Source organism: Pelodiscus sinensis, chromosome 1 (genome assembly GCF_052426305.1).
Source record: "Pelodiscus sinensis isolate ZL-2025 chromosome 1, ASM5242630v1, whole genome shotgun sequence".
In the NCBI taxonomy this organism is placed as follows: domain Eukaryota; kingdom Metazoa; phylum Chordata; order Testudines; family Trionychidae; genus Pelodiscus; species Pelodiscus sinensis.
This window is the reverse complement of record NC_143052.1, coordinates 105,896,960-105,969,048: the sequence shown is the minus strand read 5'-3', so window position 1 is coordinate 105,969,048 and position 72,089 is coordinate 105,896,960.

The following is a 72,089-nucleotide window of genomic DNA, read 5'->3' as shown; positions in this document are numbered from 1 at the left end:
GAAATGATAGTAGTCTGAGGAAATGAATCAGCATGTGCAAGCAGCCAGAAGAGTTAATAGTGATAATCAGGCAGACAACAAACTCAAGTAATAATTCCCGCAAAACCCTGTTTTTAAATCACAGCAGCTAATTGTATGCAGTCCAGTTATGTCTAATTCCAAGAGGCTCATTTGTATGACAAAATGTGGGTTCAAATGGCTTTTTTATTTACTAGTTAAATGCTGTAGTTAGAGAATTTTAATTTCAACTAGAAATATTCTTGCCTACTGCCTTTTCCTTCTCTGATTGTTGTAATTATGAGCATAAACAGAGTACGACAATTACTAGGGAGCTAGTTAAAATTAAAATTACTTCTGATGCAATAGTGATTAGGAACTGGCAGAAGATAATGATGTAGGATGCATGCAGAAAGGTTTCTGGTGAGATTTACATACTTATTACTGGTATATAATCCATCTTGGGTAGCTTTATAGCTTGCATTGCCTATATGTGGACTGGGAGCATGGCAAATGAAAACAACTGGTATACAAGATGTTGATAAGCGAGTGCATCTGCCAAACTGGAGCCATCTCAGCATGCTGGCTACGCATCAAACAACATTAACGCAACAGGTTATTTGTTAAAATATGTAAAGAAAAACACAGTCAGGTCAGAGGAGACATTTCATCTGTGGGGCCTTCTAAAGGATTCACAGGGAGAAAAATTAGGTCATATCAGGAGATCCACTGGGATAAAACATGTGTTGGCACTTTCAAGCTCTGCCCACAGCCTATACCACACCCTGTCATACCTACACCAGGATGAGGTTGTACAGGTATTTATAAAATGATTTTCTTTATTACGAGTGACAGAGTTAGACATGTTGATATTTCAGTTGTCATCATTATGCTTCAGAGGCCAAGATTTTCAACAGTGATTTTAGGTCCTTGACTCTTTTGGGGCATCTGACTAGACATATTTTAAAAAGGGGGACTGATTTTTAGGGAGTGGGCCAAAATCAGGCCTCTCTAAGGTGGAAGCTTTGGCATCCAAAAATGGAAGCACTGAAGTTCATTTGTCGCTTTTAAAAATCTTAGCCAAAGTTAATATGCTTTGGAGATGCACTAGTGCAGTGCTTATGTCTTTCAAAGGTTTTGTGTTAGGCTGTTTGCAGGCTCAGACTGACAATGGCATGAGTTTCCATCTAGCATTTTGAACATTATCTGATCAACTGTAAGTGCTAAAAATTCTTTTAAAATGAGAACTTAGATTCTGGAGCACAAGCTAAAGGCAGCAAGGAACCTCCCCCTGCTTGTTTTGGTGCCACAAGCCAGCTCAATTTGACACCATGGTATTCATAAGTAAACTCTTCCAGTTAGCTAATACATGCTTAATTGTTTGTTTTCACAGAGCTTAAAATGGATTTCCAATCATTATCTTTGTTTTTTTCTGTTCTGTGCATGTTCACTAAGATGCTGGATTATTTTGTTGTTCGCTATAGTGAGCTAACATTGTCACATTAAGGACTTGTCTATACAAACAGTTTGCAGCAAGCTGGAGTGTGAATTTATTCCACTCAACCTGCCATGTGCTAGCCGTTCACATGAACTTGGTTGAGATGCATTAGTAGTTCATTGGTTTGCTTTGATATTGCCTCCCCCCCCCTTTTTTTAAGAGGACCAGATCGAAGTAAACTAATGAAGCATTAACATGGACAGCATATGGGCAGATAGTCTGCAGAAGGCTAGTGCGGGGTAATTTTACTCCAAGTTCCTGGTAAACTGGGATGAAAATCTAGCTTATGCTAGTATGCCATGCACTAACTCTCTGTGGGGAACCTGCTACCACATACTCAACATCCCACAGTGTATTTTAACCTGTAAAGTTGTCCCCATCTTACCATGTGCTGTTTGTCTAGAAGAACCCTAAGTCAGATACAGAACTGAGTTCATAAGAAGCCTGATTCCAAATAAATATCAATTGTTGGCCATCTCATGCACACAACCTTGAACTGAACATTACCATGTGTTCTTAGCAGAGTCCAAACATCAACTAGGAATGGAAACTAAACTCTCCAGGAGGTGGCACCACGAGGTCATGAAATATTAAGAGGTTTCCAATGCCCATTCTGGGTCTGTTCTGGGGATAAAGGGCTTCCATCTTCAAAGCCTTCCATCTTGTAACCTTTGCCATCACAACATGACAAAACCAATGGAAATATTCTCACTGGCTTCAGGAGACATTGGATCAAACCCCATATTCATTAAAAAAATTAAAAGCAAAGAACAGATGCAACACCTGTGTGTATGTGTGCACTCATATATACAGAGACAAAGCTTGGAGTATAATACTGCATAAGTAAGTTTCTCTGTGGAATACAAAAAAAACACACAGAGAGTTGGGTTGGGTTAATAAAAGTCTAGGTAATCCCTCTCCATCCCATTACACAAATTCCAGGAGACAGGTTTGAGAAAAGACTGACAAACAGAAGTAACATGGAAAGGAATTTCATCTCCTTTTTTCCCTTTATTTACTTTCCCTAATTTAAATTATTCACTGAATATGAGAAAGCTCAAAACTACTGAATTTTTCTTCATTGTTCAAATTTAGACAGACACCTCTCTGTCAGGAGATAATCAAGTTTGACAATTCAAAGACAACTTTTGTGAATACTTGAAAATAGACAGAAAGGCACAGAGGAATAGTTTATATTTGTTTACTTGTTTTCTTTTTCTGGGTCTTATTTTAACTACAACTATTCTTATTCCAGTGCACATTTTTTATAAACTTATTGACATGGATTTGCAAGTGAAGGTTATTATTCAGCTTGTATCTAACATCAGAGGATGTTTTGAGAAATCACATTACAGTTTTCAGCTTAAGATTTATTTATATACATATACACACATGCGATTCTGTGCCCAAATCAGTGGCAACGTAACATCTATTTGTGATTAATCTCTGCAAATAATCCCTTTCCACCTTCTTCATACCTCAAAAATTGCTTTGGATTCTGTATACATGATGTGACTTGTGACTGATACTTCTTCCCTGATATCTAGGAGAGAAAATGACTCAACTTTAGTTCTAGCTCAAAATTTTCCCCCTTAATTTCAAGTCCAAATGAATGGTGTTTCATGTCAGCTTAGATTCTCAGATGCAGCCAGTAGGAACTGGGCTAAGATGAGGAGACATAATAGCCCCACTGTCTAGATGTAGCCTAATAGAAGTCACTCATGGCTTCCTAGTTTAGGGACCTCATTTACACAAGACTGCGTCTTGTCCTAGGGCTAGTTGGCTATGACCTCAAGTAGTCAGTATGCCAACTGGAGATTTTTGGAAAGCAATGGGGTTCTTCTGGCCTTTTCACTGTCTTGCCAGCCATGGTTCCAACATTATCCTTTCTACCCTCTCTTGGAGGATTTGTAAATAAGAGGGGTGTCATAGGAATAATCTATCTTTGGTTTATACTGCTCAAGAATCCCCCCTACAACAGGGACATCCCCAGCTAGATAGATACACAGGCTTCATGCCCTTTTTGTACCCATAGAACATAGGACAAATCTGGTCCCATAATATTTACAGGGCCAAATGTTGCACAATTTTCATAAGCTTCACCATGAATTCACCATGACTTCTAGTCTGTTTTCTGTAAAAAAGAAAAAAAAAAACAGCTTGTCTTATTCTGTTATCCTGACAATTCCATGAATGTTCCATTGATCTGTAAGAGTGTGTCTATACAGCACGCTTACCTCAAAATAAGCTAGGTAATTTGTGCTATGAAAATTGTGTAGCTTATTTCGAGGTACCTTTGAAATAAAGTTCTATTTCAACAAATCCCTTAACCCTCGTGGAACAAGGGATATGGGGATGCCAGAATAGTACGCCTATTATTTCAAAATATATTTCAAAATAATGGGCATTTTAAAGATGTGGCATTGTTATTTTGGGATACTTCTGGTATCCCAAAATAGCCCCACTGTCTAGACGTAGCCTAATAGATGCACTTTTTTGTATAGCATGTTTATAAAAATAAAAGAGAGAAACATTCCCACTAAAGAATTGTTTGCTGTTATTTTCCCCCATGAAGATTTTTTTCCTCCTGTGTTTTATTGTATTGTGAAGCTATCCCACATTCTCATGGTCTTTCCATTATTAGTGGATGATCAGATAACTCTACTTCTGGACCAAATCACTTCTGGGAGAGGCATCTTTGGTCCAAAATACTATTCATATGAATATTTATGGCCCTCAATCAAGATCTATTATGCTCTAAACTTATGCATGCAAAGTTAGCTACTATCACTTCCCAAGCCTTGGGGCATCCTCAGCTACCAGACATATCCCCAGGTGGCAGATGAGGTAACCTCAAATATGGTATGAGGCACTCTGAATATAGTGACTAAGGAGCCATGGATCTATAGCTGAGAGTCAAGCTGACTACCTGTCCGTGAAAAAAGCTAGTGTTGTAGGAAAAAAACCCAGATACCTGTACAAGAGTCTGTCTCAGTTTGGTGGAAGGAGATCACAGTCCTGTGAAATCACTTAGTTGGCAAGTGAGTTCAAATGGATGCATGGAGATGGTCGACCAAACCCCATGCAGGCATTCATTGTCTGAAACAAGAGATCTTAACAACTAAAATTAAACTTGATGCTGGAATTTGAAAACCAGGTGGGACATCGGAAAATTGCATCAAAGAGTCAGAGAAGTGACTCAGTTCAATATTAACATTCTTGGAGCAGATGTGCTAGATTTCATTCAGATGGCATCATATCATCTTGCCTTCCTAAGCAGAGTACTATTTACGTAGAGGAAATTGGGACCCTCTTCTATTAAAAAGGCAACACAAGCGCTACAAGAATGGGAAACAGTTGACTCATAAGTTATAAGAGCATATTTTGTTAGAAATCATACTAAAGTAACTATCATCTAGTTTAACACACCTACCAATGATCATGCTAAGCAAGCAAAAGATGTATTCTATGATAAACTGCCCAATGCCCAGTTCTCCTGAGGCTCAATTCAGTTTAGCTACAACAATCTTTCCTAGGCTGGTCTTCCAAAATTGATCTCGTTGAACAGACATGTGCAAAGGACTGAGGTAATGAAGGGTGGGGTTTTGTTTTGGGGAGTAGAGGAATAGGAAGAGTGGAGACATTTGTACTAGTAATATGTATTGCTGATTGGGGCGGTGTGTGTAAGAGGCAGGTGTGAGGGGAAATGTGTTATTTTGGTCTGGTAATGTTTTTGTTATTGTATATTTGAATTGATGGCCATGGTGCCTAGTTCCGAGTCAGCATTCTTTTCTGTTAGTTTATTTAAATCCAAACACACACACGTACACACAAACAAATAAAAGGCAGAAATTCCCCCAAGCAGCATTCCATCAGTAATGGCCAACCTTATAATAGCACAAAAAAAGCTGGACCTATTAAAATGATGGTGTTCAAGACAACAGGGGTCACTAGGTTGAAAGGAATGCAAGACAAACAAATTTGCTGACCTGCCTATGAACCTTAAATGCCATTATATTTGGAAGCCCAATGGCTGATGTGGTTTGCTGTATTTTTTTTTAAGAACTCTTGAGAAGGCAGCTAATACAGAGGTGACTTATGAAATGTTACATCGGAACCTTCTAGGAAGGAGCTGGAATGGATTATTGCTGAAGCTTTTTCTTTTAAGTCTTGAAAGTGATATAGGAGCTAATAACACTGGCTATGCAAAACCAATACTGCAGATACTATGCAGTCATTTACAAAGATTTTGCCAACTTTCTTCAGCTCAGAGCTGCAGTACCCCTTTTATTCTAGTTCTGGGCCCTCCAGCAAGCCTGGCAATATACCTCAATCCTGATCTGTAATATTTCACGTCCAAGTATCACTTGAATAGAGATTCGATGATGGGGCGAATATTCAGAATCCACAAGAAAGAGACTATATAATGTGTTTAAGTGATGATCAAACCTAGGATCTGAATCTACTAACTGACAATTAAAAAGTTAATTCACTGGCTAGATGTGCTATCTACCAGAGCTCTCTAGTGTAAACATCAGAAAGTACTAAAAACCAAGTGATAATTTGGCAGCATACGTCTTAAATGCATGCATTAAAAATAATCAGGCTATGGTATTTAAATATAAATGCAGTGCTGCTCACATAAAATGGATGTGTACATTTAACGTAACTGGAAAATCTGAACAATTCTAATTTCTAACAATCTGTTGAGACCAGGGCTAGTGCTATTGGCTAAGCCTTACTGGAAATTGTTTTCTGGACACTTTCCCTGTTTTTTCTCCTTCCTGCCTAGCACACATGTGCTTCATTCTCTCAGGCTTCTTGAAATGGACAGCAACTAAAACAGACTAAACAGGATGTGGCCGATAAGTCTGTTTTAAGCAGCTTGCACTGAATCCTAATGCACAATTCACAATGTTCATTACAACTTGAATTATGTTACTATATTTGGTATTACTTGGAAATTGTATCCTACAAAATTGTTCTTGAAGAAGCAGCAGCAGGGTGGAGCGGAGGAGGATTGGTTTTTTGACTAAATAAACATGCAGGCTACCTAGGCCTTGTTCAATTGAAGCTTTGTATATGTTAACAAAAAGCTCATTCTGGGCTGCTTACTTCTCTATGGGGATTAAGCAGGCAAATGGCTGCATTGGCCTAGTAGAAGTCTGGGCATGAGGATTTCAAGAGGAATCCCTTAAGGCAGCATTTCTCCTTATAAAGGTATCAGCAACATTCCTGCAATACTGTATACAGCTGTTTAATGAGTTTGAAAACTCTTTCAGGGGAAAACACAAAGCTTTATACAGATTTCAGCAAAAGCAAAGGTACCACATTCTGGTTTCCTATACACAGATCTAAAACTAGCTTGATGTAGGGAGGTAGGAAACTAAAGGCTTTAGCAAATACCCATCAGAATCAATAGAAAGATTACCATTGACTTGAATGGGCTTTGAATTAACCCATTAAAATAGGAAAAGATGAATTCTGAACAAACAGTTTCCTCCATCCTTTAGCCTTCTAGCACATTACAGCTGATGGCAAAGGTAAACCTTTTTAAACAAATGTAAATCATATGTTTTTACAGAAGCTGTTTCAGACAGCACAAGGGGTCCATTGAGTTTTCCTTCCCTCTTCACATGTAATTTAGCCATCAAAAATATTTGTCGGTGCATATGTCTTAAGATCACTTGCCCGTGTGAATCACTTAATAGGGTACTGTTTGGCCAGGGAATAATAACCTAGTTCTTCCTTATTGTCTTTGAAAGAGTGGCATGTATCTGTGCTGTTTTTTAGCTAATCCATGCTACAAATCTTGCAAAGCAGCCATGCAGTGTATAAGCCACTTACCATGCAGGCTTGATGAATGTATAGGGCACGGGTGTGGTGCAGTGCAACTATGAGATCTGGTGACTGCTTGTCAAATTTGCTTTCTCATGTTAAGCACAGCAACAATTTCTTGGTTTCTAGGCTCAAGGAAAACAAATATTTCCCTCCAGGTGGCTATGGTCAGTAATTGCTGTTAGCACTAATAAGTGTTAAATACCAGCAGCTAGGGTGACATTCAGGGCAAAATAGTCTGCCTCATTTCCACTCTGCTGCTCAGAAAGCCACTGGCACAGAGGCTGCACAGCTACTATACTCTGCCTAATAGAAGGAAGGCTTCCATTACACCTTACCCCAGATTAGCATGAATGGTGACCCTGATAGTGAGCTGTGTGTGTGGAAGGGGGTTACTTGTGGGATGTGTTGTTATACAGACCTGTGTTGCTTCTGCAGGCTGTCAGAGCCACTGGAAGATTGGAGGTTCCACTGCAGGCTACAGTAACAGCTGTGCAACTCAGAGTCCGGGTTTTGGAGTGGTTTGGGTTGATTTAGCCAACAACTTTGGTATCAATCTTGAGTCTTGTTAAGGTACCTTGGTAGCACGTTGCCCCAAAATAATATTTCCCAAAGTGTCATCAATGTGTCAGCATGATTGATAGATGTTACTGATGTCTTAAAGACACAAGGCCTTATTGCAATTTGGAATTCATGCAGTGCACTTATGCCTCATTGAGGGGCTGCCCAAATTAAGTTCCTTTGGCCAAACAGGTGTGTAATCAAGGGCTACATCACATTCAGCCCAAGGCAGGTGGAAACAGAAAAAAAAAAGCAGTAATAAGGGTGCACAAAAGGGGAATGAAAACATATGGGGAAAATGCACAAACCCTGGCTACGTCGCACTGGCATGATCCTGCACAAGAACTGTTTTGCGGAAGAGTTCTTGTGCAAAAACTCTTCCAGAAGAGAGCGTCTACACTGGCATGTGTGTTTGCACAAGAGCATCCATGTCAGTGTAGATGCTCTCTTGCGCAAGAAAGTTCTGGTGGGCATTTTAACCATAGGGCTTTCTTGTGCAAGAAATTCATGTTGCCTGTCTACAATGGCCTCTTGCGCAATAACAGTTGCGCAAGAGGGGTTATTCCTGAGCGGGAGCAACAGAGGTCTTGGGCAAGAAGCCCTGATTTCATACATTAGAACATCAGTGTACTTGCGCAAGAACTCGTGGCCAGTGTAGACAGGCAGCAAGTTATGGTGCAAAAGTGGCTGCTTTTGTGCAAGATGGTGCCAATGTAGACACAGACCCTGTTTTTTAACTTAATATCTGGAGGTGGATTACAATTTCCAAATAATAACAAGTACAGAAAATAATTCTGCTGTTCCTTCCCTAAAGGCATTGGTTGTGCTGACCAAGAAAGAGTTTCACTTATTCTCACCATCATGGGCTATTTGTCTGGGTACTTACATTTGCCCTCATTATCACATAATCATTAATGGCATTTACCCTCATCTCCCCTTTGAGATTATTTTCACAATATGAAACAGAGGCACAGAGTAGACTTCTGAAGTGACCTTGGAAGTCTGCAGCTGACTCAAGAACTGGACTTAGGTATTTTGAACGATAGACAATTAGCCTACCTACTAGACCATCTTGCCTAGGCTTGCAACTTCTGCCATGGTTACAGGCTGAAATCTGTGACTTGTTTATTGTGTAAAATCCTGAGATGGGCCTAAACCACAAAATTAGAGCCCCCTGCAATACACAGGGGCTTTCAGATGTGGATTTTACTCCAATCTTTATAAATAGTGAAAGCATTTACCAAACAAAAGTAGACCTCTCTCTCTCACACACACCCCAAGTTGAATAGTGTTTGTATCTAGTGGCTTGGTTCAGGCCCATTACTGGTTAGATCACAAAATAACACCAGTCAGCTGAGGTACAGAAAATATAATCTCTTGACCCCACTAGAACACCACGTGATTTCAATATGTTAAGGAGATGCCAAGTTTTTCTTCATTGTAATCAGAACCCTCACAGATTGGGGAAACTTTTTTTTTTTAAATTAATTATCTGTCGTCTTCTCTGTGAAGGGTTATATAGACCTTCAAGCATTGGCAGGAAGGAGTTAACACACTTACCCTCCCCAATCTTTATTCAGCTCAAAGGGCACAGCTGCATGCCCTAAACCTAAGGTTTCTCAGGGTAGCAGGACTGGGACAGGTGTCATAAATTAAGCAATTACCTAGCACACTAGAAGAGTGAGGGATCAGAGTATAGAGGCCTTTTTAAAAATAAGTTTGAGAGAAGAGTGTTGTGTGTGCACAGAGAGGAAAGAATCTAGTCTAGTGTTCTCCTATTTATCTGATTTTTTTTTCTCCTTAGAACTCTAGCTAAATAGGGAGGGGAAAGCACTAGGCACTTGTGAGGGCTGAAAAAGGTACTAAATGTGCTGAGTCTATAGTTAAAATATTTCTGGTACTTAGAGAAATCAGGCTAGTTTCAACACTACAAACAAAGCCCTGAAGTGTTTGTAGAAGTCTTGGAGAGGAATGACTCCATCAGTATCCAGAGCTGATGTGTCCCCCATTTCCACAAAAGGAGTCCAACCTCTCTCCTTACAAGTACTTAGCTACTATATAGAGTCCTTCTGCAAAAAGGAAGGGAAATCATCCTAATTGCTGTTAATTTTGGTAGTCTTAGAATTCTGTCTGTAAACATCTACAAGCCCTTCAGTATACAACTCTGCTTGTAGTTCTAACATATACATTTCTGCAACTAGCACTTTTACTAAGATTTTATTTTCATAGCCTTTTCCAATTTATCTTTATAAAGGCCAAAATTGTCCTAGAGAAACAAAAGTGGCAGTTTTGCTAACAGTCTCCCTGGCATAGATCAAAGAAGAATGAGCAAAGTTCAGTACCGTTATTGAGAGAAATATCCCATGAGGTGAAATATCCTGCATCTGCATTCTGATCTCTACCTCTGTGCCTTACACATGTGATCTACAACTTCCCCCCAGAGAGATTTCACAAATGTTCAGTCAGAAACCAACAGCTTTCAGACACAGAAAAGGGTATTGGAGGGGACTATACCACTCTGGGGTGGAATGCAGATTAGTGAGGGCCTGTCACTTCATGCCCCACAAACTTGGGTGCCTCACAATGCTTTGGTGTGTGATAGATTCCAACCTTGGCTATTCACAATGAGCCAAGCAGCATGCAGGTCATACTGTGGGTATCTCTCTGGCTAGAGCACTGGTCCACTTCCTCTGACCTCAGCAGCCTATCAGGAACACACCAGCCACATTCTGGCTCCCACCAGCCTGGGTTTCTACTTACAGGGTGAATGTCCTGAATCTTCCCCAAAATGCGTTTTCTGCACAGTCCAGTTTTCTCTTGGTCAGTTCAGATAATCAAGGTCTATTTTACCTAGAAGGGGTCCTGATGCAACAGTTTGCTACTTTTAACTGGAGTTATCAAACAGCTCGATGTAAACATAAGAGTGGAATAGTTTAGATTTAAAAATAAAATGTTTGCTTATTACAGAGATTGAGAATAAGTATAAGGTATTAGAGAGAGTTACAAAAGAAATACAGATCAAATCCTTTCTAGTAGATAAAAATAAACAAGGTACACTTATTTTGTGGTGAAATCCTTTCCAGAGGTGCCCAGCAATATGGCTGACCAAATTCTCAGGTCAGTCTTCCTCCCCAGAATCAAAGGGCTGGTTCCTTCCTCTTGGTGGGTGGAAAGAGAGAATGTAGCGTGTTTTTCCCTTAGCATTCACTCACCTTTTTGAAACTATTTTCCTGAGGGTTACCCAGAGATTAGTAGTCTCCAAATCAATTTATTTTAGGGCCAATGCCAGTCCTCAAATCCTTCTAGAAGTCCAGCAGTCACCCCCTCTGGCAGGGCTCTGCAGAGAGGGTCTCCATGCATCCCCTCTTCCCCATACATCTCCCAGCCCCTCTGGATGGCTCTACTCCTTCCCCTCCCACCTGTACCTCAGACCTGCCTGTTGCTCCCAGGTTATTTAAAACTCACCAGCCTCCCTCCCCCCACCCCACCACTGGGAGTGCAACAGGACTAGAATGGCTTCCTGTGGCTAACTCCATGGCATCGCCAGCACATCCCTGTGGCCCGGGAGAAGTGTGAAACAATCAGTGATGCTAACACTGCTGATTTGCTTAGAAGCCTCCTGATAATTGCAGGGGGCGGGGTTCCTGGAAAGCCCCTGCCCCACATTAGAATTAAGTCAGATCTGGGAACTTCACTATCTGATGTCTCATGCATTTCTATCAACTGTGATCAGTCAGATTTAGTAGATTATGTGTGTATGTTGGTGCATGGTATTAGAAGAGAATCCCAGGCTTCTTTTGATTTTTTTTTTTTTTAATAAAGGGAAGACTTTAGGTCTCATGGTTTGTGGAGAAAAGCTAGCAAACGTGCCCCAAGTTTAGACAAAGACCTCAAACGGCAGATGCCAAATAAAAAGATGCCTGAGTGCATTTGTATCTGTGGTTTCAAGAAGCCATTCTCTTTTGGGGGGATAGAAGGGCTCATTCGTGAGTTCTGAAAGCTTGTGGTTGGCTAGACAGTACATGTGAGTTGATTGGGCTCCTGAACCAAGTGGGAGACACTGACAGAGACCAGGATACTACAAAAGGCATGAAACGGTGTCCTGACCCCGACACTCTTATGTGCTCATGCTGGTATGCTCTCCTCCCTGCTAACATCTGCCCCCTTGCACTGGAATCCCACTTCCCGCACCGCTAACATCCATGTACTCATGCTGGGATCCCCACCCCCACCCCATTGGCTGCAGAACCACATCAGTTCTGGCTGTTCCCTGACAGAGGCAGCCAGCACAGCTTCCAGGACTGAGCAGGGTTCTCTGCAACCAGGACTATGTGGGCGCTGGGAGCTTGGATACTGCTGGGAGCCATGTGCATGGGTGAGTCCCTGCACACTGCCAACCTCCCTGCCTCCGGGCCGGATTAAATAATGCTTTCAAAATATTTTGTGGGCCTGACTGGGGAGGTGCTCAGGCCACAGGTGGTCCTCGAACCAGGACTTTGAGACACTTGCCCTAGATAAAGTTCACTCAGACTGTGAGGACAGAGACATAGAGTCTTTTGGGGGGAAAGGCTCCATGCTGTTTGCTAAAATGCAGATTGATCTGTTCCTGCCCCCCTACTTTGCCCCCCCAAAGGACATTTTTGGGTGATTTGCTAATGAACTTGGACACCTGCCTGGAGTTATCAGTTTGTCCTTTTGCTTTTGAGAAACAGGTGTAACCCCTTCTCCTTCCCTCCCCCCCCATACACATACACCGACTGGTTTGGTAAAGCCATGTAGGCCTAATTTCAGTTTATGTTCATAAATCTGAACACACATTTCATACATTATACAAAAATATTGATCTGTTACTAGCTTCTCAAGGTGTATTTTGCACAAAGATGATGGATGTTGTCCAGGGGCAGGCCCCATGTCAGGGTGTGCCACCCATACTCGGTGTAAACTTCAGCCCTCCCTGGCCCAGTCCCCCAAAGTACAATGCCCCTGTCTTAGGAGAAATACAGCCCTAGTCCCCAAGCACAATGCCCCCTCAGTCTCTGTGGGTGGCGTGCAGAGTGGTGGGAGAGGTAGGGGAACCCAGGCCCTCCCACTCCACCGGGTCCCAGCCCAGGGCCCTGATGGCAGCAAAGGTTTCCACTGCCTGGTCGGTGGGGATGTCTGCCGGAACTCACAGACCTCCCAGAGGTCCTTCCTACAGCCTGAGCATGCTCCGCAGGGCTGCGGGGTTGGGGCCTTCTCAGCCACCTGGGCCAGGTGGACTCCTTGGGCTTGAGTGCGGGGCAGTGCCGCCCCATCACAGATGTGAATACAGGGCGATTTGGTTCTGACAAACACATACACAGGCAGAGACCCAGACTTGGGAAAGAGGCCTAGTTTGAGCTGATGCACTTTAGCACAACATCCCACCAAAACATCCCACATAGCTTCAATGGTATTGTCAACATGGATGAAAAGAAATTTCCTAGCATGTGTAATAACCTGGGCCTGTACATCATTGGAGGGTAGGGACAGAACAGGAGAGGACTGCCTTGGCAAATTGCCCTTTGCTGAGTTAATGATAAATAATGTGATTGATTTATGCCACCCTGTATCTAGAGTTCAATGACATAAATGTACCAATAGTCAAACCCCAGTAATTCTTATAGGACCACAGTTAATTGGGCCTGTAACTAAACAAATCACATTGCATGCCAGCAAGTAACAAACTACCACAAAATCTCTATGGCTTACTCAATAAACATCTCTGGGGACAAGTCTGCAAAATAATGAGAGCCTTGGAAATCACCATTCCTTGAAAATTTAATTAATGTTTGTAAATTAACACAATGGCTAAACAGTCACAGAGGACTCCCAAAGAATCTTCATCCAAGAAACAAGATCCCTAGCCATACTACTAGCAAAAGGAGATTTCAGCTCAAAGGGAAGGAAAAGGAAACAAACAAAAATGGTTTGATAGAGGCTGAAAAAATTGTTTCCAACTGAAAATAAAAACACGTGTGACATTAACTTTGTATAGCTGAGCACAAAAGCCTGTAGCATTACAAGCCAGTACTTCAGTGGAACAAAATTAGACCACGTGAAAGAAAATTAGCACAAAGATATTATAGGCACCAATTCCTTCTGGCAAGTGTGGAAAGAAATGAAAGCAAAGAAATAACTCATAATAATCCAGAATGGAAAATGATGGAAGGAACACAAAAAAGGAACCCAACTTGAATATCTGACATAAAACCAAAACATTATCAGAAAAACTATCTACCCTATATGTTCCTATATCAACGCACAAACTAAATAAGTGTCTGAAAATTTTCCAGCCCAGTAAATCATGTGTCACAGATATCATGTCAGGGTGCTCAAACACTGGACCAAATGCATCCAGAAAACTTTTGTAAAGCTGTTTATGCTAACCCCTCAGACCTGGACACAAGATGGTCTGATTGCCCCAATATACAAAAGTAGAGCTATCCTAATGCTCACCAACCACAAACATATCTGGGTCAAGAGCAACATTAGCAAATCATTGTACAACATCCTTGTTTAAAAAATAGTACAATATCTGGCTGGCATCTCCATAGTCCATGAAAGCCAAATTGGCTTCTTCCCTGAGAAAGGAACCACTAACCACAACTTTACCTAACTGACCTCAAATTACTACCAAATGGAATAGTGGAAGGGAAATATGACTTCACTAAATCCAGGTGCCAATCCATTAAATAGAGGATTTAAAAAACAAAACAAAACAAGAAAAGAAAAGGCCTTCAAGAAAGAAAAGGGAGTAAATCAGGACTGTAATGTTATCCTGTCCATCCTCTACCAATGGCTGTGTCTAGACTGTCAAGTTTTTCCGCAAAATCATCTGCTTTTCCGGAAAAACTTGCCAGCTGTCTACACTGGCCGCTTGAATTTCCGCAAAAGCACTGACAATCTCATGTAAGATCATCAGTGCTTTTCCGGAAATACTATGCTGCTCCCGTTCGGGCAAAAGTTTTTTTCCGAAAAACTTTTGCGCAAAAGGGCCAGTGTAGACAGCAAAGAATTGTTTTCCACAAAAAAGCCCCGATCGCGAAAATGAAGATCGGGGCTCTTTTGCGGAAAAGCGCGTCTAGATTGGCCACGGACGCTTTTCCGCAAAAAGTCCTTTTGAGGAAAAGTGTCCTGCCAATCTAGATGCGCTTTTCCAAAAATGCTTTTAATGGAAAACTTTTCCGTTAAAAGCATTTCCAGAAAATCATGCCAGTGTAGACATAGCCAATATGTTAAAGGTTTGTCAGTCCCGCTTAAACACTCAAGTCTATTCTGTACTGATGTTCTAGTCATATAGTCACCTGTCTCCAAAAGAAACTTACACGTTCTGCATATATGGGCCTTATGGACCAACCTGCCATAAAGAAAAAGGAGACTTCAGGAAAAGCTCCAAAACAACCAATAAAGAATAAAAATATGAGCTACAATGATTAATCACATCCTAAATTATATATAGCTGGGTCTCATAACAAATGCAGGGAGCTTTAGATTGGCTGTTAAGGGACTATAAGGGAAAAAATCTGTAGGTCTTCTATTCCAGGAAGAAACTGCTGGAGAAATAAAATTCCCGTTGTACCCCAAAGACAAACCAAATCAAGCAAGTAAAAACTACTGCTAAAATTTCAACAAAGCAAGCTGTCCAATTCAGCTATTTGGAAATCTGGCACCAAGTGTTAGCAACCAATTGCACTGACCCAGTCAAATCACCAAAACGAACCTTCCAATTGCAGTTCTGCAAACCAATAGTCCACATGCACAGAAATTTCAGCAATGATCTTTGCAGAGCATAGCCTCTTGTGCACATAGAATTCATCCTCTTGTGCCACTTTCGCCAAAGCAGCAAACACTTCCTGCACTACAAATCACTATAGAATCAATAACAAAATCCAAATGAAAATACAGACCCGTCATCTATACATCTACCTTGTCACCCCGCAACCAGTGGAGTAAACAATTTCACTCTAAACTGAAGGAACCTCAAGATGCGAGATCAGCACTTAGATCATGACTATACTAGTCATAGGAAAGAACATGTTAAAAATAGCAATAAACCATCCTGGCCTGCACAATAATCTGGCAGATCTCCTCACTACAGTAAAATATACAAAGCTAAAGCAAGCTCACCAAATACAGAACCAGTGATAATAAACTGGAAATGGAAACTGGAAGTTACAAAACAGTCACACCTCTCCTCCACTCTCTATATTGACTTCTCATGGACTACCAGGTCACATTCAAGTTTTCAAAGTGCTTAATTATCTGGGCTTGATATGTAACATTTTCTAAAGGTCCTTCTGGGAGGACAGTGACAGACAGACAGCTCCTTTCCTCTGGTAAAAGTGAAATTTGCATTACAAGGGTAAAACACATCTGTGCAGGAATAAATAGTATTAAAACAAAATCTCCCCCACACAATGTTTTGATTTTCACTTCTCTTAAGCCAAATTACATAAGGCAATCTCTTCTTACTGGGGTACAATATACTGTATATCTCCTGAAAACAATCTCCCCTCTCCTTGACTTCTCTGGGCAACCTCTTAGCGTCACGATGCAGCTAAGATTCAGGCTCCTTTTGCTGTGTCGAAAGGTCTTTTTCCAAACTGACCCACTCCAGGGTTGCAACCCCAGATTTTAAAATCCCATTTTTTCCCCAGTTATCTAAACGCACACTTGGATTTGCACTCCAGGCTTTTTTTTTTTTTTTCAATGAAATGGACCACTGAGGAGACATCAACAACTTAATAATGAGTTATAGTTGTCATTCAACTATAGGCTTGCCACCTAGTCCGATACCACCTTTCACAGACCTCCCTGGCTGCCTGTGTCTTATTTCATTGAGGCTTTAATTGAAAGCACCTAAATGATCTTTGTTTTGCCCACAAATATGAACTATGAGCATATCTCCAGATTGTTCATCACAAGAGAATTGTCCAAGATGTCTCTTATACATTTTGCTTTTTTGACGACTCCTTCAACAATGAGCTTTTTTTACTAAGCTATCCACAGTGGCATTCTCTTTACTACACAGTTTGGCCTAGCTTGAGTGAGAGAGACCAGACTGCAAAGCTGTGTTCTAGTAATTGTATCCACACTGGTGCAGCTTGCATGAGCAGATACAGTAAGGATGTCTGGGGCGGCCACCTATGGTTCTTCATGCTGCTTGCATCTGCTTTATTTCCCTCAACACGTGCTCTATGTAGCCAAAAGTAGTCTGGTGTATGTCATTGTACTTCAGGATGGAAAGACTGTATGGTAAAACATAGACTCATTCTTTATTCTTCATAGCAGCAGCAAAACATTTAATATGTTTGCCAACTAGTTAACACAAATATGGAACTATTCCAAAGCCTGAGTTATGGTGCTATGCAAGAGCTAGGGGCAGATCCTGCAACTTCTTGGGTTCGATGGGATTCTGTGTCTGAGCAAGGACTCCTTGCAGAGCAAAAGTTTCAGGATCAAATCTTTGGCTTCTGGTGATAAGCTTCTGTAAGCTCTCAAGAATAAAGTAAGGGAAAAGGAGAATCCAGGTAGGCGGAGGGAGACATGGACACATCTTGTGCTAGATGCTGAGAAATGGTCATCACTGATTAAAACTGAGTGTGATTTCAGGTATCTAATCTGAGATGTATGTCTGAAATTTTTTGTAAAATACACAATAATTACATTAATAATGAATAGCCCCTTCTTCCCAACAACCTTCTGCACCCGCTATGTCCCTAACTCCTGAAGTCTCCTCCTATGCCCATATGGGGAAACTAACCTGGTAGCACAAAACAGCAGGTATTACTCACAATTCCCTTCTAAGACACGGCTTCTCTGTGACCCCCTAAATGTCTATAGGGAGGAACAAGGAGCAAAGCTAGATGCTCCCTGCATCCTGGTTAGTTTCCCCAACTGGGCTGCATAAAAGGAGGGCAGAGAGCAGCAATTCCTGATGCCTCACAGCATAAGGGAAAGTGACCTGGATGCTAGAAGTCCTGGCCACTACTCCTCCCTCCTTCCCTCCCTGATAGCCCACTGGGGGACACAGAGGAATGTGCAGATGTCGAGCAGTATCTGTGCATCACCTTTTGTCTCCTCCCTTTCCCCCCCATGTTTCTACAACTGGAGGAAGAGTCTGTAAGTTTGCAGCACTGACCTGAAAGCTGGCAGCAGGCATGTTTGTCCTACTGCATTGTCCCCGCCTCCCCCGAGCACGGTGCCCTTGGCAGTCACCCACGTCGCCCATCCTAAAGGTCACCTTGTTGTGTTTAACTCCATCTTTCCACTCACTGGTGTCATCAAAGATGGCCATAACTGTGCTGAGAGTAAAAAGAGAAGAAGTTAGTTAATCTGGGCAGGAGCTGGCTGCTGCTGCTCTGGTTGTTAAAGTCTGACTTTGGCTCCTAGAAGACAAAACAAGAGCAACATGCAGAGAGACTGCCACTTCTGTCAGTGATGCTGACTCACATCCACACTCGCGGCAGGGGGACACAGTCACAGCACAGAATCTTATCTGCTCTGAGACCTGGAATACAAATACCAGCATTGGGATGGTTAGACATTGCTTTTAATCCCTCTCTCGCTGACCATGGGCTTACAGCAGTGGTGTGAAATACACAGCTAAGATGCTTATTAGAAGGAAGGGGAAAACAAAATGAGGGAGAGGAAAAAGAAGAAATAAGATGAGGAAAAAGATGAGGAAGGAAAAAGGCAGATGTATGTGTGTGGGGAGGGAGGAGGAATTGATATGCTCACATTCTGGGAATCAGACAGAGCTGGTAGAGGTGGCAGCATCACTTGTGTCCTTCAGTCTGTGGCCTGGTTTGATCAGGACATCTCTCAGGATTGTGATGATGAAGGCCTGGGGATTCAAGAGACAACTGGGAAAGGAGCTGTGATGGTAAAGCATGCTACACTATAATCTTAAAAAACAACAAATGGTCTGGTAGCACTTTATAGACTAACAAAACATGTAGATGGTATCATGAGCTTTTGTGGGCACAGCCCACTTCTTCAGATGACTGGAGTTTTTCCAAGTTTTTCTGTTTCTGAGTTTTTTAGATACCGTAGTAACCAGTTTTTTTCCCGATGTCTCTTTCTTTGAGGCCTTCCAAAGGGAATAAGATTGAGAATTGCCTATCCCTTCATTATTTTGTGACTAATTAGGTCTAGTTTTCCAGCCTAGTTTTGGCTGAATGACTTTTGGTTCTACCCTTTCCTTGTTACTCAAGCACAATCTTAGCATGAGTCCTTGAGTTGGGACTAACCCTGACCATCTTCCTTTTGTACCTTTCCCCATAAACATTTGTGGTTGTACATTATGTTCTATGAAGTTACACTCACTTTTCACAGTTGAGCTCACAACCAGGGTACATGTGTAGACCCAATTATCACAGGACTCTGAGAAGTAAACAGATGTGGGCTCCAAAACCAGTCCCTATCCTCTTGATAATATTTGGGAGACTGCTCCTGCTGACTTTAACAGCTCCCATAGCAGCTGGAAAGAGCCAGAGCCTGCTAGGTAGCCAACGTGTGTAAGGTTTTATAGCTCAGAGGTTGTCTAGTTTAATAAATTGAAGTGATAGTCTTATATTCCCCAAAGAGTGTGGGTGATGTTATTTAATGGGTATCAGCAGTAAATGATGGTCTGCCACTAAGCACCGAAATGAAATAAGTGTGTTAGTATATTACTGGAATTAGAGTGCATGGACATTCACAGATTTGGGGAATTAGCTGACTGTGAGTGTGATCTCAACAATCCAGAACAAATAAACATCAAATATATCAAATTAAACTTTGTTTGCAGCAAGGACAGCTCATCCTTTCCATTTACACAGCCAAAGGAGGCTGAAACTTGGAATGTTTTGGATGGCTGGTATGAAAGAAAGGAATACTCCCTGGATGTATAATTCTTCCACCTATTGGGACCCTAGGCAAGCTTCTGGCCTTGGCCCTCAGTAGGTTTTGGGTGTTGAGCAAATGATGATGGGGAGAAGGAGGAAGAAGGCAGAATTATTTCCTTCCACTATGACAGATATATTGCAAATATATCTACATTGATTTAAATTATTCTACTGCCTTTTCATAGTAAATTGAAACATTTATTTTATGGTTATATATTTATTTCATTGAACACCCACCTATTCCATAATTCATTGTGGGAAAAGTCAGTGTATTCAAATAATACCTTTTTTACTTTTTGCTAGTGAATGTTCGCTATATCTAAGGGCAAGAAACAGTTAATGTGGTAATGCCTATTTCCCATTAGTGATATCACTGAGATTTGATTATGATCTTAGTTGTAAAAAACAAATTTTTCAAAATGCTAGATTAGATCTGGATGCTACGGGTAGCACAAATTATATTTCTTGCATTATTTTTTCTGAAGGGTAGACGATCCTTTTGTCTGTCTGGGTAGGATTTCCATGTTTGTATTTCTAGCAAATATTATCATTGTTTAATTTTCACCAAATGACCCATTTGTCTTCAGTTCCACTCGTGTCTTTCATTCTGTCTCAATTTGAATTGGCTACCTAAGTCTTCAGGAGGCCAAAACACAAAGCAGTGAACTAGCTGAGATTAGGTTTAGATAGGAAAAGAATACAGCTGAGGAAATAACTTGCAGTATTTTTTCGAGTAAATTTTGGCTCTACAGCATTTTTATAGATTACCATGCGTGGATCATGATTTCCTACATTTATTTGACTGCCTGAGTATTGAGCAGTGCTTAGTTTTGGTTGGTCAAATGCTCATGCTTGCCTTGTCTGAATTGGCGAACCTAATAAATGGTTTGACTAAAGCATATGTCCAAATCAGGATTTGGATGCTTCTCTCGAAGGTACCCTTTAGTTAAACACAAGTTATTGGAGCTCAATACAAGGAATAACTGGGTGAAGATCTATGGCCTGTGTTATACAGCATGTCAGACTATCTGATCTAATAGCCTCTTCTGGACTTTAAATCCTATGAACATTCTAGCACTTCCAGCATGCACACGAGCATTCAAACTTCAAATTCAATTTTAAAGAGTAAATACACAGGAGACTTTGGACTGTGGTTTTTTTCAAACATTTCTGCCATCAAAACTGAAACAGTGGAGGCTAGAATTGAATTATGCTTGGATTATTAAAACGAGAAAATTAATCATCTGTTAATGTATTTCAGCTATTGGATTTATAAATCCAGAGTCCCCGAAGGAAACAAATCCATGGGTTATTGAACAATAAATTCTGTATTTTTCATCTGCATCTGAGTCAGTTAGAAGATATGAAAAATTACATATAGCCAGGCAGGCCCTTATTGACTTGACATTGGAGGGGGCTCATGAATATGGTTTACTCCAGTTGTACATACTAAATTGTGCTCATCAACTGTGCTCCTGTTGAGTGCTGGCCAGAAGAATGTGAACAACAGGTAACTTGGGCAAACACCTCTTATTTCTAGCTAAAACATAATCCACTTCCTTTTCACTTGGAGCAGAAGCACATGGGGCACACACATCGGCTGTGTCTACATTGGCACCCTTTTCCAGAAAAGGGATGCTAATGAGACAAGTCGGAATTGCAAATGCCGCGGGGGATTTAAATATCCCCCGTGGCATTTGCATAAACATGGCTGCCGCTTTTTTCTGGCTCGGGGCTTTGCCAGAGAAAAGCGCCAGTCTAGATGGGATCTTTCGGAAAATAAAGCCTTTTCCGGAAGATCCCTTATTCCTCTTAAAATCAGGAATAAGGGATCTTCCGGAAAAGGCTTTATTTTCCGAAAGATCCCGTCTAGACTGGCGCTTTTCTCCAGCAAAGCCCTGAGCCGGAAAAAAGCGGCAGCCATGTTTATGCAAGTGCCGCGGGGGATATTTAAATCCCCCGCGGCATTTGCAATTCCGACTTGTCTCATTAACATCCCTTTTCCGGAAAAGGGTGCCAATGTAGACACAGCCATCCAACCTTCCTGGTATAGCAATACTGTGGCAAATGTGACTGCTAATGCATCAGCCATAAACACTAGTCTATATTTTTGGTGCTGCACAAATTCTTTCTATCAGAATGGATCCCAAAATGGAACTGTAATTTGAACAATAAAACAGTGATGATGATTTGGAGATTTGAATTTTATATTCAAGCATAAATTGCAACTTATTTTACCAGCTTGAATCTATCAATATATTTGGGTAGGGCCCTTTCCACTTGGAAGAATTTGATAGTGAAATAGGTAGTAGTATTTTCTGATGAGCCAAAAAAGTTTGCTCATTGACTATACAGTATATACAAAGATAGAAGATTAATTGCTACTTAAAAAGAAAAACCCACAGGTACTGACAATGTCTTATGTATTTAATCTTTATCTGACAGTTTATGGCTCGCTGTATGTAATGACATTAAAATTTCAAAATCAGGCACATTACCTTTTCTTAAGAAGGAAAAAGAAAATGAAAAGAGAAAGGTAGCTTTTATTTAAAGGAAAAGCACAACAAATGGTTGTCATTGTCTGCTGGCTTCCAACTCTTGGCTTCCAAATCGTCAAAAGCCAGTAACAAGCAGCTCTACCTACATAGTAACTCTCTCTTTCTCTCTTGTGCCCTTACAATGACCTTCCATCCCATCTCACAGTTAAACTTCCAACCCTCCTTTTTGCAAAACACAAATTAGTCATGAATAAGAATCTGGTTAAAATGAACAAGCTAGGACGTGATAGGCCACATCTACAAATGTTGACCTGTAAGTGGTGGAATTCACCTGGTTAAACATAATTTTGATTGATATGAACGGCTAATAGATGAACTATGGTGCCATCTAGTGATCTTCTGCTTCCCCCTTCAAAAACCATGTAAGGAAGTCGGGGTGGAGCACATCCGGTAATACCTTAGGATGCAGCTATTAAATCACTGAGTCAGACTCACATTATATATTCCATCCTTCTTATGCCAATGTTGGAACACTGGGTAATGGCTAGCCAGTTCCATCTCATTCTGTTACTAACTGCTGCTTCTATCTGCTCTGAGGGTGCCTGGGGTTCATTGTTCTGCCCACCCCTGCTATGGGTTTTTTGTCGAGTTTCTCTTGCATGCCCTTGTTTTCTTGCACCAGCTGGTTTCCATTTGACAAATTCATGTCTGAGTCTGTGTGTTGGCATTGGAAGTACATGTCCTAAATAGTTCAATGTTTCCTTCTCATTAGGGAGAAGAGTTGTCTTTCTGGGTGCATCTACACAGCAGAGCTTGACTCAAAATAAGCTATGCAAATTGAGCTACATCAATTATGTAATTTATTTCGAAATGGGGAGCATCTACATAGCACTTATTTTGAAATAGAGCATTCTTCCTCAGACTTCCCTTCCTCCTCATACAATGAGGGTTACAGGAGTCGGAGTAAGAAGTCCTCCAGCTTGACAGTTTTTTGACATTATTTCGAAATAACTGCCTTTTCGAAATAACTGCCTTTTGTGAAGACACGGGCTAATTTATTTCAAAATGACGCTAGTTATTTCGAAATAATGTTGCTCTGTAGACGTACCCTCTTAGATTTCTTTGTTGGCAATATTGTTCCCCTCAGTTCCCAATATCTTTGTACATACTTGTTTTCAAAGTCATCTAGTTTTCTGGCTGACATTTTAATTGTTCTCCAGCTCCTAAAAGTGTATGTGAGAACAGAGCATGTATGAGTTGATTCTCAGGTTTTGATTTGGTGCTGTATATCATTGATTTCCACAGGCTGAGTTTAGTGTATGCCGTTGATGCCTTTCTTATTCATGATGTTACTTCTTTCTGGCAGTCTCTATTGGCTGGTATGGTACTGCTCAGATAAATTAACTATTCAACTTTCTTCAGGGTTTTTGCTTTCTAATATGGTATCACTATTTGACATCTAGTTTGCAAGGATGTTTTGGTTAACTGATATTGAGCCCTTCTTGGGTGGCTGTTTATGCTAAGGGGTCTGTCTTTGTTCATAACTTATCAGGTACGTCACTCAATAGTCCAAAATCATTGAAATCTGTATCTTCTAAGAGAATTTGCCATCAATACATGCTATGCCAGTGTTTGTGTTGCTAACACACTTCTTCGTGATGTAATCTATTGGCAATGCCAAGAACCCATCTTGTTCCATGACAGAATCCATGCTGAAACACTCTTGTCTGATTGTTCAAACTTACAGAGGACTTTGCATCACTGAGCAGACCCTTGATGTTGACTATTTTATCTAAAATTCCATAAGACTGAAAGTATTCCACAATGTACATCTGTGCATTCTGTCAAATACTTTTTGAAAGTCAATTAAATGAATTTGACATTCTGATAGTTCTTAAAAATGGGTAGTCCTGTGACACCTTAGAGGCTAATATATCATGAGCTTTTGTGGGTAAAACCCACTTCATCAGATGAGTTGGAATAGAAATTAAGGAATCCAGAGTATATATAATAGCAAAAGCAGTTACCTGTCAATTATAGGACCAGTATTAATGATGCTAATTGAGTCAGGCTGGATATGTCCCATTCATAGCTAATGGTATTGGTTCTTAGGCTACGTCTACACTTCAGAGTTTACAAGTGCGTTTTTGCACAAGAAAATTTACAGTTGATTGTCAGAAGACAGGGCTTTTTGCGCAAGAGTTATTCCTCTTTCTACGAGGAATAAGTCTTTTTGCGCAAGATCTCTTGGGCAAAAAGGTGTGTGTTGGAAATAACACAAGTGCTCTGATGGTCATTCTGTGAATGGTCATCAGAGCTTTCTTGCGCAAGAGTGTCCATGGCAGTGTGGATGCTCTTGCGCAAAAGCACTTGGCAATCTGGATGCACTCTTGCACAAGAACTTTTTGTGGAAGACCTCTTCCGCAAAAAGTTCTTCCGCATGAAGCCTGCAGTGTAAACATAGCCTTAGTGTGAATATCTGATCTGCACAGGATCTCTTGTCCCTCAGTCTAGTCTGTTCTTCCATAAGCTTTGGGTCCTCTGTGTCACATCATAGAAGACTTTTCCAACAACCAGGTAATAGTGAAACTTTTCTCCAGTCCTTATCAGTAAGATCAATCGCTCTGGGTATTCCAGGTTTCCACCGCTTAGTAGAGGTCTCTCCTCCCCAGATTTTATTGAAATGCTCTGTCAGTTTTGCGCAGGTAGTAGTGTCAACTACTTCTAGCATTTCTGCGGTGATTTAATCCTCTCCCACCACTTTTTTGTTTTTCTGCTTCTTGATTGCAGCCTGTACTTCTAGCATCTCTGCTGGACCAATATCAATACCAAGTTAATCATATGTTTCATCAAATTCTTGTGCTAGGTCTGCTGAGGATTTATTTGAATGTTTTTTTCACATCTGTTCTGTTCCTACCTCAGTTGTAAACATTTCTCCATCTTTACTTTTTATTGACTTGTTTCCTGTTTTGAAGTTTCCACATATGGGCTATGTCTACACTAGCATGATTTTCCGGAAATGCTTTTAACAGAAAAGTTTTCTGTTAAAAGCATTTTCGGAAAAGCACGTCTAGATTGGCAGGACGCTTTTCCGCAAAAGCACTTTTTGCGGAAAAGCGTCCGTGGCCAAACTAGACGCACTTTTCTGCAAAAAAGCCCTGATCGCCATTTTCGCAATCGGGGCTTTTTTGTGGAAAACAGTACTGTGCTGTCTACACTGGCCCTTTTGTGCAAAAGTCTTTTGGAAAAAGACTTTTGCCCGAACGGGAGCAGCATAGTATTTCTGGAAAAGCACTGACAATCTTACATGAGATCGTCAGTGCTTTTCCAGAAATTCAAGCGGCCAGTGTAGACAGCTGGCAATTTTTTCCGGAAAAGCGGCTGATTTTGCGGAAAAACTTGCCAGTCTAGACACAGCCATGGTTTTTAGTCACTTGCTATATGACTCATAGCAGCAGGGTCAGCTTCAGTTTCTGGATCTTCAACAGCTCTCCATTTGTCTTTCTTTTCACTGCTTTCCACTGCTTTGTCTGCTTTCCTGAACTTCTCTTCTGACTTGCTGCTTCTCATTGTGGTTAATGAGTCCCACCCATGTTTCACTATTGCTCTTTCCATTCCTTGGTTGTCACACCCAAGTTGCCTATCACAAGAGGTAAATTGTGTTTTTGTGTTCCATTAGTCACAGGAGGAATTTGGAGGAAATTCTAGAACTTACCTTTATCCTCATCATGTCTTGGGTCAGAGCACAGCAGTGGATGATTTGACATCTTTAGCTATCTGATTTGGAATCTGGCTTATCATATGTTAGTTGTTAGGCTTCCAGTTGATAAGTGATGTTTTTAACAGCACCTGTGATAATGAGTGCTCCTCCCTTTGAACGTATGTTGTTGCTGCAAACTGAATAGATGTGATGTTTTGGGTTTTGTGTGAAGCACTCCTGATCCACTCCTGTCTGCTCTCACTGATGACTGGGATTTCAAGTCCATGGCTGTCCATTGCCTTCATGATATGCAAGAGTTTTGATGATTGAAACCTTGTTCTCACATTCCAATTGCTGACTTTGATGCTGGAAGTAAGAAAATACTTCAAACTTTTTGGCATCCTGGCTTCCAGCGATTGGCCCTCACAGGAGCTTTCATGGAGGACTGGCAATATTTTGACAGAGCAGCCATTTGTACTTGAATGGTAGACTGGATCCACTTCTACAACCAATTAAGTGTTTGGGGTTTTTTTTAAAACAAGAGTAGGTCGTTAGCCTTGCACTTGACCCATCTTGCTTTATTTGGAGTTGGGACCTGCAGCCTATAAGAGTGGAAGGGACCTTGAGAGGTCTTCAAGTCCAGTCCCCTATACTCAAGAAGGACTAAGTACAATCTAGAGCATCCATTACAGGTGTTCATCTATCCTGCTCTGAAAAACCTCTATGAGGCAGATTTAACAACCTCCCTAAACAATTTATTCTGGTGCTTATTTACCTTGACAGGAAGGTTTTCCTAATGTCCAGTATAATCCTCCCTTAGTATAATGGAAGTCCATTATTTCTTGTCCCATCATCACAGGTTAAAGAGAATAATTTTTCTCCTTTCTCCTTGTAACAACCTTTTTTGTCCTGGAAAACTCTAATCCTGTACCCCTCGGTCTGTTCTTCTGCAGACTAAACAAATCAATTCTTCCACTCTTTCCTCATAGCACATGTTTTCTAGACCTTTAATTATTCTTGTTGCTCTCAACTGGACTTTCTCCAGTTTGTCTACATCTTTCTTGAAATGAGGTGCCCACAACTGGACACGATATTCCAGCTCAGGCTGTAGGGAGTACAAAGGAAAAATTACTTCTCATGTTTTGCATACAACACTCCAGCAAATATATCCTAAAATGATGTTGGCTTTTTTGCAGTAGTTACAATGTTGACATGTATTTAGCTTATGATCCATTATGACCACCCACATCTCTTTCCAAAGAACTCCTTCCTTGGCAGACATTTCCCATTTTACAAGTGTGCAATTAATTATTCCTTCCTAAGTAGAGTAATTTTCATTTGTAGTTATTGAATTTCATTCTAGCTACTTAGGACAATTTCTCCAGTTTGTCCAGATCATTTTTTAATTATAATCTTGTCCTCTGAAGCATTTGTGACCCCATTCAGCTTTGTAGCATCTACTAACTTTATAAGTGTGGTCTCTATGCCATTATCTAAATTGTTGATGAAGATTTTGGACAGAACCAAACCCAGGTCTATTTCCTATGGGACCTCACTGGATATGCTCTTTCATGTTGACTGAATCACTGATAATTACTCTCTGGATGCATTTAGATTGGCAAGATTTTGCGCAAAAGCGATTGCTTTTGCGCAAAATCTTGTCGCCTGTCTACACTGGCCGCGAGTATTTGCGCAAGAACACTGACTTTATACTGTACAAAATCAGTGCTTCTTGCGCAAATATTCTGATGCTCCCACTCAGGGATAAGCCCTCTGGCACAAGTATTCTTGTGCAAGAGGGTCAGTGTAGACAGCCAAGTTAATTTCTTGCACAAGAAAGCCCGATGGCTAAAATGGCCATCAGAGCTTTCTTGCACAAGAGAGTGTTTACACTGGCATGGATGCATTTGTGCAAAAGATGTCTTTTGCGCAAAAGCATCTGTGCCAGTGTAGATGCTCTCTTGCACAAAAACTTTTAACGGAAAAACTTTTCCGTTAAAAGTATTTGCGCAAAATCTTGCCAGTCTAGACGCAGCCCAAAGAACAGTTTTCCAACCACTTATGTACCCATCACACAGTAGCTGTGGCTTGGTAGTATTTCCCTTGTTTGTTAAGGAGGTGTTATAAGGCAGTATCAAAAGCCTTACTAAAGTCAAGATATACTAGTACTTTCCCCACCATCCACAAGGCTTGTTACCCCGTCAGACATGATTTATTATTGACAAATCCATGCTCATTATTCCTTATCACCTTATTATCTTTTAGATGTTTGCAAATTGATTCTTTAATTATTTGCTCCATTATCCTTCTGGGTGTTGAAATTAAGCTGAGTGGCCTGTAGTTCCCTGGGTTGTCTTTTATTCTCCTTTTTTTAAAGATGGGCACTATATTTGCCCATCTCCAATCTTTTGGAATCTCTCCCATCTTCCATGACCTTTCCAAGATGACTTCTAATGTCTCAGGTATATTCTCAGTCACTTCCTGGTGCATTCTAGTGTCTAGCCTATATATAATCAGGCCTCATGCCTAGAAGATATGTAACTTGTCTAAACAATTTGAACTTATTTTTTCCTTATTTTAGGAAATAGGGAAAGTTCAGTAGCTGGGATTAGCTCCAGAGATACTCATTTTTAATCTGTTTGATTGATGCCTAAAAGCTCCTTTTATTTTTCCTCTTTAGCAACATACCTGCAACAGAGGAATCCCCCTGAGTGGCATGTGATGGATTTTCAGCCTGCTGTTTACTGAAGGGAAATTCCACCTCTAATTGTATATATTTAGTCATCAATCATACAATTATAATAGCAGCTTTTAGACAGCATTTAAGGGAGCAATACGATACATGAATACAATAGAGCAACAAATTGAAAAAGAGAAAACAGAGACTGAAATATATCGGTTTGTGTCATAACAAATTGAAACAGTAACTGTATGTGAATAATGATGCTAACTTAGCATCTTTTCTGTCCACGACCTGCTAATTAAAACCCTACAGCACGAATGGTTACATATTGTACATTATTGGCACCAGTTTGCAGTGTTAAAACTGTAGGGTCCAATTTATCACTGCTCATAATTAGCTGTCACAACCAACACAATACTGTACAAATAGCAATTCCCAGTTCCCTAGTAATGCTTGATATACATGTGAGATACTGTTTTCTAATAAAATCCTGACACATACTGAGGCAATCATTGGGAAGCAATTCAGAGGAAGAGCTCTTTGTATGGGGTTTGGGTGGGTAGAGCAACACAATGTAACTGTGGGTTGGCAGGAAACCTTTTGTTTGTGGAGTATCATGTTTATTTTTGCCTATATTGAATGTAGGGGAAAAGGTACCTCCCACAAATGTGGGTTGAGTGTTCCACCCTCCTTCCTCTCCCCCAGATAAAAGTGGACTACTAGCCCTATTTTATAGAATATAAAAATGAGTAGAGGTGACTAGAAAGAAAATTCCTGTTTCAACCATGAATAATGCAGATGAAAACATTTGAAAGCCAGCAGAAGTAAATCACTCTTATTTTTATCAAAGCTGCTTTAATGCTCACAGCACTCTGAGGAGTTGTTCAGTCCTTCTATGATATTAACTGTATAGCCGCAGCAGGTGCTGGCTTGGATTCAAATAACAGGCAGGTAATCACACGGGTATGAAACAAAAGCAAAGATAGGTGTTTGTGGGACTGCAAAGATCTTCCATTGCCTGTATTGCTTGTCATGCTGTGTCACTTCACTGCAGACCTTTTCCCTAGATTAGCGGCCATGAATGCGTATCCTTTCTCAAATGTTGAAGAGAGGTGAGACAGGAATAAATCCCACAAACCTGTACTGCAGCTTGATAACAAATGCATTCTAAAGATTGTTAGGAAACCATTTCCTTTTCATTCCAATGCCAGCTCATTCCTGTTCTCTTCATTTTTATATGTCTAGATGCAGGTCTGTATGTGTTTGATGTATGTGAGGCTTTTTTTTCTGTTGGGCTCTTATGGAAATATAGAGGATTTTTAAAAAGCTTTTAAAAATAGAAATAAATATAGTACTCAAGACAAGAAAATGATAATCGCAGATAACATGAAGCAGACTCAAAAGGCTCCGTTCTACCCTTCATTTGAAAAACAGACAAGTGTATAAAAGAAGTAGGTGTCTTTCTCCCCTTTCTTTTATTTTGGTTTAAACCATTTATTAGTCTGACGTCAGATCAAATTGGACCCAGATTTAGTTTTTTTTGTAAAGATGGAGAATCAGATTATGCCCTTTGAAATCTATAGATAGGGGAACTGTCCACTCAAGGGTTCTTTACTTCAGTGAAGAAGCCTCAGTCCCCTTTCCGGAACCATTCCCCCCACTCAATGGAGAATCTATATGTAGGGTGCTGGGCAGAGTTGCCAACAGTCAGGAAATTTACAGGCAGTCTGTAAAAAATTAACCAAAATTGGACAAATCCATAAAGTTTGTAAAAAATAAATAAAAATGTAGGTGTCTGTAAATTTTGTAAAAGTGCAAGAAAATTTCAAAAAACAGCAATTATTCTTTAGCAATTACATTTCTTCTGTGCTGCTTCAGCCATTTCACTGCGGAGCAGAGGAAATGGAATGTTTTAATTGATTATTTAGCTCAATGGAAAACTTCCAGGACCATGACTAACTAAATGAAAATGAGTTAAATAGCATATTGTTATTGTGGTGTATGAATGACAATGATTACTTTTTACTTTTGGCCATTTATGTCATCTTAATGTAGTACAGGCAGTCCCCGGGTTACGTACAAGATAGGGACTGTAGGTTTGTTCTTAAGTTGAATCTGTATGTAAGTCGGAACTGGCGTCCAGATTCAGCCGCTGCTGAAACTGACCGCCAGTTCTGACTTACATACAGATTCAACTTAAGAACCCCCAAGTCAGCTGCTGCTGAAACTGATCAGCGGCTGATTCCAGGAAGCCCGGGGCAGAGCAACTCTGCCTCGGGCTTCCTGTAGTCAGCGCTGGTCAGTTTCAGCAACGGCTGACTTGGGGACGCCTGGAGCAGAGCAGTTGGGGTGCTGCTGGGTTGCTCCAGTAGCGCGGCTCCTTGGCGCTACTGGACCAACCCAGCAGCACCCCAGTTGCTCTGCTCCAGGCGTCCTGATTCAGCCGCTGCTGAAACTGACCAGCAGTGGCTGAATCAGGACGCCTGGGGCAGAGGGCTCGGGTGCTGCCGGGTTGGTCCAGTAGTGCCCAGAGCGGCGCTGCGGGACCAACTGGCAGCGCCCCAGCTGCTCTGCCCCAGGGTCCACAACAAAAGCCTGGTCTGCTGGGGGGGCACACTAGCTGCCCCCCCCCCCAGCAGACCAGGGACACGGGGAGCAAAGCAGCAGCGGCAGGGTGCCTCGCCTCTGAGGCTTTGCTCTGGCGCGGGACCCGCTTTGCTCCCGGTGCCACTGGTCTGCTGGAGACGGTCCCCAGCAGACCAGGGGCACCACGAGCAAACCCTTTGCTTGGGCAAAGCCTCAGAAGCGGGGGAACACGCCGCTGCTGTGGGTTTGCTCGCGGTGTCCCTGGTCTGCTGGAGACGGTCTCCAGCAGACCAGGGGCACCGCGAGCAAACCCGCAGCCGTGGCGGGGTCCCGTGCTTCTGAGGCTTTGTCTGTCCTTACATTTTTCCTATTTTGTCCATAAATGAAATTTCTGTGGGGTGGCAACCCTGGTGCTAGGTGTAGACTGAGCAGACTGGGGAAAATATGGTTAGAACAAAGGAGGAATGCATGTAATTCTCTCTGTGTGTCTCTCTAGCACTATCAATATCAGTTAAAGCCTTGAGCAACACCCTTTGGAGGACATATGGAAGGAGAAGTAATGTCTGGAAGGAAAACTGGTACATTCCCTGGGAGCTTGGTTCTGATGAAGCTGGAGTTTGAGTAAGTGCAAATGATGGGTTCTTCCAGGTCTCAAAGATCTGCAATATGTGCAGGGAAGAGGCAAAACCCTGAACTTTGTGACAGTGTTTTTGGTGAATCTTCCTAAGTGAATCTGGAAATTCTCCCACAGAAGGGATGATCTGGGTGAGGCTTTACCACCTCAAAACCCAATATAAATGTTTCCATAATTTAAAAATAAAATAATTAGAATAATTTTAAACACCTTGAGGGTTCTGTGGAGCTAGGAGGTATCAGTGAGGCTCAAGCTTAACAGGCCTCCAAAATGGCTGGACATTAGGAAAACAAGAGTATCTAGTGCTGCTACTGTAAATATTAATAAAATAGCATTTTGGAGGGGATGTAAAACATCAGGCTTCAGGGTGTAGGCAACCTTTTACTATTGGAAGGAGGAGGGAAACTATATCTGGGGGGTGATTGTTTCACAATTGCCCATTGTAGGCTTTTACATTTCCCTCTGAAGCAGCTGGTATCTGGGCATGTTCAGAGACAGGATGCTACTGTAAACAGACTAGTGGGATGAGCAAGTGTGTCAGTATGTTCCTAATCAAAAATAAATTGGTAGCCCTGCTGGTGCATGGTAACCAGTAAGTAAAACTAGTATTATCCTTCTAATCCAAATTGAGAGAAATGTAAAGAGCAAACTATCAGCATACCTATATCTGATGAAAAGTACATTAGACTATCAAAAGTGTAAAGGTGTTTTAGTATCATACGCCATTTTTTAAAATAATAAACTTGATAGTGTTCCTCTAAGCTTCCTAAGATGTATACAGAATGCAGATATATCAAAGAAGCAGTTATCTAGATAACAAATATAAATAATCAATGCTTACACTTTTAACTAAAACAAACTGATAATAGGAACCAAAATAATCAGGTCAGAGTCCAGTCTAATGTTTTACATATACACATTCTCAAACATACAGCCAATGAATTAAATGAATAGTGATCCAAATGTGCTTTAAGAGGAGGCTTTCTATTAGGGAAGAATAATTTTAATTGCAGGTGTTTATAAGTCACCTTTTCACATTTTTCTACTTCACTTACAAACTTCCTATGTAAGTGCTTATCAGCACCGAGTTCTGTATGCTTTTATGAATGCAGTTTCTATGATTGTTTACAATACATCTTAACTTCTTCTGGATAAGAGGACTGGAGCTATGATGAATAACCAACTGACTACTGTATTACAATCCTGTATCACAATTAGCCCTGAGGGGCCTCAACTAAGATCAGGACTTCACTATGAGAAGCACTGTACAGACACCTAGCAAGAGGCAGATCTACCCTAAAAAGCTTGTCAGTCTAGAGACAAGATAGAAGTTAAGAGGGAGGAATTATAATCTCTGTACCTCAGCTTCCTATCTGTAAAACCTGATCGAGGGGGTCCTTACACCTTCTGTATGGATTGGTGTGAGCTGCTGTTCAAAATGAGTTCGTGATGAACCAGAGGGACCCCGGCAGGCAATATTTATGCTCCTGTGATTTGCTTACTCAACATGGCTATGGCAAAATAAGTGTGCGGTGGTGGTGGAACTGGAAGAAATTGGAGTGCAACAAATCCCATAAATAGTGTCAAAATGGCACGGTTATAATCTGTTACTCTACAGTCTCTCTGCATGTTGGTGGAGATCCTTTTATTTCAGTATAACTGGCAACAATATGTACAATTAAACGGCTCTACCAGCTGTGACAACATTTGAAAAGCGTTCATCTTCTCATAGTAGGATTTAATTATGTATGAGGCCTGGAAGGATCCCAAATTTTCTAGCAACCAGTTGCCCTTCATGGTCAGGCTTAAGTCATGGTTACTGAGGTACGCCTACACTGCAAGCTTATTTCAAAACCACTATTCCGGAAGATATCTTTCAGAACAGCTTACTTCAAAATAGAGCATCAACACTACAGGGAAGCCTCCAAATTAGTCCGAGGCAGGCTCCCCTAATGTGGATGTGCTACCTTGATTTAGAGCCCCAGGAGGCACTGGGGAGGAATAACTTAGAATGGCCTTGGGGAGGAGCTATTTCAACATAGCAACAGTAGAACATCCATATGCACCCTCCTCCGACAGAGCTTTTTTGGAAGAGGCATTATTCCTCATGGAACGAGGTTTACCAATGTCAGAAAAAGCCCTCCGTTATTTGAATTTTCTTTCAAAATAACACAATTGTTGTGTGGACACTAATATTGTTTTTCTGGAATAACAGCTGTTATTCTGGAATAATGGTGCAGTGCAGACACATTAATGGCTGTGTCTAAACTGGCAAGATTTTCCACAAAAGCGGCTGCTTTTGCAGAAAAACTTGCCAGCTGTCTATGCTTGCCACTTGATTTTGCGCAAAAGCACTGATGTTCTACTGTCCAAAATTGTGCAAATGCTTTGACGTTCCCGTTCGGGCAAAAGCCCTTTTCCGGAAATGCTTTTGCGCAAAAGGGTCAGTGTAGACAGCTGAAAACTGTTTTGCGCAAAAAAGCCCCGATGGCGAAAATGGCAATCGGGGCTTTCTTGTGCAAAACCGTGTCTAGATTGGCACGGACGCTTTACCGCAAAAAGTGCTTTTGCGGAAAAGCGTCCGTGCCAATCTAGATGCTCTTTTCCACAAATGCTTTTAGCGGAAAAACTTTTCTGTTAAAAGCATTTGCGGAAAATCATGCCAGTCTAGACGTAGCCATGGAGAGAGTTATTTTCTTTTTACTCTTTTCTTAAAGAAGTTTAATTTTTTCCAGTGTTTTACCATGGAGAGGACATTCTCTCCCTTTTTATTAAGAAATGGATTTTGTTCTTTATATACTCACTTCCTTCTATGCTATGTTAAAGAACATATGAATGGCCATACTGAGTCAGATCCATCATCTGTTTAGTGCAGCATTCCGATTTCAGACAGTGGCTGGTGCCAGATGCTTTGAGTAAACAGAACAGGGCAGTTAATCAAATGATCTTGTCATCCATTTCCAGGTTCTAGCAGTCAGTGGTTTATTGACTAAAGCATGGGGATTTGTGTTCCTGGACACTTTGACTAATAACTATTGATAGAGTTATTGTCCTTGAACTAATATAAATTTCTTTTGAGCCCAGTTATATTTTTGGCCTTCACATCATCCTTTGGCAATGAGTTCCACAGGCTGACTGTATGTTGTGTGAAGAAGTACGTAATTCCTTCTGTTTGTTTTAAATCTGCTGCCAATTAGTTTAATTGAGAGACCCCTGAGTCATATTAGGCTAAAGGGGTAAATAACACTTCCTTATTTATTTTCACCACACCATTCATGATTTTAAAAACTTCTACCATAGTCCCTCCCTTAGTCATCTCTTTCCAAGCTGAATAGTCCCATCCATTTAAAACTCACTTTATGTGAAACTATTCCATACCCTTAATGATTTTTGTTCTCTGTACTTTCTACAATTCTATATATTTTTTTCTGAGCGGGATGCATACAGTATTCAAAGTGGTCACGTCATCTCAAAAATATAAATTGATATCAGAAAAGATTCAGAAAAAGGCAACAGAAATGGGGAGGAGTTTGGAACCGGTACCATATGAAGAGAGATTAAAAAGACTGGGACTTTTTAGCTTAGAAAAGAGGAGATTAGGGGGTTTATGATAGAGATCTATAAAATCATGACATGTATGGAGAAAGTGAATTTACTTTTAATGTTTATTTACTTTTTCCCATGACATAAGAACTAAGGAAAAACTTAAACAATGAATGGTCCTGCAGCACCTCGGTCTGCACGATGGCATATGGTTGAATTAAGATATGGAACTTCAGCTACATTAATTGCATAGCTGAAGTCAAAGTACTTTAACTTGACTTTTGGTGCTATCCACACTGCAGGAAGTCAAAGGGAGACCAACACTCTTCTTTCAACTTCCCTTACTCCTCATGAAAACAGGACTACTGGAATCGACTGGAGTGCCCTCTTACTTAGAATTAGCATGTTTTCACTAAACCTGCTAGTTTGAACCTTGGAAGATGGACAGCAGCATCTTCAATCTTCTCTGTAGTGTAAATGTACCCTTAGAGACTAACAAAAAATGTAGATAGTATCGTGAACTTTCGTGGGCACAACCCACTTCTTCAGATGAATGGAGAAAGCGGTCCAGGGGCACAAATAAATAACAGAAAAAGAGGGGAGATGGGGAGGAAAAGAGAAGAAAAAAATCCTGTCAATTAGAGGGTCTGTGCTAAATGAGACTAATAGAATGGGCTCTAAGTGCCTGATACTTAGCTTTTGATGTTATTAGGGTGTTGAATATAGTGGCCCATCCAGTTCATGTCCAGGTGGGGTGGGGATGTTTGTTGGTCTAAGTTTAGAGAACGTTTGTGAGGTGTATCTGACTCCCTCATTTCTTCTGTAAACTTGGTCACAAAACTCCCCTCTTTACTGCTGCTGATGACTAGCTCTGCTGAGCACTAAAACTTGAGCTATGGCTACACGGTAGCCTTCTTCCGGAAAAACTTATGCAAATGAAGTGTGGCATGGAATATTGCCACGCTTCATTTGTATAATTAATGAGCAGCCATTTTTGTGAAAGAGGCTTATGTGCAAAAAGGAGCTGTGTAGATGGCTCCTTTTTTGCGCAAAAACCCATTCTTGTGCAAGAGCTGTTCTTCCTAATTTTTTCAGGAAGAATGGTTCTTGCACAAGAGGGGTTTTTCGTGCAAAAAAGAGCCGTCTACACAGCTCCTTTTTGCACAAAAAGTCTCTTGTGCAAAAACAGATGCTAATTAATTATGCAAATGAAGTGCGGCAATATTCAACACCACACTTTATTTGCATAAGCTTTTTTGGAAGAAGGCTACAGTGTAGCGGTAGCCTTGGCTTTTTAAATCCCATTTTTTCCTGAGCTTCCCCCTCCCCCCCACACACACATTGAAGGATCTTAAAGGGATTATGGATCAAAGGATGGCAGACTAGAGCTTCATTAGGAAGTGTTCTGTCTTGCATAGGAAGCAGGTGTTTAATGTTAGTGTTTAGATGTTAGTCTACCAGATGGTTCAACAGGCCTTTCATCCTAATACGTGGGGATATAAATCCTGTCATGCATTATATTCCTTATACATAGGATTAGATGGATACATACTTTTAAATACCTCCTGCAAGGTGATGACTTTGGCCTCAGGTCAGCTATTAGTGATAACCGGAAGAAAATAGAGAACCTGGAGGCTAGTCAAAGTGAAAGCAGAGAGGCTATGCCTCTCATTATAGCACTTTAGAAGCACCGTGCCATGCAGCGTGTGAGGAGTGGGACAATTCTATGTCACTATTAGCATATAGCATAATTCTATATGCTAGACAGGCCTGCCAATGTGGAGAATGGAGGCAGTAAAGGGGCAGTTGCCCTGGGGGCCGGCAATTCAAAGGGGCTTGGGGCTCTGCCCATCCTCATTGTTCCGTGTTTCTCTGAGGAATGGATAGGGGGCCAGCAACGTGGCTTAGGCAGTGCTGAAGGCTGGCTGCCCAAGTCCCACCACTTCTGGGGGCACAGAGATGCCCCCTCCCCCACCTTCCTTAGGGCTATTCAGGAACTGTCAACCTTCCTGATGCTAGCTTTTGACATTACAATACTTGGCTAATTTGCTTGTGTGTGGGGGGGTGTCTTAGCTAAATCAATATGTATCCCAGACTCTATTATTTACCAAATGGTCAAAAACCTAACTTGCTTCAAAACTTTTCAATTAATTTTGTAAGTTGCTCATATTAGCACCCCCTACATATATTCTGTAATACTTATGGTATGTTGAACTATTTCATTATGGTTCCACTTAAAATATGAATGTCTGACATGCATAATCAGTTACAATAGTGATATACCTAATTGACGGTTATGTGTGTGAAGCAAGGAGTTGACTTTCTGCTCAGTTCGGCCTTACGGAATCTGCTTGCTTATAAACACTGCATCTGTGCAAGACCAGGTTTGTTGATAAAAGAGCTAGTTTGGGGAACAGGTTTTGATAAAATACAATAATTGGAAATACAAAGTACATACACTGCCTGTTATCAGAAAAGTACACAATATGGCTGTGTCTACACTGCACCCCTTTTCCGGAAAAGGGATGCAGATTAGACACTTCGGAATTGCAAATCCGCGGGGGATTTAAATATCCCCCGCGGCATTTGCATTTACATGGCTGCCGCTTTTTTCCGGCTTGGGGATAAGCCGGAGAAAAGCGCCTGTCTAGACGCGATTCTCCGGAAAATAAGCCCTTTTCCGGAGGATTTTTTATTCCTAGGAATATTCCATAGGAGAATATCCCATAGGAGAATATTCCTAGGAATAAGAAATCCTCCGGAAAAGGGCTTATTTTCCGGAGAATCGCGTCTAGACAGGCGCTTGTCTCCGGCTTATCCCCAAGCCGGAAAAAAGCAGCAGCCATGTAAATGCAAATGCCGCGGGGGATATTTAAATCCCCCGCGGATTTGCAATTCCGAAGTGTCTAATCTGCATCCCTTTTCCGGAAAAGGGGTGCAGTGTAGACACAGCCCATATGTGTGATCTATCTGAAAGCATGTATCTCATCTTGTATTCAGAATAGCATTTTAACATAGGAAAAGCAAAGTTGGATTTGTCTGGAGGATCCATTAAGACTGGGTACATTAACTTCTGTGTTGCCTATCTAGCCACAAGATGTCTCCATTATGCCTCAGAAACAGAGCTAGAAGAACATTCACCTGGCAGCAAAACTAACTGAAAAACTGGTTGGAAATTTGAAAAGAATTGCTCTGTTTGGCTCCATATCAGCCTATTGTTCAACATCTATTCTAGTTCACTTTGGGTACTAGTGCGGCTTAATTCGAAAATATAATTGTTTCTCTGCTTGTAGACATATCTACTGGAAACATAAGATGCTTTTCATTAATGGAAGCCAGATTATATATTTATGTGAGAAAGTATCCAAGTGTAACCTGTCAGGAAAGAGGGAAATGCTACTGATTAATTTAAGATAAACAAACTCAGCATGGTTTTCAAATTTGGTTTTTCACAATGTATTTTAAAATCTAACATTTTGGCCCTTACCCTCTCAAAATGGTGCCCTTGAGTAAGGGGATGAGCAGCTGTGCATACCGGGATGCAGATTGTTTTTTCTTCCCATTCTCCTATCAGGGAGTGAGGGGAAAGTATTTATATTCCATGAATTACTCCTCTGCCCACTCCCTTCAACAGCACAGGGGCTGTCTGACCAGAGATGGGACCATTCTATGGTGTCCTAGAAAGCCTCATCTATGTACCTCTCTGTCTCCTTTAGGTCCTCCAGTTCAGCCACCCTGGTTTCCAAAGTCCATATGCAGTCTCTGAGGTCCAGGAACTCCTTAAACTGAGTACACACATACACCACTTGTCCATAGGGAAGGAAATAATACATGCTACATTGGGTACAATAAACAGGATAGCCCCCACTCTGCTGCTGGGCTTCTGGCTGCATTGTCTCCTGCAGATAATTAGATTCTTGATAGGGTTTTTATTTAAATCAGGTAGTTTTGGTTTTAGTGTAGTTTAAAAGAACCTTTAAGAAGACCAAGTATATCTAGTGTGTGGCATGCACAGAAGCCATGTACTTTCCTCTTGCCCTCTGATAGTCAGGGGAAGGAGAAGAAAAGCAAGCCATGACCTGTTACGCAAGGCTGTCGTCCTTCCTACTCTCCTGAAATTGTGCCCTTGTTCCTGATCCTTATATATAGCTTATTTTATCAATAGTTTGCAAAAACCCTTACAAAGGATGGTAAACACACATTTATATGTAGCTCCTTCTGTTCACTAGCCCAATATGAAGTTATTCAACATAGGAGAAGCATTGTGACTTTTTACACAACTTTGGGAAATTAGGCCTGATCCTCCTTTGTGTGCTCTGTTGTGATGGTGTGTGTGCACCTCAGACAAACCACCAGGAACAGGCTTTATTCTGTAAAGAACACAGAACAGGATCACAGTTCAGCAGCCTTCTCTCTGCCTGCAGCCTATACACTCCCAGCTCAGTCAGCGCTGAGACTCTGATGGGGGGCAGAGGGCATATCCTGGCAGGAACCAGGAAGTTCTCCCAACATGCCACAGTTTGTAGTCCTCAACTTGTAGTTTTCAAAGGAGATGCTCCTGAAGCACACTGGACCTTGGGCTCCATATAGATGAGCCAAGTGAGGCACAGAGAAGTGAAGTGACTTGTCCAAGGTTAGGTATGAGGTCAGTGACAAAATTGGGGCTAGAGCTGAAGGCCCAGTGCTCTCTCAACTGAATCACATCCCTTGCCATATTTCTTATTGGACCATCTTAAGCATACTGATTCCTGGGGAGGGGGGGAAGGGAAGGAGGGATGGTGACTATTTTGCCACTATCACCAATTCTTAACACCTTTTTGGAGGTCTCCCATTTAAATTCTGGCCTGACCCAATTTTGATTTCACCTATGTAGGCAGAAAAGATCAAAGGCTAAAGTTGGACTATTTATATAGGGAGCTGGGTTGTCTTTTTGAAAACAATTTGTCAGTTAAAGGGAGACAAGCCAAGCAGATGATGCAAGAGGAGCATAGCAGCAGCTTAGTGGAATTTTACAGCGGCTTTCACTTTTATGCTATATCTAGACTGCAGGCTTCTTTCGAAAGAAGCTTTTCTGGAAGAGATCCTTCAGAAAAACTTCTTTCAAAAGAGAGCATCCACACAGCAAAAGTGCATTGAAAAAGCAATGTGCTTTTTCAAGAGATAGCATCCACATTGAATGCTCTCTCACATTTAAGTTGTGTTTAGTATGGATGAAGTGGCCACCAAGGTACATGTGTTTTTTCCTTGGGGGCCTCTTCTTTCGAAAGAACTCCGTCTTCCCCATCCACACATGCCTTTTTCTGAAAGAGCTCTTTCAGAAAAAGGCTTCTTCCTCATAGAAAGTGGTTTACCGCTGTCAGAAAAACCCCTGCATTCTTTTGGCTTTCTGTCAAAAGAACGCAATTACAGTGTGGACGGCTGTTTTTTTGGAAAAACTCTGCAGTGTAGACAAACCTTGGGCTGTGTCTAGACTGCATCCCTTTTCCATAAAAGGGATGCAAATTAGACACATCGCAATTGCAAATGAAGCGGGGATTTAAATCCCCCCTGCTTCATTTGCATAAAAATGGCTGCTGCTTTTTTCCGGCACGGAGCTTTGCTGGAGAAAAGCTCCAGTCTAGACACGGATCTTTCGGAAAATAAAGCCTTTTTTCGAAAGATCCCTTATTCCTTATTTTAAGAGGAATAAGGGATCTTTCGGAAAAGGCTTTATTTTCCCAAAGATCCACGTCTAGACTGGTGTTTTTTTCCAGCAAAGCTCCGAGCCAGAAAAAAGTGGTGGCCATTTTTATGCAAATGAAGTGGGGGGATTTAAATCCCTGCTTCATTTGCAATTGCGATGTGTCTAATTTGCATCCCTTTTACGGAAAAGGGATGCAGTCTAGACACAGCCTTAGAGTATTACTGAGGGTGCAACCTTAACTTCTAAAGACTGACACTCACTCAAGGCCAAGTGAGGTGCGGAATGCCCAGTTGAAAAGGGGCCCTTCCAGACCTGTGAAAATGAGTGGGTGAGTGATGGAGAGAGGGCAGGGATGGAGTAAGCAGGAGGGGGCCTCTGAGAAGGCCCAGGGCAGGGGTGTTCGGGTTTGTTCAGTCAGAAAGTTGGTAACCCTGAGGCCAAGCAAACATTATTTTTAACCACATAGCAGCTTGTTAGGGAAGTGATCGAAGGAAAACAAGCCCAGCATTTGGTGACAGGGGTTTTGTGCTGAATGTAATTGTTCTGCTAAAAGAGCAGCTGTGAAGTAAAAGAGGGTTGGGTTCTGATTACAGCCAGCTTTGATTTCGGTTGCAGACTTTGCTGATGAGAGATTTAGCCAAAGACTGCAAAGCTGCTTCCTTTACAGTGTGATTTTAAATGAAACTAGCAACTGACATATTGAAGACAGTGACACGGCACCTTCGCTGGATTGAATATTTCTGTGTGCAAGACAAGCAAACAATTGGTTTCTGAAGCTGTCATCTGTTTGTCAGCCCTGTTCTTTAACAGATCGCATGACTGATTGGAAAAAAAATGGTTCTTTCACTGAAGACACCCCTTCACCTCTCTGTTTCTTGTAGTTCCTCTGGCCAGATTAGTTATTTCTTGGCTTTAGCTTGTTATCTGAGGAAAGCAAAGGACTTGCTAATGAACAGAGTTGCCAACACTCTTGGAAGTGATTTTTACACTGGCATTTTTATTTAGATCCATGTTTTTAGGGCAAATCCACATGCTCTAAATTTGAAGATAGTCAGGTTTCACATAAGATATTGCTGCTTTCTCGATAGATTCAGTGAATGGCTGTTTTCCCCTGAGAAATCCTAAAATGTCATGGATTTAGCAACTCAGTCTTCTGTGGGGGCTCCATGGGGTAGGCTTTGCCTACTTTTCTTTGAGTTGTGGAGTACAATCTTTACCTACTTTTTGGAAATGAACTCTAAATGCACTTTTATATCTCAATTTTGTCTAGCTTCTGTCAGATATTGGTAGCCTGCAGTATTAGGTTGCTTTGTGAGCACCAATATCATCCTCTGTATCTGCACTCAAGTTCTTTTAAGACAGCATTCCTTGATCAATTCATTTTTTTTTCTTTTTATATGGCTCGCTTTAACAATAAAAAGCCCCTTTTCTAAAGAGGTTCTTAGCCTAGTCTGGAAAACATTTTCCTACAGATTTGACTTCAAGAAGAAAAACAAAATCTTTTAAGAGGGATTTGTTGCTCTTCATTGGAATAATTTGAAATATTTCCATTGCAAGATTCCTGCTGTTCGCTGCCTGGTTATATACACTGACTAAGTTAGGAGTCAAATAGCTGCTATGTTTCTGAAAAGACAAAGCAGGCTATTACATTTCTTGTTAGAGAGGATACAGTACGCCAAACATGTTGATTTATGTTGCATTGCTGAGATTAGGGATCCTAATAAACTGCACCAACTACACTTGGGTGATTTCAGTCATTGATGAGCTGAACAGGTTGAACAATCAAAACTAAACTCTGAACCTCAGATACGCAGAGTTCATTTCATTTTACATTGTTCTCTATTACTGTTCATGATGGTATTTGGAGAAAATAGTTGCAGATTATAAATTTTTTCAAACCTAAAACCACATTTATTCTTACCCTGAAAATTCATATGGAAAAGTGTTGTTTGTTATGTGCTATTCTTTATTCTCCTGCTTTAAACATAAATAAATCACTCAGACTCTGGGCACAGAAGTAATACTATGTGACTTAGCTGACCAATCACATGACAGAAATGAAACAGCAACTAGTCAAAGTAAAGCAATCCAAGGAAAATGTATCCTTCTGTATTATTTGGTGAATAATTATAAATAAGTTAAACTGAAAAAAGTGAAGACTGGTCCACAAACAATTCACTAGAAAAAAAAATCTAAATTTATATGCAACATTGTTCATAATGGACTGTTTGCTTTGGATCATGTCATGATCCATTCTACCCACCTGTGTGGGTAGGGCATGGTTAATTAGAACTCACAATACTAACTTTTATTTTTAGAGGATTATCATAGTTTAGGTGTTTTACAAATAGCATTTTCAAGATTTGTCATTATGGTCACCTGAACTTAGTCTAAATCAGGGCTACTCAACTTTGGAAGCCCTGGGGGGCCACAATGATACTTACAGTACATGCTGAGGGCTGCAACTTCAGTGTAGTATACATGCAAATATATATGCAAATAGCTTCTTTCACACTGACAGGCATGAATACGAAGTTTAAGGCAAGACTACATAACACATAGGCCCCATTTAAGTCAGTTCTGTTGATATTAATAAAATGTAATATTTACCTGATTTCCACCCATATAACATCACTTTTAATGAGCAATGACAATCCAGGAATTTAACTACTGAAATGCATCTAAACAGAAGATCATTATATTGACTACTTTTTTGTTTAGGCTCCCACCTGCAGTCCATGTGCTGAGCACCGCGTAAACCTAAACTGCACCATGGGCTGCATGCGGCCTGCGGGCCATGTATTGAGTAGCCCTAATTTAAATAATCTAATAATCTGAGTACAATTGTGCCAGCAAGAAAAAGGTACAGTTTGAGTTCTGATCCCTTCATTTCATTGAGTCAGAACTGACACAAGTTAACCCTAGCTCCTATTTTCAACAGGCTTTAAAGACACAGATGTCCTTACTGTGTTGAATGAACGTCATAGTGTTGTTGATCCTGTGTTCAGTTCCTGAAGTTAAGGTAATAAAATTGTTAACACACGTCTGAGTTAGAAGACGCTTCTTGATTTGCTGCATAGAGTACTTCTTTTTTTAATGGGTGGGTCTTCAATCTTAGTAGATAAATGAAAGATGCCATAGCAAATTCACTAATTAGAATGTCCTCTGTGTTCTTAATTTCACCACCTTGGAATTGATGCCACCTGACTAACAGGCCTCATCGCTTCATCCAGGGCATCAAAATGGGGAGTGATCAACAAACTGAGAAGCTGTTGCTAGTGGGTTACAGATCTAAAATTCAGACCTGTAAACAGCCCTTGAGGCATGACCTGCTCTTGAGTGTCAGGGAGAAGTGTGGAACAAGGACAAGACTGATACTTGGCAGATTGTGATGCTCCTGAGGAGGAAGAAAAACAATGTTCTGTTACAGTGGCCTTCCTGCTGTGCACAGAGGGTGAAGCTTCAGTGGAAACAAACTTAATGTGCATGTATTTCTCCATAGCTGGTAAAGACCTTAAGGGCCAGTTCATAGATCATCCTGGGCACCTGCACATGTGAGTAAGGCAGCGCGAGTCAAGTAACACTGATGTGGGGGTAGGGGAAGTGGCTTCCCATGCGTATGAGTGGGTGAAAACATCTCTTCTTTTTTTCTTGTTTAAAGTGACTTTAAAACACATTCTTTATTTAAGACCAGACCAACTAACCAAGTAGGACAGAAATAACAAATGTGATGGATAAGTACAAAAGAGGCCATGGTAATGAATTGACATATAAGATAATAAGTTAAGATCAATGATATACTGACCTATAGAAAAAAGACACTTCATTATGGGTGCATCTACATAGCACCATTATTTTGAAATAACCATGCTAGCATCTACACAGCAATTCTGTTAGGGTGTGTCTACACTGCCACCCTAGTTCGAACTAGGGTGGCTAATGTAGGCATTCGAAGTTGCAAATGAAGCCCGGGATTTAAATATCCCAGGCTTCATTTGCATCTTGCCAGGCGCCGCCATTTTTAAATCCCCCTTAGCGTGGACTCCGTGCCCGCGGCTACACACGGCACGGAGTCGGTAGTTCGAATTAGGATATTTAAATTCCGGGGAGGACATGCAGTTGCCCAGAGAGACCTGGAGGGAATTGCTGCAGCAGGGCTGAACTTTGTGCACAATCGTCCAGTCTCTCCTCACCCACCAGGAGCCAGCTTCTCCTTCCATGCCAGCCTATACCTCTGCCCCTCCTCCCATGCTGAACCCTGTTCCAGCTCCACCTCCTGCCCCCCCCAGCCTTCCCCTTCCTCATGGTCCCTGAAGTCCCCATACTCAAGCGCTGTGTCTAGACTGCATCCCTTTTCCGTAAAAGGGATGCAAATTAGACACATCGCAATTGCAAATGAAGCGGGGATTTAAATGCCCCCGCTTCATTTGCATAAACATGGCTGCCGCTTTTTTCTGGCTCAGAACTTTGCTGGAAAAATGCGCCAGTCTAGACGCGGATCTTTCGGAAAATAAAGCCTTTTCCAAAAGATCCCTTATTCCTCTTAAAATAAGGAATAAGGGATCTTTTGAAAAAGCTTCCGGAAGACACTGGAGTTTCTGAAAACACAGGCATTGTGTACCTTCCCTGACTTCTCAATGTAGATGTTGGTAAACTGCCTGTGGTGGTTGACAAGTGCCTGCAGGACCATGGAGAAGTAGCCGTTAATAAATAAAGCCTTTTACGAAAGATCCCTTATTCCTCTTAAAATAAGGAATAAGGGATCTTTCCAAAAAGGCTTTATTTTCCGAAAGATCCCGGTCTAGACTGGCACTTTATTCCGGCAAAGCTCCGAAAAAAGCGGCAGCCATGTTTATGCAAATGAAGCGGGGGGGGGGATTTAAATCCCCGCTTCATTTGCAATTGCGATGTGTCTAATTTGCATCCCTTTTACGGAAAAGGGATGCAGTCTAGACACAGCCAAGGTGTTGGTACCAATCGAGCCAGGCATCAATCCCACTCCCAGCTCTGAGTCTCTCCTTCCCACTTCTCTTCCCACCTCAAAATTTCTCATCTCCCCTCCTCCCCCCACTCTCCTCTCCCAGGTTCTTTCTTCAGACCCTCCCCAGTTACTTTGACCCCAAATATAAACCACACAAAGTTGATTGTTGCCAAAAAAAACAATGTCAGTTTTATTGTCTCTGCAAGGAAGAGGGGAAGGAAGGGATGAGGAAGGAAAGGTAGAGAAAGGCAAGACACAGACCCCTAGTGGGGAGGCCCCAAGGAGAGTGTAACTAGGATCCTTGTGAGAAACTCTCCCACAGGGCCTCCTGGATGTGCACACCCACTTGAGAGTCCTGCTGGATGGCCATGCCTCCTGGCCAGCCTCTGTGCCCCCCACTCAGGGAGGAACATTTCCCCTTTCTACTTACATATGTTGTGGAGCACCAACTCCAACGTCCAGTTGGAGTCGTCTGAACCTTGCGTCGAGATGCCCAAAGGCACCCTGTACTACCAAGTGGGCCTGGATGAGCCTGGCATTAGAGCATTCCTTGATGGGGTCAAGGTGTCCGGTGTAGGGCTTCATGAGCCATGGCATGAGAGGGTAGGAATGCCCATAGTGGCATGTCTACATCCTCAATCCTGATGGTGTGCTTGGGGAAGAAAGTGCCAGCCTCCAGCTTCCGGAAGACACTGGAGTTTCTGAAAATGTGGGCCTGCAGGACCATGGAGAAGTAGCCGTTAAGCTTCCTGGTCACTCATTAATGGATCTCCAAGTCACTGTTCTGTTTCAGATCAATTCCACAAGCCAAATACCCAGAGAAGAATTGGAACTTAACTTCATTCACAAGTTTAATTATTATGTTAGTGGTCTGAACCAGGAGGTCCTGCCTTGAGGGCGGGGGGCTGGACTCGATGACCTCTTGAGGTCCCTTCCAGTCCTATTATTCTATGATTCTAAGATATTTCACATACTATCTTCCACCTTTTAATGACTTAATCAACCAGACAATGGAAGTGCTGATGCTTCTTAACGTTCTCTTGTAACTATTTGCACTATCTACTCGCTGTCTTTCTTTTTCTTTCCCCCCACTTCCCTTATTTATTCTTGGATCTGGACTTATTATATGCCGGTCATCTGAAGAAGTGGGTTTTGTCCACGAAAGCTCCTGATACTATCTACATGTTCTGTTAGTCTATAAGGTGCTTCTAGACTATTTGTTGTTTTTTAAGTTTTTCCTATTGGTAAGGGGAGGAAATACCAATAAGGGGAAAGGAAAACATCCCCCACTGAATATACATCGAACATAGCAAAGGCAGTGTAACATATTATAGAAGTGGCATCCCAGTCCAAGGGCAGTAGGAGAAGGAGATGTCGATCTTAGGAGGTGCCAGAATGATGGGGAAGGTGATGATGACGAGGAAGATGATGGCTAGCACTTCAGGTTGTTCTAGAAGGTATTGCATGAGTATATGGAAATACAGTTGTACATTCCCTATCTATCTTAAGTTGGGATGCTTGTGACTGTGCTAAATGTATTAATAAATTATATTTGTAAATATACACAAGTTCTTATAGCATGTGTGTTGCAACTGTGCACATCAGGGCTCCCAACCATAGAATAATTTAAATACTGGGCCTGATCCTGGGACAAGAACCTGTCAACCCTCAAAGTGGTAACTTGTAAGGATAAATAATTGATACAATTATATATTATCCAAAGATTAGGTAACACACATGCACCCCCAAAACGTTGACAGCAGCTATGACTCCCTGCCCAAATCTCAGTGACTATATTCAACAGAATAGGATAAACAAGATGTTTCTTCTAAAATGGTTGGCAGAGAGGTTAGGAATGTTGCCATTAATTTTTCACTCTCCCATTTCAGCCTTACCATCTCCTTCAGTGAATGAGATAGTCCACATCTTGCTCAGAGTTGGACTACACATTGGAGCTGTCTGCAGCCTTTAGAGGCTATATGCATTTTACATGTAGATTACATTTTGAAGGTTAGCTCTGCAATCATAAGAGCTAGTTTTAAGCACATATTGTCACTTACATTGGATAGTTCTAGCAGGAAACCACAGCCAACTGGAAGCAACATGCTATTAATAATAGCATTTATAGTGAGGCAGCACCTAAAATGTATTGGGCATTGTCCCAATAGAGAGGAAGGTAGCCCATGCCCTGAAGTATTTACTTACATACTGGTAAAATGCTGCATCTCCTTTAGCTTTCAAACACTGCATCATAATACTTAAATTCCAACAGCTGTTCTTTATTGATTAAAGCTTTAATCATTTATCAAAATGTTTCCATTCATGTTGGATTTGGAAACATTTTAATATGAGGATTAACTACTAGATGCTGTCCCTTTAAATTTAAAATACATACAAGGAGGATGTTGGAAGGAAATTCGTGTGTGTGTGTGTGTGTGTGTGTGTGTGTGTGTGTGTGTGTGTGTGTGTAACTGGAACTACTTATTTTGAAAATGTTTTTTTCATACTGCTTCCAATGTTGTGCAGTTTCATGTTTTGACTATGCGCATTGCCAAAGCTGTAGTTGGCTTCTCCCAGGGCACGCATTTTCTTTGGTTCTCAAGCACTCTTACCTTGATAGTAATTTTTCCAATCAGCCCCTTTCATTATCTGGTGGCAGTATTAATTCAAGATGCATTCGCATTGAATAGTTCTATCTTATCTGAACAAGGCGCGTGGAACAGAGTTCCAGCACAATAGAAGCAGCACTATTCTGAGTCCATAATTATATTCACACTTGGTATGCTGCTAGAATTACTTGCAAGTTAAAACTATTGCGTGCTGGTGTTTCTGAGTCTCCTGGATTGGTGGAGAAAAAACAATTAATGTTGTCTGTAGCCGATTGGACTCTCCCAAATTCTCCTGAGAAATGTTATCATTTAGCTGCCTGCCTAGAAACAGTTAAGTCTGACCACCTTTCTTGGGAAATGGGACTGGGCTGTGGGGGTTCATTTTGGAGATTTAAAAAAAAAATTGTATTTTAATGGGATAGACAAATCTAGTTTCTTTTTATAAGCAAAACCCCTCACTTTTTAGGGCCTTGTAAATTTATAAAAGACACAAAAGGATAGAAGGCCCCTATTTCTTTTTTCCTCAGGCCCCATAATGGTGTAAAGAACTTGTTGGCCAGCATAATGGGAATCTTATTTCTCTTGTGACAGCTCACTCTTGTCTCATGGATTTGTAACCTGCACACTTGAAGGATTACTCATGGAGTAATCTGCAAATTCATGGGGACTTTTATTCTTGCCATACTGGCAGTATTTAAAAAAATAATTGTTGCCCCATACCTAATTTTGATAAGGATGGACTGATGAGTTTTCTCAATGTTTGTATTTCAGCTGTAACATAACTAGGTTGGTTTGCCAATACCACTCTTAGTACCATCCAATATGCCAACTCCTGTGCCAGTTCCACTCAAACCATTTTCCAATATGTGACTTAGGAGCCCTTTCTTTAGGCTACCCACCAGTATGCTTTTAAGCTCTGTGCTTGGAAGGCCATCCAGGAGAGTTTCAAATGTCACCCAGCTGATTGGCAAAGCGCCCACGGCTGGCAGCATGTGATTCTATTGGTGATGCACATCTGCATGTGCCTTGGTGCACATAACAAAAGTTATTCTGCACATGGATGGAAAAAATTAGAAGGAACATTGCTATCCACCCCTCTTGGCATCAAGCAAACCAATTGCTTTCAATACTTCACACTTTCGATATGTCTACACTTCAACGATATTTCCGGATACTGGAGTATCTCAAAATAGTTATCCCACGTCTTCACAGCAAACCCATTATTTCAGGCTCACTATTCCACCATCACTGTAAACCTCATTCTATGAGGAGTAAAGGATGTTTCGGAATAGTGCTTTATTTCAAAATTTGGTGCAGTGTAGAAATAAGCTATTTCAAAATAGCATTGAAATAAGACACTCAATTTGCCTAGCTCAAATTGTGTATCTTATTTTGAGTTACGGTGCTGTGTAGATGCACCCTGAGATAGTGTTAAAGCAGTTATATTTTCACTAGGCCTTTGCTGTATTGACCCCCTATAGTAGTCAGGGAAGGTACTGTAATAGTCTACCTTCCCTTTCATCACATTTTATACAATACCACACACACTCAGCTGGGCATAGTGCCAGAGGTTGATTAAGAGTTACCAATTATCATTGCATATTTTTTTAGCAACCAACGTTTTTACAAACTGCTATTCCCCTTGGTAATTCAGTTTTGTGCTTTACATTTTTTACATTCACTCTTCCACTTCCACCAAAATATAAACCTTGCGTCCCATGCATAGTTTGCCTTTATAGATGCTTTCACCACAAGTGGATGTTTCTCTGTTAACAGAATGGTGTTCTTTGGCTCTATCTTTCTGTGACATTTGCTTCTGTAAATACAGTTCAAGTGGTCATTAATCTTTTTCTGCCCAGCATAGTTTCCACCTTTTTAACACAAGACTCAACAATGTTAGCAACAAGACAACACAAAACATATATACAAAACACAATCTTCATCATAACAATTGTTCCATGGTATTCTGGTGCCAGTGTTTTCCTAAGACTCTAAAAGACAAAAGGAACATTTTTCACCCCCAGGGAGGTGGCAGATTATTGCTTAAAATACCCCTTGCTTTTACAAAGCTTCTTACCGATTACAGGCAAAACAGAGGAACTACTTCCATATTTTCCTGTGTTTTTTTCTATAGGCAGGACACATTTGTAATGATTTCTCTGCATTGCCAGATTTTAAGTTTATTTACAGGTAATAACTGAAAAGCATTATTAATTACCATAAAACTTTTTTAACATGAGGTATGTTTCCAATTATCACTTCTAGTATGCTTTAAATGCTTTTCCCCAGAATCATACCCGTTATTCATTGTAACAAGATTACCATTAACATTAAAATGTACCCCAATGTTCAATGCTAACAATAAGATTATCATCAAATGCATTACAAGTGGGCATTAGTAAATATTTTGTTATACTATGCCTTTAATTCACACAATTTGTCTTTGAGACTACTGTGTTAATCTCTTAGAATCTTTGCATAGACTTATAAATGTATCCTTAGGGTTTGGATGGGATACGTTTTTAAAGGACACTTACTTTCTAAAGGGTAACCTGGACCTCACTATCAGGACTGCCTTTTCTCCTACCTCCTTTTGCTGGATGGTCATCATTTACTTTTTCTTGCATATATAAATGTATATGCTGAACAGATAAGTCCATTATCTGCTGCCTCTTTGTGCTACAATCTATTGGTGATTCTCTCTCTCCCTCTCCCTCTCCCTCTCTCTCCTATCAGCTAGGTAATTTGCAACACAGACACCACTGGTTGTTAGTTTCTCCTTGGAGCTTTGAAAATAAAATAAACATGTAACCCCCATTTTCCTCCCTGGGTTACTCAGGAGCAGGTCACACTCACAGGTGTGCCTGGGCGCCTGATGGTTTTAACATAAAAGGAGATCATGAGTATCCCAGTGGTGATGTCGTTTAGTTGGGGAAACCCTATCCACCCTCTTGCTGCAACCCCTTGCTCCATACAATGGCGGTGCCTCCAGCTGGCTGGCCCTGTACACACTTACTGGTGTGCCTTGAGAGCCTCCAGGAATAAACTTATTCCAGCAACAATTACAAATCATAAATAATATACATCTAATAGATTATATTAGACTGAACTACCTTTATTTAACAACTTAAAGTAACAGGATTTAACAGATTATCAGTAAATAACATCAACAAAGTACACAGAAATAATTGGAAAACTTATCTATCTGGCATTTGCACTGCCACCATTTATCCCACCACAGAGTGTGCACTCCTCTGGACTCAAAGTCCCAGACTCTTGCATGGGTGTGCTTGAAGATTCTGCCGCTGGAGTGGATGTTCTCTGTAGGTGGTGTGTGTGTGTGTGTGTGTGTGTGTGTGTGTGTGTGTGTGTGTGTGTGTGTGTGTGTGTTAGTCCAGCTGTACGGTCAGCTGCAAATTCCCTCCGCCAGTGAAGCAGGTTCCACCAACTGCCAGCAGCTCTAGATCACTGGGCTGTTCACTCTGCCTCTCTTTGGATCCAGAATTAGTCTATATCTCTGAGGTCTGTCCCAGGCAGCAGTTTCCCAAAGAGCCCATTTACTTACAGCCTCCTTCTGTGTGCTAATTGTAGTGTGGTCCTTCTGAGACACAGGCACAGCCGGAGAGTAATCTAGGGCAATCAGAAGCAGCCTGCTAGATCCCAGTTCCAAAGGCTCTCAGTCCCAGTCTGTAGCTGCAACATAACAGCTCCTGGACTGGATAAGATTCCTCCACAGCAGCCTGGTTCCTTTTGTTCCAAAAATCATGGAGAGCCCCCAGACTACTGAGCCTCTTTCCACATGGAAAGCCTCACACCAAAATTTCCTTCCTGGTTTCCTCAAGGGCTCATGGGAGTTGCAGTACCTAGAGCTAGATTGCAGCACACAGGATCCTCCCAGAAAGAAGTCAGAGGCACCTTTAGTAGGGGACTGCAAACAATTATCTATTCCCCTTCCATGGTTTAAATTGTGAGGAATGGAACTATTTTGACTATGGCAAAGTTCTTCACCAAAGGCTCTTGAGCAAAGTTAGCTGTCAGGGGCTAAGATGGAAGGTCCTCTCATGAATCAGTAACTGGTTAAAAGATAGAAAACAAAGAGTAGGGATAAATGGTTTTCAGAATGGAGGGAGTAAATAGTTGTGTCCTCCAGGGATCTGTATTGGCACCAAAGCTAGTTAATTAAATGAAAAATGTGCAAACTGGGAGGTGGAAAAATTTTCGGATGATAAAAAATTACTCAAGATAGTTAAGTCCAAAGTAGACTGCATAGAATTACAAAGGGATCTCACAATAGTGGGTGCTCAGGCAATAAAATGACAGATGAAATTCAAGGTTGATAAATGCAAAGCAAGGCACATTGGAAAATATAATCCCAATTACACATACAAAATGACGAGGTCTAAATTAGCTGTAACACATCAAGAAAGAGATCTTAGAGTCATTGTAGATAGTTCTCTGAAAAAAAATCTTAATGAGCAGCAGCAATCAAAAAAGCAAACAGAATATTGGAAACCTTTAGGAAAGGGATCGAAAATAAGATAGAGACTATCTTCTTGCCTCTTTATAAATCCATAAAAGCGACGAGGAGTCCTGTGGCACCTTATAGACTAACTGAAGTGTAGGAGCATAAGCTTTCGTGGGCAAAGACCCACTTCGTCAGATGCATCTGACGAAGTGGGTCTTTGCCCACGAAAGCTTATGCTCCTACACTTCAGTTAGTCTATAAGGTGCCACAGGACTCCTCGTCACTTTTGCAGATTCAGACTAACAAGGCTACCCCTCTGATACTTTATAAATCCATGGTAATGATGATAATAGTAAGGCAGAAAATATCATATTCCCTCTGTATAAATCCATGGTATGCACATACCGTGAATGCTGCATGCTGATGTAGTCAACCCATCTTAAAGAAAACTATATTGGACTTGGAAAAGATTCAGAAAAGGGCAGCAAAAATGATGATGGGCATGGAATAGCATCCATATGAGTAAAGATTAATAAGTTTTGGACTTTTCAGGTTGGAAGAGAGAGGACAGAGGAGGGGAAAAGTCAGAGATCTCTAAAATCATGACTGGTGTAGAGAAAGTAAATGGGAAAGTGTCTTTACTCCTCATAACGCAAGGATCACCAAATGAAATTAATAGGCAGCAGGATCAAAATCAACAAAAGGGAGTATTTCTGCACACAACATGCAGTCAGCTTGCGGAACTCTTGGCCTTCACAACATCCTCAGGAAAAGACTGTAGCAAAGTTCAAAAAAGAGCTAGATAAATTAATGGAGGGATAGGGCTATCAATAGCTATTAGCCAGGGCTTCTTGTCAGTTCTTGTGCAGAGTTTCTCCCACAGGAGCCTAAGCTACTCCCTGTGGGTAGTCCTACCCACTTAAGATCTAGACTCTCACTCACAGAACCCAAACCGGAAGGTTCTTATATCTACTGGTAAATTCTAACTTCTCCAAAGTGCTTCCCCTGCCCTTACACTGAATTCCTTACAGTGGGATAACTAATTATCATTAAGTTGCCATGTTACCATCAGCTGGGGGATATCTAGTAGGTCAGAGGCGAGGTTGAGCCTGGCTTCTCAGAAAGGGCCAGCCAACCTGTAAAAGACTCCTTTGGGATTATACTTCCCCTTTCCTTTTAAACACTAAACCAGACAACAAAGCATCACCCCCTAATAAGGCTACTGTCCTGTTCTCTTGTAATAAGCAAACAGTCCTTGACTTTGAAGCAGGATGCCATTTCAACCAGAAAGGACATTGTCTCAATGACTTTATTACCTGCATCCTGCTTCAAAGACCTTTTCACACCAGACTTGAAAGGGAATCATCTGAACTGTCATTCATGCTTAAATTCGACACTTTACGCCTCGGTCTAAACAGAGACATTAATTATCTTACTCATTACAAAGATAGCTTCCCCAATTATCACCTCTAATATCATTAGCTCACAGACATTTACCTCCCCCCCTTCCCCTTTCTGTTCTGAAATTTGATTTGTCCTTTTCATAGGTGTTTATATTTTTGATTGTATCCTTTGGTATATATGGTTGTGCCAATTTTCTTCCACAATTTGATCTGAGGAAGTGGGTCTGGCCCACGAAAGCTCATCACCTAATAAACCATCTTGTTAGTCTTTAAAGTGCTACATAGTCCTGTTTTTTGTTTCATGCTTTTTTGAAGCAGAGAAGAATAAGGGCTTAAGAGGTGGGTTTAGAGTTTCATGGTGCTTTTGTTATAAAAGGAGATGTAACAGACAAAGGATTCAGATCCTGAGGCAAGCAGGGAAGACTAATCTCCCTCTTCTCCTCTCTATCTGCTTCCTTCTTCCTGTGCTTTTTGTACCACTGGTCTAATGACCTAATTAGTCTCTCAGTTCATCAACTAGGCAAAGCTCTTCTTAATGAAGTTTGCTCTAGAGCAATTAATTTGGGCTGCAGTGACCAGAGTGCTGGCTGAGCTGCTATTTTCCAGCACTCTGTGACACCACCCTAAAGATGAGCTTACAAGTACCACCTATAATTTATGCATCACATAAAGTTCTGGTAGCATTAAGGGACACAATAGAAGAAGAATTGCTCTACGTGGTGAAGTTAAAAGTAATAACAAAAGTCATTAATAACAACAAACCTACAAAATGGGTTAATTCAATAGTAGTTGTAGACAAACCAGATTGAGATGAAATAATATCCTGGGATCCAAGAGTTAGGAATAAAAGTAATATGAAGGGAACATTTTCAGTTTCCTGTGGTAGAAGAAGTCAACAGTAAGTTAGCAAAAGCTGCAGTTTTTCACTGTCCTATATGCCAGTGATGGTTTTTGGCAAGTACAGCAGGATGACCAAAGGTCTAGCTTCTGGATGTTCAACACAACATTTAGCAGGTACGTGTTCCGCAGACTTCCTTTTGTCGTATGCCCAGCTCCTGGAGTGTAGCAGAGCAATCTGACAGTCATTTGAAGATCTGCAATATGTTGACTGTTCTATAGGTGACATACTGGTGTGAGGAAATGCCAGACAAGAAGATGCTCAAGAAATGTGGACGGGTATCATGAAAGGAACTTGCAACCGAACAACAGCAAGTGGAAATGGGCTCTGTCATGATCATGAGAGATGGCCGGCAGCCTGGAGACTAAGGGGTTAACTACACCTAGCCAGGTGGAGCAGCCAATGGGAATGTAGGTAGGAATTTCAAACTGGGACAAAGGAATTTTTGGTTTTTCCCTCCTTTCTAGGAGTTCCCTCCAGCTACTGAGGGAGACAGTCATGGCTCTCTCTCCAAGAAACAATTCTTCACTTTCTGTAAGTAGGGTAAAGTTTAGATAAATCCATTAGGTTTTATTATTTTATGGTTTGGAAAATGGGATCTGATGTTTTGGTTTTCTTTTGTAACTAAATTCTAGGCCCATGGAGTTTCTCCATGAGTACATTATTTTGTTACTTTTCCATCTTGTCATTATGCTTGCAACAGGAATACTGTGGTGATAATAAAAGTTTTCTCTTTTCTTTTTATTAACCTAGTAGTGGTTAATGGTTGTGTCCTGGTTTGTACTTTAGGGCTGAGATTTCCCAAGTGATCTCTCCCCTGATTTTTCACATCAATACTTGTGTGGTGGCAGTAGAGATTTTATCCCCCAAAATCTAGGGTTTAAAGATTTTTGGGCGAAGTTTTAAACCAAAGCCTGGTAGATAAGGTTTTGGGGTACGTTTGCTGGCCCCCACTTCTGCATTTCTCATGCCAGAGTGGGGAAGGAGCCATGACAGGCTCTGACACTAAGAAACTATTTGGGTCTTCACTTGGTCAAATGTCTAATATCTGACAATGCATCTTCAGCAATAATAGACATGGCTACACAGACCTCTAAGTCTGAACTGGGTATTCTTAAAAGATTTCCCAAATATGCCAGATGGATGGATCCATGCTACTTGTAATCTAGGTTGTGTTGTCCTTTTTAGGGCCTCTTCATTACTTTTTCTAACTGTCCATTTTACTTTGAATAATATATGTGGACATTGGTATTGAAAGCTTTGGATCACAAACAATCAACTAATTTTTCATAGCAACCAAACAGGCATCAGATGATTGTAACTTTTGGCAGATACTGACTTTGAATTGGATTTGAACCAATGAGCTATGGATAAGGAAAGGCTCAGTTCCTTAATGAATATCTTGAACAGCTCATTCAAGCCTCCTCAGCTTTATTTCTGGTCTGTTCAAAGCAATTATCATGAGTAGCAATAGAGTAGTTCACAACTGTGTGCGGCAATCTCTGGTCAGGCTGTCAGAAAACATGAGACACCCCCCACCAGTGGTGTATTCTGTAATTACACTGCATCAAGTCAATATCACATATGCACTCCTGGGCCCATATATTAGTCCTATCACCAAGCCATAGACTGTCCCCTTAGGCACTCCAGCATGCCTTCCAGTCCAGACAACCTAGACATTGTGCCGAAAGGTTATTAAAACCAAATATCACCTTATATTGGATTATTTCCAATCCCAAACGATTGGTCACTTACCCCAGGTGAGTTAATATTCTTGATCTTACACCAAAAATAATGCTGGCAGCCAACTTCTTTCATAAAACAGATTTATTAGCTAAGAAAAAGAAATGAACGAGAAAGAAGTTAAAGCAGGTAAAATACTTCAACAGGTGAGTCCAAGGGTACATCTAGACTACATGGCTCTGTCGACGGAGCCATGTAAAATAGTTTACTCAGAATAGTCAAAGAAGCGGAGATTTAAATAATCCCTGCTTCATTAAAAGAAAAATGGCCTCCATGCTGTGCCGACGATCAGCTGATCCGGCACAGCGTGGCAGTCTAGACGCGGCGCGGTCGACAAGGGAAGCCTTTGTTGACCGCTCCGGTAACTCTCATTTCACAAAGCATACCAGAACGGTCGATAAAGGCTTCCCTTGTCAACTGCGCCGCATCTAGACTGCTGCGCTGTGCCAGATCAGCTGACCGTCGACAGCGCAGGGGCCATTTTTGTTTTAATGAAGTGGGGCTTATTTAAATCCCCGCTTCTTTGAGTATGCCGAATAAACTATTTTACATGGCTCTGTCGACGGAGCCATGTAGTCTAGATGTACCCCAAGTGTGTAAATCCAAAGTAGTAGCAAACATGAAGTACTCAGCTAGTTTTCCAAGAATCGTTCTGGATTACCCAAAATAACTTTGGAGATCTCAGTGTTCCTATTCAATTTTCCACCCTGTTGGAATACAAAAGAGGTCAGAGATACAAGATCATTCCCTGAATCCATTCTTATAGCTTCCTCGGAAAGCAATCTGCCAAGTATTTCCATCACAGTGTGTGTTTTTCCGTTGTTGACTAAAGACAGATAGGGACCGCGGATTTTTTGTTTTTCAAAACAGTGACCAATGCTTTGAAGTTAGCACGCTCCCTCATTTACAGTTGCAATCCAGTTTAATGAGCAATCCAATTAGAGTTACACAGTGTATTTAGTTACAGTAAATCAAACAATCTTTCATTAGTTTTCATGCCATTTATATATCCAGTAAATCCTCACTAACATACAATGTTGATTTAGGGTTAATTAAGTACAAGATATAATAATAATTAATAATAATGCAATGTAATAGCAAACAACAGGTTACAGGCAAGTACAGACAATAACCTAAGCATTTATTTGATACCAACATAAATTAATTGTCCTATGCCTCCTAGCCCACTTTATATTTCTTTGACATTCACACAAAAGTGAATTGGCACTTGGTTTTGATTTGAGCTGGTCTGTCAGCATCACACTGAGTTAGTCTGTCACAACAATTTTCAGTGATCATTTCATCATTCTATTTTATATGGCATGGATACGGTATATAAGCTCCTGCTTATGGATGAAAATGCACATTTGAAGAGTTCCAAAAAGCCATTTCTTCACCTCAGCAGGAACATTACAATACAAGAAAACTGTTTGTATCTTTTACTCTGGAGGGTGATGCTCTTTCACCTTTGGCAAAGCAACATGATACAAAATAGTCTGGAGCTTTTTATCTTTAGAAGGCATGCTTTATCTGTCCTGGAGCATCTTTGTTGTCAAGATTTCAAGGCACGTGACAAGTAATCTTTGCAACTCTTCTGTGATGTAGGGAGGTATTTACAGTGGGGGTAACAGAGGCACAGGGAAGTTAGGGTATATCTAAACTGAAACACTGTTTTGAAATAACTAGCACTATTCCGAAATAATTTAGTCCATGTCTACACAGCAGGCAGTTATTTCGAAATGCTGTCAAAACACTGTCAAGCTGGAGGACTTCTTACTCTGTAACCCTCATTGTACAAGGAATAAGGAAAGTCAGAGGAAGAATGCTCTATTTCGAAATAAGAGCTGTATAGAATGCCCTATTTTGAAATAAGCTATTTTGAAATAAGATATGCAGTTGACGTAGCTCAATTATTATTATTATTCCCTGAGATAATTCAGTATTTTCCAATGCCAAATATTCAAATATCACGATACTTAAAAATAATACATTTTGGATTTTTGTCTTTGCCTTCTGATTTTAGTCTTTAGTAGTAACATTTTCAGGTTTTTGTCTGCCAGCGTAAGGGCTTGAAACATTCTCCTCCCACCCCCAATGGAAGCTGAGCCTTAATAATCAAATGGCTCGAAGAGGTGGTGGGCCTTTCACACAAAGGCCCTATGCTATGTGACTAGCAATAAGTCTGCAAGGATTGGCAATGCTGCAGTTGCAGTGACTATGCAGGCCAAGGCTTTGCAGACACAGTAATTAACAGATTGAGGGCCCTGAAAATATGTGCAGCAAATTTAGAACTAAGGGCAGTTCTCCAGCTTTATGCTTTGTTCTGTGAGGAGCACCCTGCTGAGACTTAACAAACACATAATAGTAATAGCTAAAAGTTGTAAAAGATAAAGGGTGGAAAAGGCCTGTTTGACTGATTACAGCCTCCTCCATAGACTGTTGGGATATAAATACTCCAGATTATGTCCTAGATATAAGACTAATGCTCTTGCATTCTTAATATGAGCGAAAAGCCAAGAAAACTGATTAGCTTAACGCTGTGTAAAATGCCAGGAAATTCTAAACAGCAAGCAAAGGAACAAAAAACTCCCCCTACACATTCTTGTTCAGCTTTACTCTTCAGTGGCTTGGCCTGCTCCACAATTAAGGTAGCAGCCTTGCATTCCCTCCTCTCCCCATAATGTGTTACAAAATTCCATCTAGTCTAGTGAAGTTGATGATGGACTTCTGCTGAGTTTGTGGGTGATAGATTGAATAATCTTACAGATCTGTGTCTGTCTTTTGGAGATGCTTTTTTTTTTAATGAAAAGGCATTCTTTCCATTGTACTTAAGCAAAGTCATAGAGAAGAAGTAAATAGCTTGGTACTGTTCACTGAACCAATGTACCATCCCGATGAAAGGAAATACAAATGCTTTAGATCCTGTTCAAGTGCCTTTTTCTCAGATTCAAGGAGCAGGGTTTAGGGAGGAGGAGTTAAACTTGACCACGCTGCAAGTTAAACTCTGAACTTCTGGTGAAGGAGATGAATCAGATGCAAATGGCATCTTCTGCTGGGGAAATGTATACATAGGCTGAGGAAAAACATACTAACTTCTTACAGGTGTTCTCTTTTTGAACTGGAGAGTCAGACTCTATCTGTCTGTGGTCTAAAATCTTAGTATATAGCAAAATTGTGAAATGAATAGGACTAATTCATCTTTGGTGCAGCTCCTTTGAAATCAATGGGCGAACATGGCTCACTATGTCCAGGGAGGAAAAAGGCAAGCCCAACACAGCTGAAGGGTATTGGGAAATGCTCAGTGCATTTCAAGTTTATTTTCTGAGACACATCTGCTAGGGTATGTCTACACTACCACCCTAGTTCGAACTAGGGTGGTAATGTAGGCATACCGCACTTGCAAATGAAGCCCAGGATTTGAATTTCCCGGGCTTCATTTGCATAAGCCGGCCGGCGCCATTTTTAAATGCCGGCTTGTTTGAACCCCGTGCCGCGCGGCTACACGCGGCACGGGCTAGATAGTTCGAACTAGCAAGCCATTCCACGAGGTGTACAGATAGTTCGAACTAGCAAGCCATTCCGCACTATCTAGCCCGTGCCGCGTGTAGCCGCGCGGCACGGGGTTCGAACAAGCCGGCATTTAAAAATGGCGCCGGCCGGCTTATGCAAAGAAAGCCCGGGAAATTCAAATCCCGGGCTTCATTTGCAAGTGCGGTATGCCTACATTACCACCCTAGTTCGAACTAGGGTGGTAGTGTAGACATACCCCTATTTCTGCACTGGGCTCTGCCTTTACCTAGGCTAGCTTTAAAAAAAAATAAAAATAAACTTTCTCCCAAATTACCCCTCAACCTAGCATTATTAGCTGACTAATGTCGGGTAGACATGGGAGTAGAAATATGTTCTAAGGGGGATTTGAGTGTGGAAAAAGAATAGTGGGTTCGAAGACCAGATTAGCAAGAATGTTGAAAAGACAAGGACTGGTATATATATTTGTTCTTGTATTCTAATCAAATGGATTATGGCTGTACCTTTAAGAATGGGATATTCCTCCAAAACCATAAGTATCATCTCAGGGAAAAAATACCCTAGTGAAATTATCCTATGCTTATTCTCTCTCTTTCTCTCTCTCTCTTCATGAACACTTATTTGAACTCATTTGTATTTTGATTCTTTCCCTTTTTAAAGGACTTATGCAATGTGCAAGTCCATCCCATCCCTAAAGCTTTCTCTTCAAATTGTTTGTCATATTGCATGATATTTTTGAAAAAGGAAATACCTGGATATTTCACATTTTAAAAATATTAAATATACTGTACATTGGTGACCAACTGCCTTGATTTCTGCTTCCCTGTTCTTAAGAACATAAAAAACCTAAGCATACCTGCTGGTTTGCTAGCTCTGCAAATTAACTAACAGCAGCTTTGCACACATCTATTGAGATTAACTGGTTTTGATATCACAGTTGCTTTACTAGCAAACAAACCTATTTTTATTTTGCCCAAAGACAGGGAGCTTTGTAATCTTGAAAGGCTTAGTGTGTCATGTTTCTCTAGGCTGTCCCTATGCAAATGATCACATCCTATACAACACAACATGTTTTGTGTCTTCACAATTATTTAGCTAGTGTGTACTGACAGACACGAATTGTTTGCTCAGTTGAGAAATACTTTACAAAGGAAAAAAACATGAGACATAACATCTTGTTTTAACAACTGTCCTTGGGGATTTCACAAATGTATCAGACTCTGCTGCTGTTTTTCACATTAAATGTCACTCGGTCAAGCTAAAGGGAACATAGTTTTACAGCAAGAAAATCTATCTATCTATCTATCTATCTATCTATCTATCTATCTATCTATCTATCTATCTATCTATCTATCTATCTATCTATCTATCTATCTATCTATCTATCTATTCTCTTATTTGGATCCCTTTGATATCCTGAACAGCCCTATGGTCTCCATCATTCATGCAGCTAGTTCATAGATCCACATTAGAAGTTATGCAAGTCCTTATCTCTTTAGACCCAAGGAGGGGAAAAGCTTTTTGCCTAAATTCAAAAAAAGATTTGTAACTATATAGTGCAGACTCTTGAACCCAACTATTAAATACTTTTCAGCCTTTAAATACTTTTCATTCAAGAAAGGAAATGAATGTTCTATCAACATTAATCCATGAGGAGATAAAACCCTTTGTCTTAAAGATCCTTGTCAAAAGTAGCACAGGATTCTGTGGCAGTAACAACATTTAAACTCATCACAGGCATGAAATCTAGTTTTTTGAAGCTCAGACTTAGAAGAAGGCTCCCATTCTTGAGCTTGCTCCCATTTTGATATCAGTGAAAAGGAAAATCCTAGGGAAGATATTTCTCCCTTGAGATAGTTTGAGGTTGGTGCATTTCTGGAAATCTCAGGGGAACAAAGCCGGACTGGAATTTGTAGCAATTTTGCCAAGGCACTCTTTGAGAAGTGAATGCCTGGGTCCTGAGGACAGATACGACATCTGATCCAACGCTCACAGAAGTTAAGAGGAGAATACCTATTCACTTCGCTGGGAATTGCATAGGAGCTATGGAGAGCATTGACTGAAGCTCAATGCACAGCAGCTCCTGCCACAAGAATATATTATTTCATGGAAGTGCCAAAAAACACCCCCCAAAACAAACAAAAATCCCCACACAGAGCAAAGTCTTTTAGCTTGTGGACAAGATCCCAGGAAAAGAAAACAAGTGACGCTCTTAGAAAGTTGAATATTTAGAAGTGAAAAAAGGTAAAAAGCTAGCTTGAAAAGTTAACATCTGGTTAGGAGAAGTCTTTCTCTTTGAAAAAAGCATAAGTATTAAAAACATGTGAATCTCTTGACTGCATACATTTTGGTATTTTCAATATTTAATGACTATGAATATTGATTACATAGTCAATACATTTTATTGAACAAACACTCAAGTTAATTACATTTTTTATTGAGTGACGAACTGAATTTTAAAAATTCAAGTACTGCTGATTGCAGGCCTGTTTGGTGCATCACCGGGATCTCATGCTGGCCCTGATGTCAGCAAAATCCCCTGCCTGTCCAGCTCTCCAGTTTTTAAGACATACAGAATGGAAGAGGGCATGGGGGACGTGTAAATGTTCTCTCTGCTTTGAACATGGTGTGGACGACTTTCCATAAATGTAGCAAAGGGTCGGAATTTGGTGATAAAGATTACACTAAAAAAAATTCTAATTCTCCCCACCCATGCACAGTCTCCAGTTACTTCATGGAGAGGGAAAAGGATCATGTTATGCTTAAAAGAAGCACATGGGATCTTTCTCAGGGGGATAAGGCAACGTGCTGGCCCCTATTACGAAATAGCCATGCTAATTTCCAACTTTGAAATAGGGAAATCCGCGGGGGATTTAAAAATTCCCCGCGGGATTTAAATAAACATGTCCGCCGCTTTTTTTCCGGCTTGGGGAAAAGCCGGAAAAAAGCGTCTAGACTGGCGCGATCCTCCGGAATAAAGCCCTTTTCCGGAGGATCTCTTATTCCTACCTGAAAGTACTGGTAGGAAAAAAAGCGGCGGACATGTTTATTTAAATCCCGCGGGGGATATTTAAATCCCCCGCGGATTTCCCTATTCCAAAGTTGGAAATTAGCATGGCTATTTTGTAATAGGGACCAGTCTAGACGTAGCCTTATTGATAATATAACAAAGTAGCATATGCATTTACACACACACACATACGCCTTGCTGATGGAATAGTTACCAGTCTGTTGCTTGGCTCAACCTATTGGCCAGATAGGTCAGGTACAAGAAAGGAGCTGGGTTCGTGTCAGTCCAGATCGCTGCTCTTCCTGGCAGGACAAGAACCCAAAGAACTATACAAGACACCCCATCTTTTATAGGATTTTCCTTCAATGCAAATCTATGCATTTTGCCTTATCAGGCCTTAATCATTCATTCAGCATCACAATCAGTTTTTCTGTGACATATGTTTATCTGGAAGTTGTTCTCTCAGTCATCTGATACGAGTATGCTGACGACCCCTCCTGGGTTTTGTCTTCTGGCGAAACTTGTTATCCGTTCCCTATCAAGGGGTTCTTGCCACTAACTTCAGGGTTCATCAATCTGCCCCGGGTAGTCTTCATCTTCAGTGTGCTTTCACTTAGTTGATAATTATTTGGTGCTTCTGAGTCTCCAGACCCTCCTCTGACCATATGAGCATGCAGTGGCCTTCACGCTTATCTCTCCTAAAACATTCTCCTGAAACATTCTTTCTCTCATTTGCACAAACAATACATTTACAGAATTGCAGCATGGAACAAAGGGGTACTTCTAGTCACTTGAACAAAGTTTTTCAACAGTAAACTTATTTCTATCTACTACAAGGCCTTGCCTAATATTAATATCACTATGCATTACAATATTCCATCCCTTTGCTTTAACATCAGAACATGCTAACATCAAACAGAGCTGGAGCTACATTTTTACAAAGCTACCTGGCCTGTCTGAGGCCTACATCTTGTATTTAAGTTTAATCCAAACCTTTTGCTATAACATACATTCATTATAACTAACAGAGGGTATGTCTACACTACCCTCCTAGTTCGAACTAGGAGGGTAATGTATGCATACCGCACTTGCTAATGAAGCCCGGGATTTGAATTTCCCGGGCTTCATTAGCATAAGCGGGGAGCTGCCATTTTTAAATCCCCGCTGCTTCGAACCCCGTGTAGCGCGGCTACACGGGGCTCGAACTAGGTAGTTCGGACTAGGGTGCCTATTCCGAACTACCGGTACACCTCGTTTCACGAGGAGTAACGGTAGTTCGGAATAGGACCCTAGTCTGAACTACCTAGTTCGAGCCCCGTGTAGCCGCGCTACACGGGGTTCGAAGCAGCGGGGATTTAAAAATGGCGGCTCCCCGCTTATGCTAATGAAGCCCGGGAAATTCAAATCCCGGGCTTCATTAGCAAGTGCGGTATGCATACATTACCCCGCTAGTTCGAACTAGCGGGGTAGTGTAGACATACCCAGACTTATTAGTTACAAAATTCCAGGGCTACAACAATAATATGAGATTTGTGTATGGAAAATGGTTAGTAAAACATAGCCCACATAAAGAGCTTGGAGTTGTAGGCCCAGGGGCTATTTCTACACTGCAGGCTTCTCGAGCAAGAAACTTTTTGCGGAAGAGGTCTTCCGCAAAACCTTCTTGCGCAAGAGCATGCCCACACTGCAAAAGCACATCAGAAAAGCGATGCGCTTTTGCACAAGAGAGAGTCCAGACTGCATGGATGCTCTCTCACAAGAAAGTTCTGATTGCCATTAATAGATTGGCCACCAGAGCACCTGTGCTTCTTACAATAGGCTGGTTTTGTGCAAAAAAAAAAAAAACCCAGTTACACATCCACACACACACCTTTTTGTGCAAGAGGTCTTACACAAAAAGGAGTTATTCCTCGTAGAAAGAGGAATACCTATATCATAAAAACCCCTCTGTTCTGTCAATTCATTGTAAATTTTTTTTTTGCACAAAAATGCACTTGAGATGTGGACAGTCTGTGAGTTTTTGTGCACAAATGGCCATTTTTGTGCAAAAATTCTGCAGTGTAGACATAGACTGGGTGTGATGATGATAGACCATGTACCAATACATGCCAAGGCTGCTAGGACTCACTGAACACTGACAAGTGCATAGTGGACACCAATCTGGCTCACCTGTGTATGATCATTGTTAAAAGAGAGATTAAGTTTGTAAGAGCATGTGTAGCATTTGGACTTTATGAAATACTTGTGAGTTGTTGCATGCATCAATCTCACTTGTAATATCTGTATCCCATGTTTATAAGGTAATATTGAAGTGTTTGTTTTGTAACTATAAAAGAAAGAAGAATTCCTAAGTATGAAATACTAGTTTACTACAAGAGGTGTCATCTCCTCTCCAACTAAAGAAGGCCTATAAACACCAGACAAATCATTGTGAAACATCAGTGGACAAAAGCTTTGTTGATTTCTCCCTTCACCCATTAAAAGGTGATGTGCACAAACCCTCATCTCATCACATTTTGAACTCTGGGGGAAATGAATAAAAATCCATGACTGAAAGGATCTATACCACTGTGCTGCTTGGAGTTGGAGAGGGCAACGTTTCTAAGGATAAGCAAGGGATCCCCAAGCTGCATAGCTTGTGCTAACCATAAAGGCCATATGGAACTTGCATGATACAGCAGTTTTGTTACTTTTTGAATGCTAAGATTGTAGCTCATTTGTGTGTGCACGTTTACCTGCTTTAACCTTGGAAATAACTCATTTCTTTTTTTAAAGTTAATAAACCTTTAGTTTATTATAGGATTAACTGCAGGCATTGTCTTGATGAGAGATTTACAGTACAATTGCCCCAGGGTAAATGATTGGCACTTTGAGACCTGGAATAACCTGAATAATATTGTAATTTTTCAGCATAAGGGACTATCTAATATAAATAAATGCAGGCTTGTCTAGGTGTCAAGATAGATAACTGTGCCCAAGAGGACTGTCCATGACTCCATATTAAAGCCTGAGGAGTTCATATGTGATATGTGTTTGGTGTAATCTGATTATAAAACACACAACCAGTTTGCAGGTTGTGCTCCAGTTTGTAACTGTCTGCCCTGGTGTTGGTACTCCTGCTTGGGGCCATTCCAGACACTTTGACAGTGGGGTGTGAGCAATCAGGCCTGATAGTTAATAAGGTGCCACACCAGGGATCAGAGACTGAACTTGGATGTAGGGCGTAGAAGCAGGGATTTGGAACAGATGGGAATCTAGGCTGAGGAGGACAGGAAAAGGTGGGAAAGCAAGAAAACAGGAAAAATAAAAGACAAGCAGAATTTTCTCTAGTTACTCAGACAACTTCCTGTCACTTTCTGGTTTAAATAGAGCTTGCCAGCCAATCAGTGTCTCTGTATGGTTCCCCAATCAGGAATTTCTTAGGCAAGGCCTCTTGGGAGCTACTGCTTCACCGGCTCCCTTCTTGAGGCATTCAGGTGAACAGTTTGGTGGTGGCTGTGGTCTGTGCACTGCTTGGGGACGTGTGTGTCTTGGTTTGAGGCCTGAGATGCCTCAGAGGAGCACGTAAGAGAAATTGTAGGCATTTCCTAGCAATTCTCCAGTGCTGTTTCCCAGAATGGTTCTTTTTTTCCATGCGGCTAGATCCCCATAATACCTAAGTGCTTTATACTATATGGCCGAAGTTCTCCTTGCTCCTCTTGCCTTCTGTTGGAGTCTGTGTCTCACAAGGCAGAGAAACCAGTGCAGTTCCATTGTGGCCCAGAGAGAGGTCCCCAGGATGCGCTTTTGCACCACAGAACTGTGCGCCATGGAAATACCACTTGCAGTAGCGTGAACTGGAAGATTTGGGAGGCCTATCAGTAGATGGCAGCTATGTGGATTCATCTTCAAAAATGCCTGCATAGAAAGGGGAGCATGAGGAAATGCAGCTTTTGCTATTTTGCTGAGAGCAGAGGGAGAGTTCCTGGTTCCTCCCACCCATCTGGCCTCAGGAGGTTCTCTTCCTCCTTGGTCTTTCACTTAGGGTTGTGAGGACATCAGTACACCAATAGGAGGGTGAAGAGACCCCATAGTCTCTTTTTCTCATTTTGGAAGAGTTTTCTGTGCAGTTTTCCTCCTGCTCTTAATGTGAAAGCGGGAGTGGGGAGTTTGCACATACCCTCAGATGCTGTGCATACCGAATGCATGTCACTCATACCCCATGGCTTAGGGAAAGAGAATGGGGAAATATTGAAGTGCCCAATCATTTAAAAAAATATCCCCCTTGATTCCACACATAAAACTCAAATGTGGAGTTTGAAACTCATGATTCTAAATGTGAATTTTAATATGAGCAATATGCATTCAGTCAGGATTCCAGTGTCACTGTGTTGTGTTAGTCAGTGTAGAATATACATTTTATTCTAAACCACAGGTTTTCACAGTGTCCAAGCAGTGATTTCTCACGTACCCCCACAGGGTAGAAATCCTGGCCTTGACCACTGTGAGTTACAAATCAGATTTTAATATGGAAAAAATCAGTTTTGTAGGGTCCAAAAAAATCTCTCATGTGCACCACACTAAAGCTTAACATAAGACCCAGTCCAAAGAGCTGTGGTGTTTGATCCAGTACCCCATGTATTATGCAACTGTACTCCGAAAACTTTGCAAAAACTGCCAGCAATAGCTGGCTTGCTTCTGACCCAAAGCCAGAAAGAAACTGACTCTGCAATGCCATGGGGAAACTACAATGGTGGTGTGTGAATAAACATAAAGGACGACTTTCCTGAGCCATGAAGTGTTTCCTCCAGAGCTCTTCCAACTTGATCTTTGTGTACATAGATAGATGCATAGATAAATAAATCTTTCTCTCTCCTGCAAGTTGGCGTTTGACAGCTTGGTGGGTTGGGGATTGGGTTTGAACTGGTGCAGATGTGTGCATCTAAAATATTGTTCTTTCTATTTTCTTTGTTTTTAATAGTTCAGGATCCTTCAAACACAGGCCCTTGAGGCATCTCCATTCTTTATCTAACTTCTTGGCATTTGTGTGGTGTCTATTATTGTTAAATATCAACACTGAAATAGAGCCTGAGCCCCAATCAGGATCTAAGTTCCAGAGTGGAACTCCTATATAAACACACAGAGAGATATAGTCCCGGCCTAGATTGTGTCAGTAATTGGACATAAATGTCTCCTTTTCCTCTGTATATTTGCTTAAATACAGACAAAGGGGGACTATGTCATGCTCATACATATTAGCAGATGCAGATCCTGATTTTTGTAGAGTCCAATCTAAAAACAATGAGCAGTCCTGTGGCACCTTAGGGTACGTCTACACTGCATGGCTATTTTAGGATACCAGAGGTATCCTGAAATAGCTACCCTGCGACTACACAACATGAAGTTTGAAATATTTTTTGAAATAATAGGTGCGCTATTTTGGCATCCCGGTAACCCTGATACCACAAGGGTTAAGGGATGTCTCAAAATAGCATGTTATTTCAAAATTTGGTGCTGTGTAGATGCACCAAATTTCAAAAAAAGATATTTTGAAATAGATTCAAAATAAGATACTCAATTTGCATAGCGCAAATCGCATATCTTATTTCGAGTTTAGAGTGCTGTGTAGATGCACCCTGAGGGTATGTCTACACTTGCCCCCTACTTCGAAGTAGGGAGGCAAATGAAGCATACCAAAGTTGCAAATTAAGTCCAGGATTTAAATATCCCGCGCTTGATTTGCATGTTCCTGGCCGGTCGCCATTTTAGAAATTCACTAGCCCGGAGTAACTGCCCACGTCTATACATGGCAATGAAACGGGAGTCCGATTTAAAGCCCCTAATTTTAATTAGCTGGTAAACTTCATTGCAGGAGGCATACCAGCTAATAAGAGTTAGGGCTTTAAATCGGACTCCCGTTTCACTGCCGCGTGTAGATGTGGGCAGTTACTCCGGACAAGTGAATTTCTAAAATGGTGACTGGCCGGAAACATGCAAATCAAGCACTGGATATTTAAATCCTGGGCTTGATTTGCAACTTCGGTATGCTTCATTTGCCTCCCTACTTCGAAGTAGGGGGCAAGTGTAGATATACCCTTAGAGACTAACAAAAATATATAGAATCATGAGATTTTTGTGGGTAAAACCCACTTCTTCAGATGAGATCATCTTGAGTGGAGAAAAAAGAGGGTCCCTCAGAATAAGACGGGAGAGGGAGAAAAAAAAAGTACCTGTTAGTTGTAGTCCTGGTGATAATGATGCTAATTGAGTGGGCTGAAAGTGTCCCATACTTAGCTTTTGATGTCAATAGGATGTTGAATATAAGGAAAGCTGGTTTTATAATGTGGGTAAAAAAATGCAACTTGTATTTAACTAGTATCAGAAAATGTTTTTGCTAGAAATCAGTTGAAAATGCTAACAGCTGTTATGGGTAAATTATGCTGGATGGTTTTGCTGAAGATGAAAACATATTCAGATTTTCAACTACTGTTGACAGATTTATGTTAATCAAGCTTAGCAGACCTGAACCAAGATCCTTTTTCCATGTGTCATTTCCCCTGTGCACATATATGATTTTTAAATAATTTTGGTTTATTCATCAGCATTTGTCATATGGAATATGCAGTTCTCAGGAAACTGAATAAGCCTTTGGAAATATTCAAACATTCTTGTCTAGTTTATAATAACTCTAGTGACAAGGGGGCTGGACTCGATGACCTTCTGAGGTCTCTTCCAACCCTGTGATTCTATGATGGCTTGAAAGTTGCCAACATATTTCTACTGCTCTTTCCCTTGTCAATATCACTGGTGGGTTTTATATTGATTCATATTCTTGTGCTCCTTGATCTGATTGGATGGCTCCAGGGTTTGAAATGAGATACTGAGTCTTACATGCCTAGATCATCATTTCAATGTTGCCCTGGCCAGAAGTTGACCACAAATTGTTTTTGTCTGAAATCTAGTGAAAACCTGTGCAGAATGAGCTCATGATGTTTATTCAGTAGAAAACCTCCTTGTCATTTAAAAACCTGCCAGCACAATTGGCAGCCTGATTAGCTCTAGCAACAGAGAAACTCGGGACTTTGGGACATAAAGACCATACTACTTGTTCCCCTTTAGGTAAATTATGTTGCAGATTAAAAATAATGTTTCAGGCTTTGACTAATTATTTTAAATCCAAATGAGGAAACACAAGGCGGCTAATGAGTTGGTGCTGGTTTGAAAATTCCATTTATCTTTAGTGTAAAACAGCTCAGCACAGGGTACAAGCCATGCCTCCTTAAAGATTAGGTGTCTCCTACGCTGTTTGGACTTGTCTGGTATGCAAAGCAATAGAACTAAATGAATAATTTATGGAATGACTCTTCCCAATTTTTCTGGTTCTGTATTGTCCAAAAGTTGATCTATTTTTTTATATATTTTACTACTTCTTTGAATAAGTCTAACTGCAGTTATTTTGCAAGTAATTTGAGATGATCTGGCATGAAAAATCTCCCACTTGACCTACGTCAGTTAGATTTGATCGAAGACATGATCACGTGGTATTTTGTTTCTTAATTGGGTGAGTGTGACTCTTAGACTCAGCTGCCTGGTGGAGAACATTCATAATTATGAAGCGCTTTTTCCTGGAATATATTTTTATTGGTGTACTCAGTTGTTACTTTCACAAATGTTCCTGCCAGTAAGCTTGTTCGTTAATATATTCAGAGTGAACATAAGAGGAATATGAAGACAGTTGAAGCAAAAGCATGCAAAAACTTAAATTAATATTTGTGAATAACATTTGTGGCATGTGGAATTCACTCAGTTCCTCCAAAAAAGCCTAAATAATCTCTGACATAGTTTTTCAGAAAAATAAAGGTTGCATCAATCCCTTTTAAAGACTGTGGAGGAAAAAAACTATCACAGAATAAATTGAACTCTTTTTGCTCAAGTCCCTATCTTCTGATCAGTGTCAGAAAGATGAGGTTCAGATCTTTCTCACTCTGACTTCCTCTTCCTGTCTCATGCACAAACAAGCAAAGCAAGTAAATTCCATTTATCTTGCTTTCCAAAATACTTGACCCTTTCTTGCCTTGACCAGTCTTCAGATACTATGGTATAACCACCGTTTGTGATTTTTCCACTTCTTTTTGCCTAAACTCTGCTAACTCATAAAGATATAGAAAAAGGTGCCGATACTTATATTCAATTCCATTGGGTTCATGCAGGGTTTGAACAGGGCCAGCCCACAACATTTTGGTACCTGAGGCGGGGAGCTCAAATGACACCCCAATTCCTCCTTGTTACACCAGCAGCAGACACAATTTTCTACTCTCTGGGTCCTAGTGGCGGCGCTCCTCC